The sequence below is a fragment of the Mirounga leonina genome, unplaced genomic scaffold (assembly GCF_011800145.1).
Source record: "Mirounga leonina isolate KUSES-001 unplaced genomic scaffold, KU_Mleo_1.0 Mir_128, whole genome shotgun sequence".
Taxonomy (NCBI): Eukaryota; Metazoa; Chordata; class Mammalia; order Carnivora; family Phocidae; genus Mirounga; species Mirounga leonina.
The window spans coordinates 19,297,089-19,363,644 of NW_023270320.1; the positions used below are offsets into that span (position 1 = coordinate 19,297,089).

The 66,556-nt window shown below is 36.5% G+C and overlaps 1 pseudogene; it reads right to left on the reverse strand.

The window, feature by feature from the left end:
• Positions 1-7,707: 7,707 nt before the first annotated feature.
• On the reverse strand, positions 7,708-38,376 carry LOC118009799 (annotated as a pseudogene).
• Positions 38,377-66,556: the final 28,180 nt, after the last annotated feature.

Consider the following 66,556-nt stretch of genomic DNA (forward strand, 5'->3'; position numbering starts at 1 on the left):
TCTAAAGAAGAGAATATTCTCACTATTTTAAACGTCTATTAAACAGGAACTAGCACATTTTAATATTGATAAAGATAGTAAGTAAATATTTCTGAAAACTTTTATGCATTTGAATGTAAACTGAATCAAACCATATCAAATTTTATGTCATGTCATAGGCCATGTGGAGCTTCAAAATATGAGAATGTATTCTGATTTCTTGTTGTATTTTAAAATACAGAAATAAAATCTGGTTAAGAAAAAAAAATATTTTAACAGATAATCCAATCTTCTCTTTTGTATAATTTCATTTTTTCTGCAACCATTAATAAACAATACTGATTCCTTTTATGTTATTGCCCGAATATAGTAATTCCAAATCTTACTAGGATAGACTGTAAATCTAAATGAAAACTTAAAAACAAACTGAAAAATTGCTGACTTTCAACTTGGAGGCAATAAAGTTAATAGCTGTTTATTCTACAGTTGACATAATGATGTGTATCAGTATCAGAAATAAATACAAAGTTTCGTAAGTCAGAAAGTGAATAGTAACTAGATTTGGGATGCATACCAGTCTAAGACTGAAAGGTGAGGAACACAATTAAGTCATCCATAAGGGAAATAGCCATATAACACTGATATTATCATATACTTTTTTTTTTTCTTTCCAGGTGGGATAAAGAACTGTTTTACAATAATTCTGAATTAAATCGCTTAACTATCAGTATTGTTTAAGATTTGGAAACTTCAAATGTAGAATACAGAGAACAATGAATACTTTTTCATAATTCAACATAAAGAAATGGGCCTTCTTGTAGTTTGTCACTTGTGCCTTCAACTACTCTTAAACATAAACAATTTAGCTGTCCCCTAATTGAAGTATCATGTTTTAAGTTCTCATCCAAGTCAAGTCGTCGAGGGTGGAAAACTTACAAATTTCTTTTATAAGTCACCAATGCCTTTTAAAGCTTTGAGACACCTGTGTGTCACTTAACTGTATTTGCATGTGAGTTACTCTCACTGGGGCACTACTGATTAATAATTGTAGAGCTGTGATTAAAAAAAAAATTCTCATAATTTGGGGCACCTGGGTGGCTCAGTCGGTTAAGTGCCTGACTCGGTTTTGGCTCAGGGCTCAGGTCATGATCTCAGGTTTGTGAGATCAAGGCCCTCATGGAGCTCCGTGCTCACTGGGGAGTCTGCTTCTCTCCTGCCCCTCCCCCGTTCGCATGCGTGCACTCTCTCAAATAAAAATAATCTTTTTGTAAAAAAATCTCATAATTCAAGTGTAAATATTCTAGATATGATAATAAAAATTTTAAAATAGAATTCTATAATATTTTAGAGGACAGATCTTCATTTAAAAATGTTTAACAGACATCATCGGGCATCCCTTAAAATTGGGTAGTTGGAATTGAGAATGAGAGAATCTGTCAAGTTAACCCAAGACCAACCATGACTTATGTCACTTTTGCAGGCACTGTGGTCTTTGGTCTTTTAGCTTTTTCCATTTTACTACTCTGCATTGCCTTTATCATTTCTGACCATAAGGAGAAAAAATTTAACTATTAGAACTACTTGATCACTAACACTTTCAACGAAGTTTCCTTTATTTTTTGGGTGGCTGCCCCTCAAATCTCCTACTTTAATTAAACCTATGATTTAACTCCTCAGCTCCTTTTCCTGGGTGGCAGGGGCTGGTGAGGGATCGATAAGATGCTGCAGAGTGCTGTATTACACATTCTCATCTCCAATTTGATTGAGCCCTCATAACCTGTCAATCTGTTTACTTGTCCTTATTTTTCTCCTCTCAGCATCTAATGAAGCTTCTATCAAACACTAGCAAATTATCTAAACTCATGCAACCTTGATAAAAATGTGAAAAAAAAGCTTGAACTTCCTCCAGTTACTGACCCAGTGTTCACACTTCCCTATAGACGCCTTCATCAACCCTGCCCCTAGTATCAGAGGGTGATTCTGTCCCTCCAATCCCTGCTTTTCAGAAATTATATCTTCATCTCTGTCCTGAATTCTGTCCCTTCCTGTAGCTTGAGTTCCACCCAATCAATTGTGCTCTCTCTTGTCTGTTTTTTTCAACCTTCCCAGTTTTCCTAGCGCCTGCTCCTTGACCTAGAAAAATATTTTAATAAAAACAAATATTAAAATGCTATTATGAAAGAGCTTTATTAAACCTGTTAATATTTCATAAAATCTACTTTTCTTTTGTTAGTAGAACCAGTGTGCATGTGCATGCACTCATGTGTGTGTATTGACATGGAATATTGTGTTCCAACCTTTAACTTTTAACTTGTTCATGTCCTTTTAAAGACCATGTCCACTTTGAATAATCTGATGAGTCATTTTCAGTTACCACTGTTAAAGTAACCAGGTTGGGACATGATGGAGTCACTCATGCTAAGTCCCACATCAGCAAACTAAAACTTCACCCCATTTCTATGCTCAGATCTCCCAGAACAGGAGGGCCCTACGCCCGCTTGGCACAAGTTACTGATCTGGCTCCAAGACTTCCCTTTGCCTTCTATGAGGAAAGTAACTCTGCTTTAACAAACTGGCAAATGCCCAGTATTGTTCTTGCTCACTTTGGTCCATAAAAAGCTCTTGCCTTGCAAGATCTTGGGAGCTCCTGTCTATCCTTTGGATGCTGCCCAATTTATGACTCACTGAATAAAACTGCTAAGATCTTTGACATTTACCCAGTTGAATTTCGTTCTTTGTCACCACAGTTTAGTTAAATAAACTTGTTGTTACTTCCTCAGCCACACGGGTCAGTTTTCAGTTACCATGGTGTATTCCCTATGAGTGTATTCACTTCCATGCTAGCTCTTTAATCCATATACATTAACCAACATGTGCATTTCCTGCAATGACTTTGTTGATTGCTGCACATCCGGTGTTAGGTTTATGCACAGACAGAGCATGTGGTTGTGGTGACTTTTGTTTCCTAGTGATAAACCCACATGACATTTTACAAAAATGGGTGTCAAAAGAGGAAACTGGCTAAGAAAGACAAAAGAAGAAACAAGAAAATGTTAAGTGTTCATGCTAGAAGTCAAATTCAAATCAGGTGTAAATGGAGTTTAAGAGAGACAGCTGACTAGGGAACATGGAACCAGCTACTATTCAAGAGACTCTAGCTATGCAGCTAAAGGCACATGGTGAAGGCCAACGTAAAAATTTTGCCAGTGGTTGTGACAAAAATAATTAAGATGTTCTGGACAAACTGACACTGGCTAAAACTTCACATTAAAGGAACTGTCAGAGATATTTCATGACTTGAAAGCAAAAGATAAAATGCTGAAGGTATTCCACCTTAGAAAAGAGTATAAAAAATTGCCAACGTAAAAAAAAAAAAAAGATGCTTCCTCTGTATAATGTTATGTAATCAGCAGAAGGCAAGTGTTATTAATCCTACTCCTGATATATTTTCTTTTTACAAAGGAGTAAAAGACTTAAATCCTCAATGTTTCTATTTTAATTACAGTGTATTAAGGAAATAACAGTTTTACTCTTCTTTGTTTTTAAATATTCCTATACATTTATAGCATATGGTAAGAGAGTTCTTAATATTTGGACAAAAATTAATGTTAAAGTTAATGGAGCTATTATAATTTTTTTCAGTGACTAAACTTGCTTATCACATTTTCAACTCTCATGGTCATTTTCACTGTCCCACACTATACCATTCAAAGTGACAACTGCTTATATTTAAAGTGGATGTTTTCATGACAGTGAAATGATGTTTTATCCAACTGCCAGTATGTTCATATTGTGTAAACATAACACATAATATCAATTAAGACATAATGACAATCTACATGAACAAAAATGTGATTTGTAGACAATTTCCTTCTAAAATATCAGGCAGAATGGCAGAAAGAAAACTCTAATTATGAGTTTTGATAACTGTTCTGTTTGATAGAACTCTGCCAGCAAGATGGTATCATTTTATAAGTTGTGATCTGAAATGGCATGCTCAAGAAACTAAGTACAAGTATGTCATTTTAAAAATCAAACAATTTATAATGAAAATAAAATGACGCAGATGTAATGATACACTTAAGGAAAAGCATGATGAATAGATATTTGCATGGGGTAGTTCTCAAAGATGTTCGTAATCCGAATTCTTTGACACAGTGAAGTTGGTTTGCTTCGTCTGTTTTTACTTTGTGATTTCCCTTTATCTATAAGCAATATCAATATTGACAGTCCCCATGGCACCACTGTAGCATTTGCTCAACATTTTGCAGATGTGTGCACATAGATTAAAAGACAAAAGTCAGGTTTTAATTCCCTAGTTTCTAAGATTGCTTTGCCCCTAGACTCCTTTTATGTCATAGAATTGCCAAGCTCTGATTTTTGCTCAGGTATCATGCTTGTCCAGGCTTCTCCTTCCTTCTGAGGATTTCTTACATATTGTGCCCGCTCCTTTATAAAATTAATTTCCTTTTCATGTAAACATTCAAAGTAGACCCTGGAAGTTCATGCACATCAACTACATAAAATTTATTTATTTTTTTATGGCAGGTTTTAAAAACTCAAATATTATTTAAAAATGCAGTTAGAAGAACGCATACTGCTCTCTACCCTGCCCTAAATCTGGGGCTTTTAAAGTGACAGAAAGAAAGGAGTTTGGCTTCATTGCCATGATGGTATGAGTGCCCTTGAAAGAGGAAGAGACAGTACACTCTGTGTCATGTGATGATAGAGCAACAAGGGAGCCATCTGCAAGCCAGAAATAGGTTTGTCCCAAGAACCCGCTATGCTGATGCCTGATCTCAGACTTCCAGCCTCTGGAACTGTGAGGATAAATGCTTGCTGTTTAAGTCATCCAGTCTTTTGTTATTATATCTTTCTTTCTGTCAAGATTTTATTTATTTATTTGAGAGAGACAGAGAGCACGAGCGGGGGGGAGGGGGCTGGGCGTGGAGGGGCAGAGGGAGAGAAGCAGGCTCCCCACTGAGCTGGGAGCCCCATGAGGGGCTCAGTCCCAGGACCCCGAGATCGTGACCTGAGCCGAAGGCAGATGCCTAACTGACTGAGCCACCCAGGTGCCCTGTAGTTGTGTCTCTTTCAAGAAACATAGACAATAACTCCAATTCAAGACAGCGGACTGATCATACATTGAAGTCTCCTCCTCCTGCACCAAATCTATACAAATAACCCAAAACAGACAAATATAAATACAGGCCCACTCTTAAAAAGCAATTAAGAACTTGAAAGAGGTCAAAATCTGAGAGAACCCCTTGAACAAGAGAAAACAGAATTCAGAGCCCAAAAGACATTCAACAGACTATTCCTACAAACAGTCGATGCAGCATAAATGATGCTCATCATCAATAATGCAGGAAACAGGAAGATACTTGGGGCAAGTTACAAGATGACTAGATAAAGCAGCGGCAATTGGTGTCTAAGCAGTGAACAACCAATTTGGGACCTTGGATCAGAGGCAAGTAACTCCCCCTTGTGGCTGCCATAAAGATAGGAGAACTGGGTTGTTACATAGCAAGAAATGATGCGAGAAGAAGCAATTTAAAAGGCCATAATAGAGGGCCATTTTCTTTCTTCCTCAGTTTGTGAAGCTTTCTCATACCTATTCAAAACTAAAAAGTTAATTTTAAGAGTGTCATATTGTAGTTATTCTATATAAAGATTTTCTGTCATGTACAATTTATCAAAAGCAATTTCAGGTTTTTTTGAGATTATTATGTGGTTTTAATTTTTATTTTTTAAAGATTTACTTATCTATTTGCAAGAGAGTGAGAGTATGAGTGGGGGGAGGGGCAGAGGGAGAGGGAGAGAGAATCTCAAGCAAATTCCCTGCTGAGCACAAAGCCTGACGCAGGACTCGATCTCACGACTCTGAGATCATGACCCAAACCGAAACCAAGAGTCAGACCTTAACTGACTGAGCCACCCAGGTGCCCCGTCATTCAATAATTATTTATTGAATATCAACTCCAGTACATACCGAGCATAATGTTAAACCCCAGTTAAATAGCAAATGAGTAAGGCAGACATAGTCCCTGACTTGCTGGGTCTTATCTTTATAATGCAATAGATTTCTAATTGTAAAATAATGAATGTCTCTCCTTTTATTTATATGCTATTTTATAACTTGGTAAAGTTTGTATTTCTATTTAAAGAGATTCTATGCATTCTTCTTATTATTATTTTGGCTTTATCTAACATATTATTTTAAAATTTGAATGTAGGATTTTGTTTTGCTTTGATATAGTATCTTCTGTTTTCTGCTGCATTATAGGAAAGATATTGAGTAAAACACAGGCATTCACACATAGGTGTGTTTGTGGTGTGTATTGTGTGTTTGTGGATATCTTCTATTTAAATTCTTTAGGCTTTAATATTCTCTTGGGATTTTTAGATAATTATACAATAAGTTAAACATTTTTTCTCCCATTTTCCAATTGTTATAACTTATTAAGTACTTCACAGTTTATGGAATCGGCCGGAATTTTTAGAAAAATATTAAACTTAAAATAACTTAGCAATAAAATTGTCTGACCTTACAGGCCAGTTATTGGTCCATTTAGGTGTTTAATTCTTTCTGAACCCTTTTGATTGATATATTTGTTCCAGATATTCATCCATTCAATTTACCTAAATATTTGATCACGAGCTTTATATTTACTTATAGTTTATAAAATTTCTTTTTATTATTATAAATTCTTTCTCATTTCTGATATTACTTGATTTCTCTCTTTTGCTTAGAAAAATTGTTAATCTATTTTAAAGTTCTCAGCAACATTTGGTAGTTCCGGATATTGTTCTGAATATGCCAGAAATATGTTCTGGATAACATGAAGTGCAAAGGAATTCCTTGGAAAAATACAGAGTAGCTCAAATGAAAAGTTAGACAAGACTTCCAGGAGGACATGCATCAGGGCTGTAGTGTGGATAACAGAAATCGAAGGGCATTTCGAATTTCAGGTTCCTTCCCTTACCAGGGATGAGCTCCAACTTTTTTTCATCCTGTGTTACTCAATATTCAAATTATTGAAAAAGAGAGTCTTATCAATATAGTTTTATATTAATTATTATTGCTCTATAACAAATTACCTCCAAACTTAGTGGCTTAAAACCAATGTTTAGGGGTGGCTGGTGGCTCAGTAGGTTAAGCGTCTGCCTTTTTTTTTTTTTTAAAGATTTATTTACTTATTTGACAGAGAGAGACACAGCGAGAGAGGGAACACAAACAGCGGGGGTGGGAGAGGGAGAAGCAGGCTTCCCGCCAAGCAGGGAGCCTGATGCGGGTTTCGATCCCAGGACCCCGGGATCATGACCTGAGCCGAAGGCAGATGCTTAACCAACTGAGTCACCCAGGCACCCCAAGTGTCTGCCTTTGGCTCAGGTCATGATTCTAGGGCCCTGGGATTGAGCCTCACATCTGGCTCCCTGCTGGGTGAAGAGCCTGCTTCTCTGCCACCTCCCCCACTTGTGCTCTCTCTCACTATTTCTCTTTCTCAAACAAATAAAATCTTAAAAACAAAACAAAACCAATGTTTATTATCTCACAGTTTCTATGGGTCAGAAAACTGGGTTGCAGTCAAGATGTTGCCTGTGTCTACAGTCTCCTGCAGGCCAAGCTGGGCTGGAGGATCTGCCTCCAAGCTCGCCCACATGGCTCGGTGTTTGTTTGGTTTTGCCAATTTTAAACACAGTTTTATTCAAGACATTGCATTTTCCACTTATGATACAGTACTTGTAAGTTGCAATATTTCCTTTCCTTGTGTACATATTCCATATTCAAGTATCAAGAATGCCCAATTATTTACTACAGCACCTCGACTTTAAAATTACCATGGCATTTGCTACACATTTGGGCCCTTCAATATTTTGTGTGGAACAATGGTAAACCTATGCTTAGGTTGGCTGAATCAATCTCTCCCATGAAAGGCCCAAGGGAGACACCATCATTTGGAGGAGCTCCACCACCAGGGAAGCCCCAGACCTTCCTCCTGATATGCCTCCTGCACTCTGGGGTAGGTTGGTTGTGATGGGGCTGCAGTCTTTCTGCTGATGTTCATATTCTTTCTTCTCTGTAGTCTGATTCTTATCAAGCCATTTGATGATTTCATTACTCTTGTCAAGAATTTTTGGTTTGTCCTCAAAGTAGATCTTGCCTTGAAGTTTTTCATCTTTAATAGTTGCTTGCACGTTGAATGCACAGGATGCAAGCCAGTTCTTGGAAGGCAGAGACATTGGGAATGTCGCTGTCATCAATATCAAAAGTGACTTCCATTTGAGGAACCCTGTAGGGTGCAGGAGGTATGTCTGCATGTTCAAACTCGCCAAACAGGTTATTGTCCTTGGTCCTGGCACACTCACTTCCATAAACCTGAGTGAGCACACCAGGCTGGTTGTCAGCACAGATAGTGAAGGTCTGGATCCGCTTGGCCAGAAAGATGGTATTGAGTTTGATGAGGACAGCCATGACTGCCAGTGGTTATAATGCCAAGGGGAAGAGTGACATCCATGCGCAGCAAATGTTGAATATTTTTAGATTTGTCTCCATGGAGGATGGTTGCCTGGACCTCCCAGTTCCACAGATGGGTGTCTTCATGATATGACCACTGACTTCCCCTAGATCTAGTGTTGCAAGAAGAGCAAGCATAAAGTCACAGCACATTTTATGACCTGGTACCCCAATCTACACTATCACCTTTGCTCTATTCTAGAAACTGAAAATGAGTCTCTAGGTGCAATCCACACTCAAAGAGAGAAGATTTAGGCTTGACTTCTTGAAAGGAAAATCAGTAGAGAACTTATTTTAAGCCATCAGAAACGGATCAGAAGTACTGGGTAGCTGGTTAGAAAATGATATGGCGGGCGCCTGGGTGGCTCAGTTGGTTAAGCAACTGCCTTCGGCTCAGGTCATGATCCTGGAGTCCTGGGATCGAGTCCCGCATCGGGCTCCCTGCTCAGCGGGGAGTCTGCTTCTCCCTCTGACCCTCCTCCCTCTCATGTACTCTCTCTCATTCTCGCTCTCTCAAATAAATAAATAAATCTTTAAAAAAAAAAAAAGAAAATGATATGGCAATTTGGTAAATAAGTGGCACCAACATTTTGTGGAATGAGAGAAAACACAAACTAAAATGTTGTCACCAAGAAAGGGAAGAAAAGCTTTTGGATGGCAAAATGCACCATGCCCACTTTTCAAAGACAAAACCCTGCCTTATTTTGATATCTTGAGACGTGCTTTTAACTTTATTATTTTCTCTCACCTTTGTGGTTTGCTTTTATATTCTCTTTTCTAAACTGTTAAATTTAATAAATATTTCACTTAATTTGTATGATAAACATGGTTAGATTGTAACATTGCCTGCAAGAATAGCACGGGTCTTACCTCAGTTATTATTATCCTTTAAGCATAATATACTTAAAATGCAGTAATCTTAAGCACACAACTCAATGAATTGTTGCGTATGTACACTTCCTAACATATCACTTAGATTGGGATAAGGAAGATTTTTGGCTGCCTCTTCCCTATTTCCAGTCTGTATACCCCTCCCCCACTGAAGTTTCTGACATCGGCAAGCATAGATTAATTTTACAATATCTTGAACTTCACATAAATGAAGCATCTTTTACATTGTTTATTTCTAGCATTTGCATTCTTACAATTTTCTAGAAAGAAATAATAGATTGCTTCTTTCAGTTTTCAAGGTTTTGGGGCAGGATGCTCAAGCCTGTTTTTAATATTTTTTTTATTACCTTTTTAGTTGAAGAATGTGATTTTTAAATATAATGATACAGGGGCATCTGGGTGGCTCAGTCATCTAAGAATCTGCCTTTGACTCAGGTCATGATCTCAGAGTCCTGGGATGGAGCCCCACGTGGGGCTCCCTGCTTAGCATGGAGTCTATTCTTCCTGTCCCTCTCTTTCTGCCCCTCCCCTCTGCTCGTGCTCTCTCTTTCAAAAAAATAAATAAAATCTTTTAAAAAAATAAATATAATGACTCTTGAAATATATTGTACATCTTCAGAGAAAGGAAATTCTAACCTTCCTTTTATCCTCAAAGTCGTATCTTTATTAGCTTTGCTGAATTAAAGGTAGTGCATCACATTTCTTATAATGAGCTAATATCTCTAGCACGTGTCCCTTTACAAATAAGTGTATACCATTCAGCATCATTGATCCATCAGAAAGCAAACAATCATTTCCTAGGATAACATTCAATTTAAGTAAGAATGTGATTTCACTTTTAGCTTTATATAGTTCTAATGAACTTTTACTTCTTAGCCATATTAATTTTCAATGAATTTTTGTTACAATCCTAACAGATTTGCTGTATGGTAGCTATTCTTTCCATACTTTACTCAATCATAGACATTGCCCTAAAACTTTTTATCATTCCTTCAATCTAATTCTCTGGTTCACTGCACATTCCTTATATCTCTATTAAAATTTGAAAATGCAATTTGATAGACTAAGTCTTAGGCTTTTAAAATTACATCTGGCTTAATTTCTGTTTTGAAATTTATTATAATTTCTAAACATTTGTATGGGCATTATGTTGTCTAAACTTAAAGGAAAACTGAGATGCATGTCACCATCTGATTTATTCAGGATTTATTCTCATTCTAATTCCCAGCTGGGACACTCTAACTGGTCTAGAAAATTATTCTCAAAAATAGCAAGACGTAATTTTGGGAAACGATGAGGGGGAAATAGAGGTCATTTCTCTTCCATGGTTTCCTCCACCCTAATGAGCACACTGACAAAATAATATTAAGTTCAGACAATATTCTATTAGGCTTTTCTGAACCAGAGATGTGTACTATTGAAAGTAATACTTCCTTGTACAATAATTGAAACTTCCACTAGATACGTCTTGTGCACCATGGCAGTCTGGGCCCTGACTTTGGCTCTGGCTGCTACTGGAGCATTTAGCTCATGGCAGGCTTCACCCAGAATCTGGGCAACACCCACATTTGTCCAAAGCCCTCCTGTATCTCTTGCTTCCTCCTCTAGGGTTTTGTTGATGGTGTCACTTTTATTTTTTTAAGATTTATTTACTTATTTGAGAGAGAGACGGCAGGGGGAGGGGCAGAAGGAGAGGGACAGAGAGTCTTCAGCAGATTCTGTGCTCAGCGCAGAGCCCAAAGCAGGGCTTCAATGCACAACCCAGAGATCACAACCCCAGCCCAAACCAGAGTCTGATACTTAACCGACTGCACCACCCTGGTGCTCCTGACGGTGTCACTCTTAAAAGGGTGACCTGGAACTTTGGAGGGTCACTATTTAAAAAAGTAGAGTTATCCCTGACCAATGGCGGACAGAAACGGTGGATGAATGCTTTTATTCCTTTCTCCAAAGAGACCATTCTGAGACACATTTAATTAAGTTTCTTTACATCTGGCCTTGAGCACAAGTCACCTATAACATTGGCCAACTTAATAAAATTTCCTTGTACTTTTTTTTTTTTCCTCTTTCCTTTTTCCCTTTTCTGGGTCTTAACCTTGGATTAGTTAAAAAACAAAAACAATAATAAAAACCAAATGACTGACACGAGCGTTTGTATGAGGTTTTTTCTTGGAGGCAGGAAGGGAAGACAACTAAAATCGAGTAAATGTGCACATTTCAGTCCTCTCCTCTTCCACTGTTTCCAACCCTCCATGCACTTTTATCTGGCCTGGGTCAACTGGTTCTTCACTTGCTGAGCTAGGGAGGCATTTTTTCTGAGACATGACAGACTGTCAGCTATACTTCCCAGATCTTTGATCCTTCCCCTTTGCTCATGCACAATCCAGAGTAAACGGTAATGACAGGCTGTGCTATGTTCTGTGTCTCAAAACAGAACTAGCAGCAGGCGATTTCCTCAAGAAATCAGAGTGCTCGGAGTACCCAGCTTGTCATTTGCATCTAGATCTTCTCCAGAAACGTGGGGATATCAGTGGTGTCTGGTCCCTTTCTTGTTCACTCCGTGTTTGCATATGATCTGACTGAGTGTAGGCTATAATCCGTATTCCATGCCAGAAAATCCACAACCACTTTTGCCTTTTTGCTTTCTCATCCCTTCTTTGCAAACCACTAAATATTTCATTTGGGGGAAACCTAGAATATAAGTTTAAACAGATTTGTTTCCTTTGCATTTCTATTCTAATGAATGCATCTGTGATATTTTAAAAAATATTATATATTTCTCTTAAAACATTTTGTTTCAAGCTCACAATGTAATAGAACTCATTTTTCGACTTCAGCTCAGATGCCTCTGCTTGATGGTGACCTTTTCTTGACTGTATCCGTGAAGGACCTCGAACTTTTCACCTATGGAAAGATTCCCTTTGTTATTTTATTTTTTACTATTTTTTAAGATTTTATTTACTTATTTGTCAGAGAGAGAGAGCACAAGCAGGGAGAGAGGGAGGCAGAGGGAAAAGCAGGCTCCTGCTGAGCAAGAAGCCCGATGCGTGACTCGATCCCAGAGCCCTGGGATCATGACCTCGCCAAAGGCAGACATTTAACTGACTGAGCCACCCAGGCATCCCCCCTTTGTTTTGTTTTTTTTTTTTAAAGACTTTATTTATTTATTTAATTGACAGAGAGAGAGACAGCGAGAGAGAGAACACAAGCAGGAGGAGTGGGAGAGGGAGAAGCAGGCTTCCCGCTGAGCCGGGAGCCCGATGCGGGGCTCCATCCCAGGACCCCGGGATCATGACCCGAGCCGAAGGCAGACACCCAACGACTGAGCCACCCAGGCGCCCCCCGCTTTGTTATTTTAAACACCAGTTCAATAACATCAATAGCCTTCAATTTCCAGTCTATGCTTTCCTTCCTAAGAACACAGGCGTGCCCATTATACAGACTGCCATAATTGAATACTCTAAAAAAAATGGAGCCTCAGTAAGTGCTTGAAATGCTATCTTTATGCATATTATTTCCCTAACTTCGTAGAAAATAGAACAGAGGTCCATATGTACTTGGAGCCTCTAAATAGCTGATGTAAATATGCACTCTATGTATATTCTATGTGTGCATAGGTTCATCCTGAGGCCTTTAGAATTTACATTGACTTTGATTTGGGTTTTTCACTGTCTTATCTAGAAAGATCCAATAAGTTGGATAAGAGACAAGTCTCTATGTACTTTTTTAAAAATATATATTTTATTTGGGGCACCTGGGTGGCTCAGTCATTAAGCGTCTGCCTTCGGCTCAGGTCATGATCCCAGGGTCCTGCTCGGCGGGAGGCCGGCTTCTCCCTCTCCCACTCCCCCTGCTTGTGTTCCCTCTTTCGCTGTGTCTCTCTCTCTGTCAAATAAATAAATAAAAATTAAAAAAAATATATATATATTTTATTTATTTGAAAGAGAGAGAGCATGAGCAAGGGGGGAAAGGCAGAGGGAGAAACAGATTCCCCGCTGAAGAGGGAGTCCCACACTGGGCTCCATGCCAGGACCCTGAGATCATGGCCTGAGCTGAAGGCAGATGTTTAACCAACTGAGCCACCCAGAGACTCCTCTACTTTATGTACTTTTGAAAGCTAAGTTGTCTACAGTTCCTGTTTTGTTTATCATTAGAGGTGTTTTAAAGAGTTCTCAAATCTTGGCTTGAAGAGGACAAGGAAATATAAAATGGATCAAATGCTTTCAAAACAATGAATAGAATCCAAAGTTAAGAATTAGATTTTATGTATTTTTACTGTAGATGTATTTATTGGCCCTCTTACTGAGGCTTACAGATTATATATTCATGACATAATTAAAATTATCCTTAAATTTCTGTCAAATAAGGTCTTTATGAATAATTTGAATCTTTAATTAAAAACTAGCTGCAGCATTTAGTGATAAGATCATTTGGATCTGTTTATAAATTGTGTATCAAAGGTACATGTATTTTTTTGTATAATGAATTTAGCAAATATTGGGGGAAAGTAAATTTCCATAATCCTGACTTCTTTTTTTTTTTAAGGTTTTATTTACTTATTCATAAGAGACAGACAGAGAGAGGCAGGCTACCTGCTGAGCGGGGAGCCCGATGCGGGATTCCATCCCAGGACCCTGGGATCATGACCTGAGCCGAAGGCAGACCGCTTAACCATCTGAGCCACCCAGGCACCCCATAATCCTGACTTCTAACACCATATATTAGTTTTGCTTGGTTTTGAATATTTTATAAATGTAATCATGCATTTTTCTTTATGCTTAGGTTTTTTCATACATTATTATGTTTGTGAATTATTGAGGCATAATACTGTGGCTCATTTGTTCTAATTGATATATAGCATAGTATTCTATTGTATGAGTAAAAATTTATTTGTCCATTTTTCTATAAATTGACTTTTAGGTTGTTTTTCATACTGAGTTAATATAAATAATGTTGCTATGAACATTATTGTATATGTGTTTTGGTTTGTTCCCACTAAATAAAAGTATATATCAATGTTAATATTTTTAGGTGAATATGAAAGAATGGAATTTATAGATAATAGAGAATGCAAATATTCAGGACTAGTAAATAATGATAAGCAATCTTTCAAAGTATTTTTACCGATATATACTATCAGGAAATTAGTTTTCAGGTGCTCCTCGTTCTTATTAATTTGGTATTTTCTGCCTTTACCATTTTAGCCATTCTGTTATATGTGTGACTTTAATTTGCCTTTCTCTGATGATTAATGAATTTGAGTGACATTTTATATGTGTATTGGCTTTTGGGTATCCTCATCTGTAAAATGCCATTTGAGTTTTTTTGTCTATTTTTTTATGGGTTGAAATTTTGTCTTTGTGATTTACAGGAGATTTTTCTATAATTTTATGAGTCCTTTGCCAAATATATATAGCAAATATCTTCCTTAAGGATAGCAGTTGACTTTTCTTTTTCTCAGCTCTCTTTAGCATTATCCCTTTTGAAGAAATCTTTGCCTACGAGGTCTTGAGGGTATTATGTTTTCCTCTAAAGCTTTATTATTTCACTTAAACATTAGATCTACAAGACAGCTTGAACTGATTTTTATGTTTTGTGTAATAGAGATTTGGTTTGGTCTTTTCTATGTAGATATTTAATTAACCTAACACCACTTATTAAAAAGACATTCCCTTCCCAATAGCACTTCAATGTAACCTAGGTCACAAATCAAATGACCTTTTATGTATGAGTTTGCTTCTGCACTTTTGTTCTATTTTATTAGTCTTCTTCTTGTATTCTAATTGTCTTGCTAACCATACAACTTTCACTGTATTATTAGCTAATATCTCAAATATACAATCCATTCACAATGCAATTTATTTATTTTTCACAATAATAAATAGAATTTTCTATTTCAGAATGCTCAATAATTTAAATTTTTTATAACTTCTCATATTCAATTAGGTTTTCAAAGTTTTTGCCTCATAATGTAGCTGATGAAGACTCTATTCTTAGAGAAGACATGACAACTAAACAATTTTCTTATGAGTCTCTGGTTTTTAATTATCTTCAAAATATGTTTGCCTTGGTGAATTTTTTAGAACACTTGATTTTTCACTTAGTTAAAATTACATAATAGAACTCCAGGTATGCTTAATTAGAAATGTTATGTTAATTTCAATACTCCAAAAAGGAAATGATTCCACTACCAACCTCCCTGCATTAAGAAACTTAAACTTTTATCTCAAGATAACTCCTGATACAGCATTTAACACAAGAACCAAGTGAAACTGCTGGCTTCAATATGACCATAAAATACAAATGTAAATTTTAATTTTCTCTTGTTTTGGTTTCTTTTTTTCAAGTTGTTTTTTCTTTTTATTTTTTTTTTAAAGATGTTATTTATTTGTTTGAGAGAGAGACAGAGAGCACGAGTGGGGGTGGGGGTGGGTGGGGAAGGGCAGAGGGAGAGGGAGAAGCAGGCTCCCCGCTGAGCAGGGAGCCCAAGGTGGGACTCGATCCTAGGCCCCTGGGATCACAACCCGAGCTAAAGGCAGACGCCTAACCAACTGAGCCACCCAGGTGCCCCCTGGTTTCTTTTTTTAAGATGAAAAATAAATAGAACTTCTACTTCCAGTCATGATGAAGTAACAGGGACTAGATTTTTCTTTTTGCCCCAAAAAACCATAAAACTAGATAAAATATATGAAAACAATTTTCAGGAATGCCTGGGTGGCTCAGTCAGTTAAGCATCAAGCATTTGATTTCAGCTCAGGTCACGATCTCCAGGTCATGGGATCAAGTCTGGTGTCAGGATCCACACTGGGTTTAGGGCCTGCTTAAGATTCTCTCTTTTCCTTTCTTTCTTCCCCTCCTTATCCCTACCTGTGCACGTTCTTTCTCTTTAAAAAATAAATAAGAGAAAAAAAGAAGAAAGAAAATAATTTTCAGACATTAGACACAAAGAAGCACAAGACAATGATTCCTGAGAGAAGGGAATCTATAAGATAAACCCCACAACTGCTTCTGGCTGAAGTTCTGGGGGAAGCATGGACGGTTTAACCCAAAGCAGAGCCTATTGTGGAAACTGTAAATAATTCAGCAGACAATGAAGGAAACTGAGGTTGGGGAAGGAAGATAGGCAGTTGTTAATATTTTTTATTCTTTTCTTTGTATTTAAATATAGTTGAAACCTGCTCTTTAGTGCCAAGTCCTTGACCCATTAATAATTCCCTGTTGAAAATTTCCTTATTGCACAATCCTGCCTTCACTTTTGTTGAATGGCTCCCTTCCCACTTTGTTGTCTGCTTTTAACATTTTTGTGAAAGTTTCTGTAAAGAAAAATATAGAAAAATCTTTCAAAACTTTCATAAAATCTGTTATTTAGACCAAAGTCTGTCTTCACATAGTTATTAGAGTGCCTATTTGCTGTTTGATTGATTCTGCATGCAAATTGTTAATGTGATGATCTAAGTATAAAGAATCAAAAGTGAATCATAATTTTATTTCATGTTCATAGGAAATGACAATCTTGTATAGGATTGTATACTTTATACATTCCCTTTCCATTATCATCAAGAATGAGCAATTAGTAATTGAGAGAAATTGATTTGAAAAATGAATTGATCCAAGACAGTAGAAGAATCTGGATTTCCTCCTTCATAGTTTTATTAAGATGGAAATTTGCAGCATAATTCTACTTTCTGTTATTTCATCAATTGATTCAAAATTTAATATTCATTTATGTTTTTAGCTTTAATAAAATATAGATTATGTTAAGAATAAATTAGTAGAAGTGTCATAGGAATGAAGTTCAAGATGGTGGCATTGGAAGATCCTAAATTCACCTCTTCCAATGAACACAACAAATTTACAACTACATATAGAATAATTTTCTCTGTTAAAAAACCTGAAAACCAGATAAACAGAGCCTCCACAACAAAGGATAAAAGAGCAGTATTCAAAATGGGTAGGAAAGGCAGAGACATAATCTTGCAAAATAAAACAAATACCACCCCAGGCATAGCAATTCACAATCAGGAGGGATCTCAAAAATACAGAACTTTTCCTTGAGACACAGGAGTCTTTGCTCTACATCAGGCACCCCAACCCCTAGATCTTACATAGGAGAGATGAGCCTCCAAAATGCATGGCTTTGAAAACCAATGGAGGTTATGTCCAGTAAAACCATGGAACTGTAAGGACTGGAGAACTGCTCTTTTTAAAATTTTATTTTATTTTTAATTTTTTAGTTGGGGAGTGGAGAGAGAGAAAGAGGGGGGGCAGAGGAAGAGAGAGAGAATCTTAAGGAGGCTCCATGCCCAGCACAGAGCCCAACATGGGGCTCTGTCTCATAACCTTGAGATGATGAACTGAGCCAAAATCAAGAGTCAGATGCTTAACCGACTGAACCACACAGGCACCTCAGAGAACCTGTTCTTAAAGGGCTTGCACAAAGATTCACTTGCCCTAGCACCTAGTGCCAAAACACCATTTTGAAAAGTGCCTAGACCATATGTGAAAGAGATCCACTTACTAGTTTGTTTGTTTTTTTTTTTAAAGATTTTATTTATTTATTTGAGACAAAGAGAATGAGAGAGACGGAGAGCACATGAGAGGGGGGAGGGTCAGAGGGAGAAGCAGGCTCCCCGCTGAGCAGGGAGCCCGATGCGGGACTCAATCCAGGGACTCCAGGACCATGACCTGAGCCGAAGGCAGTCGCTTAACCAACTGAGCCACCCAGGCGCCCTCCACTTACTAGTTTTAAAGGACCTTCTAGAGAGGCAGAAATTTGTTGTGATGTTCTCCAGGGACAGAGACAGTGGTAGGAGCCATTTTTGCAATTTCATTCTAATGTGCTCATGTTGGTGCTGGCAGGTGCCATTTTGGAACTCTAACTTGTTAGTGCCAGAAGGCATACCCCACTGAAGGCTCTTCCCACCTCTGAGCCACAGCCATGCATCAGCCAGGCTAGGCAAGAGCCCTGCCCTCCTGTGTGCTACCGTCATCACCACAGCAGACCCAGGTGAGAGCCTATCCTGAACCCACACTGCAGCTACAGTCTCATCAAAGAAGACAGGCATGCACAGATTACAAAGGGAGCACTGTTGAGTGTCTAAGACATAGCACTTAGAGCCCCATGAGACATCTCCTACACAGGGTACTCATTCAAGAATGGTAGAGGTAGCTGATTTGCCTAATACATAGAAATCAACACAGAGAGACAGACAAAATGAGGAGACAGAGCAATATATTCCAAATGAAAGAATAAAACAAAACCTCAGAAAAAGACCTTAATAAAACAGAGATGAGCAATCTACCTGATAAGGAGTTCAAAGTAATTGTTATCAAGATGCTCACTGAAGTTTGGAGAACTGCGAACTTCAATAAAGAGATAGAAAATATAAGAAAGTACCAAACAGAAGTTACAGACTTCAAGAATACAATAACCTGAACTAGAAGGTACATTAATGGGCCTCAACAGCAAACTGGATGAAGCAGAAGAAAGGATCAGTGAGTTGGAAAACAAAACAATGGAACTCACCCAGACAAAACAGCAAAAAGAAAAAAATAATTTTAAAAAGTGAAGATATCTTAAGGGACCTTTGGAACAACATCAACAGAGAACATTCACATTATAGGGATCCAGAAGATAAAGGGCCAGAAAACATAGTTGAAAAAACAATGGCAGAAAATTTTTCTGATCTGGGGAGGAAATGGATCCAGGAAGCCCATAGAGTTCCAAGTAAGATGAACTACAGAGATCCATACCAAGATACATTATAATTAAAATGGTAAAAGTCAAAGATAAAGGGAGAATCTTAAAAGCAGTAAGAGAAAAAAATAATTTGTTACATATAAGGGAAACCTCATGAGGCTATCAGCGGATTTTTCACAGAAACTTTGCAGGCCAGAAGAGAGTGGCCCTGAAAACTATGACACTGATGAAAGAAATTTAAGAATACACAAACAAATGGAAAGATATTCCATGCTTATGGATTGGAAAATTTAATATTGTTAAAGTATCCATACTACCCATCTACAGACTTGATGCAATACCTACACAAATCCCAATGGCATTTTCCACAGAACTAGAACAAAGAATCCTAAAGTTTGCATGGAATCAGATAAGATCCCAAATAGCCAAAGCAATCCTGAGGCAGAACAAAGGGGGAGATCTCACAATCCTTGATTTCAAACTATACTACACAGCTATTGTAATAATACCAGTATGGCATTGGCATAAAAACACACACAAAGATCAAATGAATGGAACTGAGAGCCCAATAATAAATCCACACATATGTGGACAATTAATTTATAACAAAGGAACCAAGAACATATAATGGAGAAAGGACAGGCTCTTCAATAAATGGTGCTGGGAAAACTGGACAGCCACACGCAAAAGAATAAAGCTAGACTACTATCTTACACCATACATAAAAATTAACTCAAAATGGATTAAAGACTTGTATGTAAGACCTGAAACCATGATATTCCTAAAAGAAAAGAAGGGGATAAGCAATCTGACTTCAGTTTTAGTGTTGTGTTTGTGAATCTGGTTCTAAAGTCAAGGAAAACAAAATTAAAAAATAAATAAATGTGACTATATCAAACTTACACTAAAAAGCTTCTGCACAGTGAAGGAAACCATTGACAAAATGAAAAAGCAACCTACTGAATGGGAGAAGATATTTGCAAATCATATATTGGGTAAGGGGTTAATATCCAAAATATATAAAGAACTCAAGCAATTCAACAATAAAGAAAGCAAAAAACCAGTTTAGAAAATGGGCAGCGAATTTCAAAATACATTTTTCCAAAGAAGACATACTGATAGCAACAGACAAATGAAAATATGTTTAACAGCACCATTATGGAAATGCAAACCAAAAGCACAATGAAATACCACATTACACCTGTTAGAATGGCTACTATGAAAGGGCAAGTAATAACACATGTTGGAAAGGATGAAGAGAAAAAAGAACATTCATGCACTGTCGGTGGAAAGGTGAATTTGTGTAACCACTATGGAAAACTGTATTAAAAAATTAAAAATAGATCTACCATATGATCTAGCGATTCTACTTGTGGGTGTTTATTCAAAGAATACAAGAACACAAACCTGAAAATATATATGCACCCCTATGTTCATTGCAGCATTATTTACAACAGCTAAGAAATTGAAACAACCTTAGTGTCCAAGTGTCCATCAATGGATGAATGAAGACAAGGTATACACAATGGCATACTACTCAGCCATAAAGAAGAATAAAATCTTACCACTTGTGACAACATGGATGGATCTTGAGGGTATTATGTTAAGTGAAATAAGTCAGATGAAGAAGACAAATACCATATGATTTCACTCGTATATGGAATCTAAAGAACAAACAAACAAAGCAATATAAAAGCAAACTCATAGATACATAAAATGAATTTATATTTACAACAAGGAAGGGAGTTTAGGGGTGGGCATAATGGTCAAGAGGGTTAACTGTATGCTGTTGAATGGTAACTAGACTTCTTTGGTACCACTTTGTAGCATATACAGATGTTGATTTATAATGTACACCTGAAACTTACATAATGTCATATACTAATTTTACTTTAATAATAATAATAATAAAACAATGAATGAATCTAAGCAAATGGATATATTTTTTCACATTAAATGATGCCAGTTAATTGGTCCATGTTTCCTGTCTGCAGAATGCTGAACTCCAACTGGCATTACATCAAAATGAAGAAATATTTTATTTCTTATGAAGAAGAAAATGAAAAATAAGTGTTATTGAATTCAACAGGAGATATGGCAGCAATTGAAATAAATGAATAAATAACAACAACTAATTATCTTAGTAATTCTGAATGAAAACATTGGCCTCAGTGGCCCTTCAAGGTAGGAAGAAAGCCCAGGTCTCTCCCAGTATATGGTAGTCCATGTTATGGTACATGCCAGCCTATGAAATGCGCATATAGACTTGAACAAAGGAGCAAGTCTGAGTTTCCCAATCATTAGATTTGTCATTATGGTACACTTCAGTAAGTAGAGTAGAATCATAATCTTTTCACCTCACTAAAAGGCATTTTCTGCTGAGCACAATGCAACTATATTTAAAAGAGATGATGATACTTATGGGCTCAATCTCCCTAAGTTTTGGCAAATGGTTCTCCTAATGGATGGGCATGGACTGGGAGCAGGAAATAAGATCATTTTAAGAATTAATACTGATTAAATTTCAGAGTCATGAGTAGGCAACAAATCTGGACCTCTTACCTCCTTCCTGCTTAAATTTTTATCATTATTAAAGCAAAAAATTGCTCTCATCTCTTCTCTGGGAGGTTTACTGATGAAGCAAATTTTATAAATTTGTCGTCCAAAATGTTCATTGGATATATTTGCTAGGACAAGAGTTAAGAAAAGGAAAACACAAAGTGAAATTTTTCTCATTATCCTGAATCCTTTTATAATAACAATGATATATGTATATTTAAAACTGTTCACATCCAATGTAGTATTTTGAAGTGACCTAATGGGAAAAAAATTCTATTGTACAGTCTACTTCTAAACTCTTGATGATGATAATTTTAAACTTTAAATAAGGATATGGGGCGCCTGGGTGGCTCAGTCGGTTGAGTGATTGCCTTCGGCTCAGGTCATGATCTCAGGGTCCTGGGATCGGGTCCTGCATCGGGCTCCCTGCTCAGTGAAGAGCCTGCTTCTTCCCCCCCTTCTCCCATCCCCCACTCGTGTGCTCACTTTCTCTCTTTCTCTATCTCAAATAAATAAATAAAATCTTTTTTTTTTTAAAGATTTTATTTATTTGAGACAGAGAGAATGAGAGACAGAGAGCATGAGAGGGAGGAGGGTCAGAGGGAGAAGCAGACCCCCCGCCGAGCAGGGAGCCTGATGCGGGACTCGATCCCGGGACTCCAGGATCATGACCCCAGCCGAAGGCAGTCGCTCAACCAACTGAGCCACCCAGGCGCCCTAAATAAATAAAATCTTAAATAAATAAATAAGAATATGAAAAAACAGAGACACTATCTCTATAGGCATCAGTTTCCTCATCTTTAAAACAGAGGTGTTAACAATATCATCACAGAGTTTTAGGAGGAGTTCTTTAGGACCTTGCCTTTAGAGAGCTTATAGCATGTAGTTCCTGGATTTGGTAAGTCTTTTCAAATGTCTGCTGTTCGGGAAAAGAAAAAGAAAAAGATCAGAAGACAAAGCAAGAATTAATAAACTCATATACATTCTTATCATATGGAAAAGTCTCTAGACTGGGGAGCAAGTTTTCTAGAACTCTCTCCTTGGAAGTGTGACAAGGACTTTGGGAAACAAGATTTCATCAGAGCGAATCTTCCTTGATCCTACAGTCACCCCCTGAGGTTCTAGATTTACTTCACAAAGAACCCCATAGATAAAAGCATGGTTTGGGGAACAGGACACTGGTGACTCCAGAACCTACTTCCAAATCATTAACTTCCAAATTGCTGTGAGGATTTTAGTGAAGCTTCCTTCCTATCACATCCTTCATCAGAAATGCAATGAAAGATTAAAGCTCTCTTCCTGTATGTTAGGCCAGAGGCTGGCAAAGTCACAGAGAAATGCATTTGAGCAATTAAATTCAAGTCTCAGATGGCCTGAAACTCTACCCTTTCCTAGGTCACGGCGGTTGTCCTAGACCCCCATTTGTAGATATCCTTTGAGGGGCATTTAAAAATGATGGCCAGACCAGAGAACAAGGCTTCTTGCCCTGGTGTATGTAGAAGTAAATAAGTCTAAGGAGTATCCCAAATTGCCCCAGAAAAAATGTATTACTACTCTGTGAGGTCAGAGGAGCACAGAAGGAGGAGGAATAATGGGAACCAGCTTACGAGAAGAATTTTGTTACACTGCCCCTGAGGACCCAGATATGTGACCACACTGTTTTGGTAAGCTGGCAGGGAACAGAACAACTTGAGCAGATGAGTTGCAGAGGGAGACTGAGTCCAAGACCTGGGCCTCTGGCAAGGAGAGAAAGTGCTCTCAAAGAGATGCACAGTGTAGACAGAGGGGTCGAAGTGAGCTTAGAGGTGAAGCCAGTGGAGTCTCAAACTTTAGAAATGTTTCAGAAGAAGGGATTAAAAAAGCACTTGGGATCATAGCAGACAAGAAGCCCAGCTCTAAAACAGAATTTCTACAAGTGAAAGTTAAGCTGGGTCATGGAATCCTCTATTTACTGAGGATAGCAGCTTCAGTGTTGCTTGATCTCCTGAGCAGGGATATTTACTGGTGTGACTATCAGCATCTCATGAGAGGGCAGGCATCCTGACACAGCTTAGAAAAATCCAGATGCATATGTTCAGAGAAACCTCACCGCTTTAGGAATCAACACTGAGTCTTAGGAAAAGAGAGTATGAAGGATTTTTAAAAAAGCAAGAAATACTAAAAATGGTATAAAAAAAATAAAGTTACAAAATTGCTAAGGATGGCCCCTATAATAGTTATACTTAATAGCGAACAATCAAGATTAAAACATAAAGAAAGAAAAGAGAAAAAGGGTCTATCGACCATAAGCACAAAGAAGAAGAGGTGGCACTATTCTCCCATCTGGAATAGGGCAGGAAACTCTTATCGTCTAAGTATTTTTTTTTTTCCTGTTAGCCCAAATGAGAAAGATGGTAAGTGCAATGCTAATGGTTCATCTTGGACATGAATTGGCTGTGCTCTCAGCTAGTTTGTGGCTTCCATTAGAGTCAAAGTCAGCAGAGTAGGATTGAGTTCTACCCAAAGAGAATGCATGCAGTAAGCTAAGAACTGCATCCTACCCCAAACTGGGACCACTCCATGTTAAATGGCCCATCTACCACAAGGATGTTACATAAGATTGCAAGGCCTAAAATCTCACTGGTTTACCGACCCTTAAACCAGATCAGAATTGCTTTAGCTTCCTGACTGATTAAACCTAGTCCAAAGTTATCTTTATAACTTATTCATCTAAGACCTAGCATTCTAAATCAAACATACTTAATAAATGAGTCTAATCATATTCACTAAGATTCTCATTTTACCTTTCCTAAAGAATAGGGAATTGATAATATTCTTCAAGAAATTCAAAGTGCCTATTCTGGGAATGAGCTAAAAGAAATGTATCTGAGAGTTCACAACAGAACATAAAACAGCATTCCCTCCAAAGCAGGACCTGTGGAATCCCACTCTTAAAAAAAATTCAAATTTTAACATATACTAATCAATTTATGTCCTGCTATATTTTGCTTAAAATGTTAAAAAAATTATTTTTTCTAACGTGCATACCACGTTTGTTACAATAAAAAAAAGTAAAGTGAATGTCGATGGTTCAGTGGTTGGCATCTTCCTAAAGAAAAACCGAAGTAAACCAGTGGTTTTATTTGGTTGAGTAGAAGCTGGAGAAAGTAAATGACCACATAATAAAGGTAAACAGCAAAAACTTATAAAAAAGACAGAATGTTGTAACAAAAACAGAAACCTTGGCATACGTATTTAGTTAACATATACTTATTGTACGACTAATATATCTCAAATTTTGTTGGGCCCTGCCCAAAAAGTAACATTTTGGGGTTAAAATGCACATTAGGGAAAATATATGAACATTAGCAAAAAAAGAAAATTAAAATATAGCAGTAAGAGTCCTGTAGCACAGGGATACGGAGTTTGTCACTAGAACATTTAATAGGGACACTGCGCTCAGACTGCTTTGTGGAGAAAAGAGTACTAATTAATAAGCAGAATTAAATAAAAAGACATTACAGAATAAAAAACTTATTTCTGTGTGGAGGGAAAGACAAAAACAAAATAAGGTGGCAATAGAAAATTTAAAAAAAGTTTAAGAAAAGGCAAATAATTGAATATGAGATGAGAACAGGAGAAAAATATACACAAATATTTTTTTAATGATTTTGCATCGAGGAAAAAAACCTAATTCTGATACCATGACACTGTATTAGACATCAAAGAATGGGGAGGAAGCACATAGACCTTAGGGCCCAATGGCTTTGGTTCATGTCTTAATAAGAGGGACGGGAGAACTAGCATCCCAGGACTTTAGCACTTCAGTTTCCTTATGTGAAAATGAAGAATAATAGTACCAGAATTCTGGGCATCTCCAAGGATGAGCATAGAGCTGTCCAAGTCCACTTCCGACTCATGTTCAAACTTTTTAAATTTTAACTGTTCGTTACCATATTTCTGTACCTTTTGTACCATTTATAAAACAGAAAAATCCAAGAATAACCACCAAAATACTATTTGCATCATTCCATGAAATGAATATTGCTTCAAAGAAACACTTCCATTTTCAAATATTCCAACCCAACCCAAACTTTTATGTAATCCTGTAAAACTTGACAACTTTTTAACCTGATTTCATCACCAAAATTTGATCTTTGGAAATGATACCAATAGATTAACTAACAATTATTTAATTATTAACTATATATAGTTGTTACTCTATCCAACCAGCTTCCAACAGAAGAACATTTTGTGGAGGTTTTAATTCAATCTTTCATTATATTTGATCATTAATATCATTATTATCAATTCAATTTAGTAGTACCAATTACACCAATATTATGATAAAAGACAGTTGCATTATGAGTTAGAAGATAATTAGAAAATTAGTTTTAAATATAATAGCCTTTGCTCAGCCTTTCCAACAAAAGCAGCCCTTGCCCTCATGCGAAATGTCACGGCTTAGGGTATAAATCAAAAGCGAAATTTCAGCTAATTTTGGATTCTAAATCTCTGATGGGAATATTATCTCATGCAATCAGGTTGTACTGATAAGGGTTCTCAATGGGCCTTATCTTTAAGTAATGCCCATTTCTCCTCACTGGTAAAATTCTTATCAATTTCCAATTCCAAATAACTGCAGAATTGAGTACATATGAATTTTGTTTATGAGTGGAACTTGGTAGTTTGAGAGCACCCATGCAAATTACACTGTCCAATTATGAATTTTCATAGGCTAGAGGGACCATAAGTCTCTCATAAAATCAGTCCTTGTGCTTCTGCTGCCATGATCCCAGGCCATTACCCTTAGGCAGATGAAGCAACATTAGAATTATTCCAAGTGTTTATATACAAGGTGTTGTCAGGGTCATTGACACGAAACATACAGATGACTCCAGATTAAATGCTTCTTAAATCAGCTGAGGCCCATGCTAGATCTTTAGCTCAAAACAAATGAAGTGATTGTAAGCAGTTAGCTAGACCCTTAAGGGCATCAGTAAATAAAGCTAAGAGATAACATCATTCTATTTTTTTTAATACAACTTTGGCTTTTATTCTCATTGTTTAATCACAAAAATAATATTAATATATTGGTTTCTAATGTCTTATTATATATGTTTCATGACTGATTCTATCAACTGTTTACAAGACTAATAAGAGATAACATAATTTTCTTGTTCTCAGCCTCTCACAAGACACTAAGTTAACATAGGCTTCTCTTTTTTGTTTTGTTTTGTTTTAAGAAAGAGAGGGAGAGAGTGTGGGGAAGATGGAGAAGGAGAGAGAGAATCTTAAGCAGGCTCCCCCTCAAGCGTGGAACCCCAATGTGGGGCTCAATCTCACAATCCTGAGATCATGACCTGAGTCGAAATCAAGAGACAGACGTTTAATGGACTGAGCCACCCAGGCACCCCTAGGCTTTTCCTTTTTTGAATGATCATTTACTGGTTTCCTTTCCAACATCAGTCATTTCCCCTTCTTTCCATTTATCATAATTTTCACCCGGAGCCTCTGGGGAATGCCATCAGCTTCCATCAAAGGATGACCCACAGAGCTGGTGGCAATGTGAGTCTGGCTAATCCGGCTCAAGTACAAATTTATCAGACTACTTCATCTCTTGACTAGAAGAGGGGCAGAAACCATTGATCCTAGCTTAACCAGGTGAGGGAAACACACAACCTATCCCATCACCCCCTTAAGAATTGGGATAGTAAAATTTTGAGGAAGTGCCAAGAGTAATATTTAGCAACCAATCCTTCATCTGGAACCCATAAACACAATCCAGATCTTAGTACTCTAGGATCAGGGAGATAGAAAAATAAAGTAGGAAAGAAGCTTATGTAAGTTCCTGTGCCATCTGCTATCCCTTCTACCTTATCCTCCCCACAATATTTCAACAATCCAATATTCTAACAATCCAATTCAATATTTCAACAATCCAATAATGATCCCTCTTTATTTCCATGCATATGAAGTTTTAACACACATTCATCCAATTGTGCAAGCCATTTCTTCAGTCTTTCCTTGTTAGGGTTACTGTGGAGCATGAAATCATCCACAATACCTGACTTGCTAAAATGTAATATGGAGGCCGCTGAGGGCAGGGAAGGTTTGGAGAAGGGCATGGGCTTTGGAATTTCGAGGCCTGCGTGACAACTCTGTCCTAGGAATGCCATGGGAAGTTGCTTTCCTGAAGCTTTCTTAGCCCAAACAGCCGCCCTGTGATCTAAGAGGTGTCTGCATTGTCCCCTAGGCTATGTTTAGCCGAACTCGTACAACATGCAGATTGGCATGTCATATCTTTCCTGTAAATTGATCCTCCCAGGTCCAGTAAGACCCCTTGTCACACATCACGTGCTTAAGAAACAGGCGAAAAACGTTCATGATTGGTGATTATCCTGAAGGACCAATAAAAGTGGGAGCAAAGAAGAGCAAATGATCTGTGTCTCTGAGTGCTGATTCCCTTGCCTTCTCCTCTCTTTCACAGCAAAGTCTGGAGTCATCTTTCATCCATTGGTACAGGGATTGCTGGCCACTACCGGCATTTCCTTACCCTGATGTTTTTGCAAGTAGGTGTTTTAACTACTTCTTTATGGATGGAGAGATATATGATAAGCCCATTGTATATGATGCTCCTTGGGCCATTGTAATATTGCACCTATGGTAAAATTGTTTCTACCATCAAATAATATATAAGCAGAGGATCCAAACTGAACAATATTTTCTGTGATAATTCTTTTCCTTTAAGATTTTATTTATTTATTTTAGAGAGCAAGCAAGCAGAGGGAGGAGCAGAGGGAGAGGGAAAAGCAGACTCCATGCAGAGCCTGATTCAGGGCTTGATCCCATGACCCTGAGATCATGACCTGAGCTGAAATCAAGAGTCAGATGCTTAACCCACAGAGCCATCCAGGCACCCCTCTGTGATAATTCTTTTAGAAAGTTAAAACTTAATTACTAGGCATGCAAACCCAAAATAAGAATGAGAATTGGTTCCAGTCAAGACCCACTGATACAGACACCGAGCTAGAGGCAACAGTCAGTGCATTCCACCTACTAGCTGTGGTCCACTTCCACTTAGGCCCCACTAAGCAGATAGATCTCTTTAGTTGCTTTTAGTTTCTGATGGTCTTGTTGACAAGCAGAAATGCTATTAGTCACTTTTCAAGTTTCTGAGGATGACAGTAGGCTGCATCTTTATTGTGCCTTTTTAAAATTTTGCATTACTTGCATCCTTCCACAACCACTCATCTTGTGCAGCAAATGATCAAAGACAACACAGGAAAAAATTATAAAAAATTATGATTAGTTATTCTAACAACGTTAATGAGACATCACTGACATATAATGAATTAGAAATATATAAACTGTAAAATGTGATGTTTGACCTGTCCAGAGCCATGAAACAATCATCACAATGAGGATAAAGAACATATCCATCATCTTTCAGAATGTCCACATGCCCCTTGGCAATCCCTCCTTTCTGCCCTTTTCCATACTCCCTCTGTGGTTACCAGGCAACAGTGATCTGCTTTGTGTCACTAAGTTTGACTAACATTTTCTCAAATTTTATATAAATGGAATTATATACTATATGCTCTTTTTTTAAAGGCTTCTTTTACTCAGCATAATTATTTTGAGTTTCATTCATGTTTAAGAATATTGTAGCTTTTCTTGGCTCTTGACTCACTGATATATTTTAGAAATACATGCTACCAAAAATGTCTATTAGTACTTTAATTAGAATCTCATTAAATCTATGGATCTACTTGTGAGTTGAAGATACTATGCCTTTCTACCCATAAGTATTGTATGTTTCTCCATTCATTTATTTAGAACTTATTTAGTGCCTTTAACTCAAGGTTTCATTTTCTCCATAGCTGATTATATACATCTCATTAGATTCATTCCTAAGTAGCATGTCAGAGTTTTTGCAACCATAAATAAAATCTTTAGTACAGCATTTATCATTATGTTCTCTGTGTATAAAAATGAAATTAATTTTTGTATACTGAATTTATATTCAACAATTTACTAAATTTTCTTGTTGATTCTATCTCTTTGGGCTTTCTTTTTTTTTTTTTTTAAGATTTATTTATTTATTTTAGAGAGAGAGAGAGCACAAACAGGAGGGGCAGAGGGGGAGAATCCTAAGCAGACTCTGCACTGAGAGCAAAGCCCATCGGCGGACTTGATCTCACAACCCCGAGACCAGGACTTGAGCCGACCGACACCAAGAGTCGGATGCTCAACCGACTGTGCCACCCAGGTGCTCCTCTCTTTGGATTTTCTATGCAAAAAAAACTTACTATTTGTGGACAATGATAATTTTGTTACCTTTAAAATAATTTAGAATATATACATTTATCCTGTTTTGGGGGCCATCAATGTCTACAAGTACAATAATGAATATAAGTGTTTGTAGGGGGCATCCTTATTTGTTCTTGATATCAAGGAGAATGCTTTTAACATTTCACAATTATATTTTCTCTAAGTCTTTGGTAGATATTTTTGATAAAATGAAGGAGATTCAACTCTGCATCTAGTTTGCCAACAGTCTTTATCATAAATGCTTTGAATGGTATCAGATGCTCTTATTCTGGGTCTACCGAGAAAATAATATGATTTATCAGTTTAATTTTTAATTTGATTAACTAGTTTAATAAATTTTTTCTTCATATATGACCTTGCAATCTTAGAGTAAGCCAAACTTTTTTCCCTAATAATTTATTTTATTTGTCATTAGGTTGCTGAATTAGTTTGCTAATATTTTGGGAGTGGTAAAGTTTTGTTAGATGTGACAACAAAAGTATGATTCATAAAGTAACAAATTGTTAAAGTGGACTTCATCAAAATTAGACATGTTTGCTCTTCGAAAGACACTGTTAGGAAAATATAAAGACAACTTACTGACTAAGAAAAGCACTCAAAAGATGACTAATAGTAGCATTGTTCATTACGGTAAAAACAACAATAACAAAAATCCAAATATCTAGCTACAGTAGAATGAATAACTAAATTGGATCTATTGATTTAATGGCTTACTATAGGAAGAGAAGATGAATACACAAGAGCTTATCAGCATAAATGAATTTCAGGAATATGTTGAATAATAAAATGCTAATTCTAGATGAATACAATTAGATGGATTTGATTAGATTCCATTTATGAAAATTTCAAGAACTGGAAAAACTATTAATTTTATTTTGGAGGATACTAGGAAAAGCTTGAAGTAAAACAGGTAAATTAAAAACTCAAAATTTGGGCGCCTGGGTGGCTCAGATGGTTGAGCGTCTGCCTTTGGCTCAGGTCATGATCCCAGGGTCCTGGGATCGAGTCCCGCATCGGGCTCTCTGCTCCTTGGGGGCCTGCTTCTCCCTCTGCCTCTCTCTCTCTCTGTCTCTCATGAATAAATAAATAAAATCTTAAAAAAAAAAAAAAACCTCAAAATTTAGGATCATGAATAGGTAAATTTCAGCCTGTGATCTGGGGTAATACAAAAGAACTCATTTTTTTAATTGAAGTATAATTGATATGCAATATTCTATTAGTTTCAGGTGTACATTATAGTGATTCAGTATTTTTACACATTATGAAATGATCTCCATGATAATGGTAGTTACCATCTGTCACCATACAAAGTTATTACAGTAGTATTGACTATATTCCCTATGCTGTACATTACGTTCTCATGACTTCCTATTTTATAACTGGAAGTTTGTACCTCTTCATCCCTTCACCTAGTTCACCTGCTCCCTATATCTCCCTATATCATCCCTTCACCTTTTCCTATATCTCTGATTCTGTTTTAGTTTTATTTCGTTTGTTCTTGTTTTGTTTCAGATTCTACATATAAGATTCTACATATTTGTTTTTCTCTGTTTGGCCTATGTTGCTTAGCATAATACCCTCTAGGTCCATCCATGTTGTCGCAAATGGCAAAATCTCATTCTTATTTATGACTGAATAACAGTCCATTCCACACATCCACACGTGCAAAATATATAATCACATCTTTACCCACTCATCTATTGATGGGCACTTAGGTGCTTCCATATAAATAATGCTGCAATAAATATAGGGACACATATATTTCTTCAAATTGGTGTTTTGTTTTCTTCAGATAAGTATCCAGAATTACTAGATCATATGGTATTACTATTTTTAATTTTTTGGAGAAACTTCATATTGTTTTCCACAGTGGCTGCACCAATTTACATTCCCACCAACAGTGCACGAGGGTTCTCTCTGCTCCATATTTCCACCAGCACTTGCTATTTTTCATCTTCTTGAGACTAGCCATTCTGACAGGTGTGAGGAGGTATCTCATTGTAGTTTTGATTTGCATTTCCCTGATGATGAGTGATGTTGAGCATCTTTTTGTGTGACTGTTGGCCATCTGTGTGTCTTCTTTGGAAAAATGTTTATTCATAAAGTCCTCTTCTCATTTTTTAATCAGGTTGTTCTTTGTGGCTTTTTTTTTTTAAGGTTTTATTTATTTTTTAGAGAGAGAGAGAGAGAATGAGCAGGGAGGAGGTGCAGAGGGAGAGGGAGAGAAAAGCAAACTCCCCACTGAGCAGGGAGCTCAACACAGGCCTCAATCCCAGGACCCTAAGATCATGACCTGAGCTGAAGGCAGACACTTAACTGACTGAGCCACCTTGGTGCTCCAATCTATTTTTTTAAGTGTGAGTAGGACATATAAATAATTTATTATTATAAACCTCTATTCATTATACAAATTACTATATGTTTATTAATAATTTCATAGTTAACATAACAAAAATAAGTATTCAGTTACTAACATTACAATATATGCCTCTATGTGTATACATGCCTATATATGTGTGTGCATATATATTAGGCAATTGTTAAAACAAAATATATATCTATATGTATCCCTATATATGTATGTATCTATATGTCTGTATGTATGTGTACCCTTATTGACATATAACCTTTTTCATGGCATACTGTTATTGGAAAAAATGTTCTTCAACAAATATTCTTGCCATATAGGACCATTTAGAAAGTCAGTGTGTTAGCAGGAATTTTGTTTCTATTTTCATATTGAAGCTATGGAGGGAATAAAATATCAATTAATTTGAAATATATTTAAAATAGCATAATCCTATTAATCATCTAAGAAAACTCAGTTGATGTTAAAAACAAGGACTTTGCAATAGGCTACTGTTATGGCTTAACTTGTGTATGCTCAAAGTTCACATATTAAATCCCAACCCCCAGTAACTAAAAATGTGACCTCATTTGAAGACAAGGTCTTCACAGAAGTAATCAAGTTACAGTGTCATTAGAGTGGGCTGGTGTCCTTAGTAAAAGGGAAATTTGGACACAGAAATGCAGAGCCAATACAGAAATTTACCTGGAGGTTTTAAACGATACATTGTTTTTTTTTTTTTTTTTTAAAACTTCCATCAGCTCTCATACATAAATGGTTTCCAAAATGAAGCTGCTAACTATTTTGGTAGTTTTGAGATACGTTATTTTACTTTTTTATGTATTTTTCTAAGATGTGTAGGCCAGTATACTCTTCAAAAGAAACCAGAAACATGATTAGATAGGAAGATATGGATCATCCATGACTAATTACTACAAGTACTTATGGAAAGTATTTTGAGAAAAAGCAACATAACATTCCATAAGTTAAAGATTACAAACATAAAGAAAAAAAGCATATAACCAAGGGAAACTAAATTCAAAACGTAACATCCTCCTGAGAAAACCAGGTAAAACTATTTTCACTTTTACAATCTTAGCACATTGTATGCCTTTGAGTATTTCTGCCACCTTCCCTCAGGATATGTCTTCTTAATAAACCATAACAGATAACATTAAATGTATACTAGAGATCTTCAGCAGCCTGCTTTACATTTGAAAGTTAGGTAATGATATTTCAAATGTACATTCAGTTACATCCTATATAATTAAAAATATATATATATAGATATTCTCAAGTAATAACTGAACAAGCATTTAATACCTCAAGATGAAGACATCAAAACAAAGAAACTACAAGAAAAAAAAAAGAACCCCATATTCAAGGTAACTTAAATTAGAAAAGTGGATCTGAAATCAATTAACTATATAACATACCAGTTTCCGAAGTTTTGGTGGTAGAATCATAGCCTATTTTTGTAAAATGCTTCCTTAATCTCATCTCAATGTGAAGATTTCAACTCAGCTTTTATTTATTAAGCAAGTGCAATGGCAGATTTCATTGCCTCCATGGCCACACATTCCCTTGTCTGGAATTAGAAATAAGGCAGGTGTAGAAGAAACTACAAGGCATTCACATGAAATTATTTGTAAATAAGTGAGATACTGTCGTATATGCGTGATTGCTATGCAGAATGCAGGATTTGTTACCGAGTGACCGAGATGCCATGGAGAGCGACTTTCAATGTGTGGATGGAGTAAGTCTCTGAGGAGGTGATGTCATGGTGAGGACCTGGGGTTTTGTAACAGTTTGGGAGAAGAGCCTGCAGGCTGAGGAGCCTCACATACAAAGGCCCTGAGGTAGAAACAGGGTGAAAAAGGTGAAAAGACTACAGTGTCCTGGAGAGTGGTGAATAAACAGTAACAAACCAAGGACTGACCAAAAATGACCAGAGATCGGAAGGATCTAGTAAGTGCTAGCCAAGAGCCTGGGTTAGCATATTAGGAAGCCAGTAGAGGGCTTAAATACGGTAATGGCATTTTCTGATTTATGTTTTTAAAATCCCATATTGGCTGCTCTGAGAAGAATGGACTGTAAGGGGGGAATGTCATGATAGAAATCAGTTGGAAAGTTGAATATTCACTGCTGAACTCTCAGTGGCTAACACGTAATAGGTGCTCAGCATTTGTTAAATGAAGAAAGGAATGAATTTCTGGGTTGCAATGGATAAGTGTAAGAAGTTCGTGACACAGTATGTTTAAAAATGGACAGTTTTTGGGCGCCTGGGTGGCTCAGTCGTTAAGCGTCTGCCTTCGGCTCAGGTCATGATCCCGGGGTCCTGGGATCGAGCCCCGCATCGGGCTCCCTGCTCTGCGGGAAGCCTGCTTCTCCCTCTCCCACTCCCCCTGCTTGTGTTCCTTCTCTCACTGTGTCTCTCTCTGTCAAATAAATAAATAAATAAAATATTAAAAAATAAAATAAAATAAAAAATAAAAATGGACAGTTTTTCAAGGTACATCAGTCTCCTGTATCTCTGTGTTGCCTGAGTAACAAGCCTATCTGGAGATGTGGAATTGTGATTTGAGCACTGTCAGTTAACACTCATACTGGTAAAATTTACAGAAGAAAATAGAAAAAAGAGGAAGAAAATGACCCAAACACACCATTAATTTACAAGGCCTATGAGTCAGAGACAGCAGCATGTGAATTTTTAATTGACTGTGACACTTATCCGAAATTATACATCGGCTATGTATGTGTCCCTGAGGATAATACAACTTTTCTGTTAATGATGATTAAAATAGAAAACATATTTTACCTCATTAAAATTCATTTAACAAATAATCACTTAGTCCCTAATTTTTCCAGGGACTGTAAAAAGATGAATAAAGCCCAGTCTTTGCAATCAGGGTCTAGCTGAGGGCAGTGCCACCGTTAGGCCCAGGCACGAGGGGCTCCCACCTTAGGTTTGTAGGGCCACGTCTTTCTTTTATTTTTATTTTTTTAAAGATTTTATGCATTTATTTGTCAGAGAGGGAGAGGGGGAGTGGCAGGCAGAGGGAGAAGCAGACTCCCCAAAATGAGCAAGGAGACCAATGCGGGACTCGATCCCAAGACCCTGGGATCATGACCTGAGCAGAAGGCAGCCGCTTAATTGACTGAGCCACCCAGGTGTCCCTAGAGGGCCACATTTTTCAGAAACATTGAAACACAAAGACTTTTTTTTTATTTCTTCCCCTCACCCGTATGGTCTTATGTGAAAGCTCAGCAACTTAGTGAGCCAAGAGAAAACAAGAGAGCAGACGTGCGCCCCCAAGGCAAGAGGATGGGGCACAGAGTGCAGGCCAATGAGGATGCCCCTGGGTGGGTGTGGGCCTTGGCCTCGAGAAAGAGCGACTGCTATTTTTACAGTGGGCCACCCCCAATCACCCAACACCAGTTGGGTTCCACAAATTATCATGCTCCTCCCCTCCTCTCTGCCCAGGTGGAGGGTGTAGAATTGCCTGGAAAACTTTCTTAAAAGGGGAGGTTTGGGGAAGGATAACTAGCCAACAGGAAGGTTCCTGTTCCGGTCCAGGCAGATCCAGTGCAGACCCGCCTCTGGCCAGCTCTGCCCCAGCAGATCCTGGGGAATCCTGAGGCTCACAGGCTGCCGGGCTGGAGGGAGTCAAGGGACTGGTGGAACTCGGCCCTTTTAGCTTTAGCCTGGGAGTGCCAAGACTGATGCTTGCTGAGCTGGCTGCAGGGTCCTGGGCTAAAACCTACGCTGGACTTTGGAGATTAATGTAGAACTTTGCATATTTCACATGTAGCTACGTGGGCCTTTCTTTGCAGCTACAAATTTTAAGTGAGCCTACTGAGGTGATGATAAAAAGAACTGTACTAAAGTATGATAGGTAGGACCGCACAATGGAAACAGCGCAGGACGTGGAGTTAGTGGGAACTGATAAGGGTGAATCGCAGCGCCCTCTCCTGATAGTCCTGTTTAACTTTTGGAACGCTCATTGTCTGAGTCTCAAGGGCTCTACCAGTAGGGAGGCAGAAACAGTGTCTCCTCCACACAGCGTGGTCCTGGGGATTCATGCTGTCACAAAGCTGAGGCCACTAATGCAGGAAGAGTGCTCAAGGAAGGCTAGTGCCACCTCCCTGAATTTTGGTGCTATGGCAGGGAGAGACAGTCATTCTTCCCTGGGGTTCACAGTCATACAGGGCTTCAAAGGAAGAAGGGCATTTACTCTGGTCTTAAAATTAAAGCTTCGGAAAAGAAATAAAAGAGCAAAAGTATGGTTGGTGTATGCAAGGTATATGTGACTGAACTTGGCATTGACTGGGGGGTAGTAGTAGGAGTTAAAGGTAGAATGACTGGTCTGTGAATTACCTGTGGGTAATTATTGATGTTTAATTTTCTTTTAGATGAGAGCAATGACCTGATCAGAAAAAATGTTTTAGAAAGATAATGCCCACTGTAGATTGACAGTCAGTTGATTTCCAAATGGCAAAGCCATCCCAGAACCTAAATGAGAGTTCTGAGGAGGTGCCTTCTCAGGTGGTGCCAATGGATTGAAATGGGAATAGAACGATTATTTCCATGCAAAATCCAAGGGTTATTTGTAGGATGTGCAAGCTAAGTGTGATATTTATAATATCCTCTTGTGCTTACAACTCTGTTCACAGTTTATTTCCACATAACTTGTGTTTTAGATCCTACATCTATTAAGTTTTATATTTTAGACTATAACGATAAAAACACAATATTAAAAACTCAGAAGAAAAGTTATGTAACTCTGACTGCAGTGGATGTGTAAATAGCAAAACATCTAAAATTGCCAAGAGCAAGTGTGTGGCTTGGTTCCTAGAAAATTTCAGCTGGATTGGATTTCTGAGATTTTTAAATACTCTAGATTTTAATGCCTACAGTTTTGTTGCCTTTCATTGCTGTGGTGGAAGTAGGCTACTTCATGCTGTATTTGCTTTTCCTTTTCAGATTCCATTTTAAATAGTTAAAGCCCTAGCTCCACAATAGTGAAGGAAAGTAAGGAAGAGAAGAAACAGAAAAGAAAAAATCCCTAGTACTTCAAGGTTTAATCTTTACAACCCAATGGTTTTGAATAATTTATCGTCTGTAAAATAAGGCCCCCTTGTCTGTTTCTAAGCACTGGATGCCAAACAGCAAATATGAATAACAAAATCCTAGTCATTTTATCACAACTTTATTGCTCCTCCGTGGTCCTTTTCTGGGCATTTTATTGCTTTTCCACTTTTGTCCAAGCTAATAAAAGAATCTGATACTTCTTTCCTATCCAAACAATTCAGCAGCAACTGTGAGGATAATAAAGATGATATATAGCCCATTTGGATAATTTCTTGAAGCAGGTTATGAACTGTCTCATAAGTCTGAACCTAATGTGAAATAATATAATCAGAAAATCCTAACACTGCAGAAGCATTGAGAAAGAGGTCAAGTACAAAGTATCATTTTTATATCCAGGTGGAGTGATGCCTAAGTCATTCTAATCAAAATTATTCTCCAGATTCTGTAAAAAAAAAAAAAAAAGAGAGAGAGAGAGAGAGAGAATGAAAGGAAAATGCTTTGTGCTTTGTGTTAAAATTTTAGAGTTTTAACAAGTATTTTAGAAAGCTTAGCAAATATGTGAATTGATTAACAGAAAAAAAAAGTGGAAAATGTATGGGAAATATCAATAATTTTTCTGGGAAAACATGGATAAACCAGGACAATCTCCAGCAAACCAAGATTTATTGTCACTCTGATACTCTTTTCCCAAAAATGTGACTCTAGTACTTTTTCTCTCTTGTGCCCTTGGAGTCCCTTCTGTACATGTCATTTTCCTACTTAACTGCTTCAGTGGCATCTCACTGCAATTGGGACATCTTCCTAATTTTGAATCAGGTCTGTAAGACCTACACAGTCCATTCTGTTCGTACCACCCTTGCCTTGACTGTTGTCACTAAGACTGCTCTAGCCATATGGCCTTTTGCCGTTCCTTGAATCCACCACGCTATTCTTGCCACATTTTTCGTAGGTCTTCTGTCTGAGCTGTATTTCTCCATGTTTGCATGGCTGCTTCCTTTTCCTCACTCAGGTCTGACCTCAAATGTAGGCATTTCCAAAAACCCAGCTGGAAGAGGCCCTCCCACGCTGGACTTCTCAGGCTCTTTTTGTCTCATTGCCTTGTTGACTTTTTTCTACCACATTGGACACTTACTGAACTTTCCCCATCAATTTACTTGTTTATGTTTTATCTCTTCTCCTTCAAAACGAGCTTCACGAAGGCAGGACCATTGTCTGCATGGTGCACTGCTGTGTCACAGGCGAGCCCAACCTGGACCTCCACGACATGGTAACTTGGCAAAGAATTGCTGAATAAATGAGTAGGTGGATGGATAGTGCATTGCTTCGCTCGGCAGGATCTATAAAAACTTCTACATGTACTTGAACTACATTGTGTTATGGAGAGATGAAGGTCATATTGATCAAAGCAAACAATTTAATTTTTAAGCCTTAAAATACTGCATAGAGTCATCAATCAGGAGGAATTTTAAGATGAGTGTGTTGCACAAGTTAGTATTTTCATTCATCCCTTCATTAACATCTAATCTATATAAAGTAAAATATATATGCAAAATATATGTGCAGCAATATTTATTTAAAGTCTACTAAATGCTATACAGATGATAAAAAGAGGGTTAAAAAGCACAGCTTTGGATTTTGTGGACTTTATTAGCTAATGGGGGGATAGTAACAAACGATTTATGTAGATTAAGGTAAAATTATAACTATTATAATGTAACAAAGAAGAACTACCTGAAACTATGAGATTATATAAGATAGGGAATTGTATATGTAAATTATATCTATTTTATGAATAATGGCAATTAATACATTATTACTTATTCTTATTTAAACAATATTGAGTAGGGGCACCTGGGTGGCTCAGTCAGTTAAGCGTCTGCCTTCGGCTCAGGTCATGATCCCAGGGTCCTGGGATCGAGCCCCGCATCAGGCTCCCGGCTCAGTGGGAAGCCTGCTTCTCCCTCTCCCACTCCCCCTGCTTGTGTTCCCTCTCTCGCTGTGTCTCTCTCTGTCAAATAAATAAATAAAATCTTTTAAAAAAATAAGAAAAATAAAAAATATTGAGTAGATACAAATTTATGTTTGTAACATGTGTGGAGGTTGTGAGGTATAATCGTCTTAAGTCTATGTACTCATTATGCAGGTTCAGAAATAGAACATTACCATTATCTTTCAAATTTTCTCTGTGTGCTTTTCCAGTTCCAATAACTTCTCTTTTACCTTGGTGAAAACCCTATCATGAATTTTGTGTTTATAATTTCATTGCTTTATTTGTAATTTTACAACCTTAAAGTTTATACTTTTTACCTTACTAAATTTGTTAAATATATCTCGATATGAACTATTCTATGAGACTGGCCTTTTTTCCTTAATATTATCATTCTGAGGATCATCTATGTTGTTTCTTATAAATAATCAATTCATTCTCTGATGATCGTTGTTTCTTTGTGTAAATTTACCCTCAATTTATTTAACCATTCTCCTTTCAGTGAACATTTGCATTGTTTCCGGTTTGGGACTATTAAGAAGAGGCAGTTACAAAGGCTCTTGTATTTGTCTCCTGGGAATGTTTGCAAGCATTTCCCTGGAGTATATAATGAGAGGGGGAGTGCAGGGGGCTCATGTATGCTCGTCTCCACATTTACAAAATAATGAGAAATTGTCTTCCTGAAAGTTTATCATGGTTTATTCTTATTAGCAATGTTCAATTTTATCCACTGTTTCAAGAGTTTGTGAATGATGATGACAGATTTTTTTTAAAGCCCATCTCTTCTGTTTACAACATTATAGGGTTTTAATTTGCATTTTTCTGACCTCTGCCCTTCTCAAGGATGAAGGTAACATCTGAGTCACTAAAGCCACTGTCATTTTTTAGTCTCTATCTGATTCATTGCAGCAGCAATTGATATAATTAATCCTTTCTACCCTTTAAAAATTGTCTTTAATTTTTTTTTTTAAGTAATCCTATACCCAGTGTGGGGCTCGAACTCACAACCCTGAGATCCAGAGTTGCATGCTCCACTGACTGAGCCAGCCAGGTGCCCCCTTTCTGCCCTTTTTGACACACTTCTTCATCTGACTCCCCTCCTGCCTTTTTGGTTATTCCTATTCACGTTCATTTGCTGCTTCCTTCTCATGTGTTAACCCCTCAGTTCTGTACAATCTTGGTCAGTTACTGACCTTTTCTATCTGTGCTTACTCCCTAGGTGATTCCATCTAATTTCATTGCTTCCAATGCAATACACAACCTGAGAACTCTTACACTTATACCCCAGCCCTCAACCCTCTTAACCTCCTATCCAAGAATGGTCAAACTGATGTCTTCCAATGGATGTCTAATAGTCATCTTTGACTGAACAAACCTTGAGCTCCAGATATTGCCTATTCTCTTCCCAAACCTGCTTCCCCCTCACCCATCCACATCTTATTTAATGATGACTCAATTCTTTCCACTTCTGATGCTAAACACCTCATGTCCACCTTTGACTCCTTTTCCCTCAAAAGCCTCATCCATTCTATCAGCAAATCCTGTTAGCACCATCTTAAAAATAGATCCAGAATTCTATCACTCCTCACCAACCCAGCAAGCATTGTTTGGTCTCAGCACCATGCTCTCTCCCTTCAGTTGCTGAGACAGGTTCCTACCTGATCTTCTGACTTCTGTCCCTGCCTCAGGAGAGCATTCATGACACCACAGTCCCAGGGATTCTGTTTAAATATATGTCTTGACGTGTCACTTCTCCAGCGTCTCCCTGTCTCAGAGTAAAAGATAAATCCTCCACGGTGACTCAGGGGTCTGCTGGCATTGTGCCTCATTATCTGTCTGATTACACTTTTTACTCTCCCCTCCACTCAGGCACATTAGCTGCTTTTCTGTTGGTGGAACATGGCAGATACACTGGCTCTTCAGGGACTGTGCACGTGAACTTCCTTCTCACTGCGATGCTCTTCTCCAACATCTGCAAGGTGGCTCTCTCATTTCCTTCAGGTCTTTATTCAAAAGCCTCTTTCTCAGTGAGACATTTCCCCAGTCTCAACTGTCATTTCCTATCACTCTTCTCTGATTCTCTGCTTTGTTTTCCTCATTAACACTTATCACCAGATAAAATATTATGTGTTTTATTCACTCACCTAGTCACTGTCTGTCTCCAGTCACTAGAATGCAAACTTCATGTGAAGACAGGCTTTCTGCATTTTGTTCAGTAGTGTATTCCCATTACCTGCACAACAGCCTGGAACACAAGACACCTAACTGATATTTGTTGACTGTATCAATGAAATTAGCTCTTATTAACTTTGCATTCTTATTGTCATGCTGTTTCTCTGCTTTAAATGAGACTCAAATTTCTCAAGAGTTGCATACACGGGCACACATTCTACCTTCCCACCTCCCTTTTCCTCTGTAGCTCGCTCCTACCTGGGTTCCACCCTCACCATTTACCCACACGCCTCTTATCAATGTCTCCTATGGCCTACAAACAGCCAATCCCTCGTCAAACATTACAGTCATCATTATTTGTAACTTTACAATATTTCACACAGATTAACCCTTCTGCCACTTTCATGGACTTCTGTGAAACTACATTCTTCAGGGTTTCATCAACAATTCTTGTCTCCGTTGAAAGTTCAACCTTTATCTGATGTCTCAATTTCAAGTTTCTCAAGCCCCTGTCTTTCACGATTTTGTATTCCCCCTGCATGTGATTTACCATCCATTTCAATAGCACTAAAGTCCATTCATATGATTAAATACACTTACCTCTGCAGGTCATAAACTCTTTGGAAATGAAAGAATGAAATGTATTTTGGCTTCTCTGGCTTTAACAGCACCATACTAGTTTCTGTATCCCCATGGTAGTTACCATTATTCTGTAAGGTCACCAGTCATGGGAGGAAACGCGACCTCGGTAGAAGGTACCAGACATTCTAGGGAAAGAAATGAAGCTGCATTATTTCCTCAGTTGTACCTTTTGGTCCTATAGAGAGTAATATAAAATGCTGTATATTGACTTACACTGTGAAAAATGTCCAATGGAAATATGAATATGTCTGAAAAGATGTCTCTGTACAGTTTAGGTCCTGGAATGCTATTTGAGACAAGAAGTTAGATGTACTCTCTCTGTATCATGGATGTTGTTTTAAAAGAGCACGCATTGGGGTACCTGGGTGGCTCAGCTGGTTAAGCGACTGCCTTCGGCTCAGGTCATGATCCTGGAGTCCCTGGATTGAGTCCCGCATCGGGCTCCCTGCTTGGCAGGGAGCCTGCTTCTCCCTCTGACCCTCCCCCCTCTCATGAGCTCTCTCTCTCTCTCATTCTGTCTCAAATAAATAAATAAAATCTTAAAAAAATAATAAATAAAAGAGCATGCATTTATTTAAAGATGGTTCTCTACTTTCTTACTTATTCAATGTTATAAATTGCTACAAAAATACTTATTTTTCGTTTCCTTTGTATTCTGAGAGGCATTTCATTATTTATTTTATTCTCAGATAGATTTAACTTATATCTCATTTGTTACCATTCCTTAGAGAAATGTATCATGTCTTTTTTTTTTTTTTTTTGGTATCATGTCTTTTTATTAAACTCTATTTTATCAAGATGTGATGTGGTTTACAAAACTAATGTCTTTAGAATTTTAGAAAATTAAGAAGAGGAAGGAGGATTCTGAAAATCTCTACAGAGACTCATAAATAATTGCTTTCCTCTTAGGTAATTTCAATAGGGCTGTCTTTACATTTTACTGGTTGCTTTTTTTTTTTTTTTTCCTGTCAGGAGGCCACAAAAAAAGAAAAAAAAAAGAAAAAACTCTGTAGGTATATGATTAAACATGAAATCAATATGACATCCTTATTAAGTTTAAATTCAATTTTCCTAAATAGAATTCTAGAAATTTCCCTTCATCCTTGCTGTATATGTGCTGTTCTTTCTATCCTGATGGAAACAGAACATAATCTAAGCAAAAGTTCAAGCACTTCTCTATTCCAAAAATAAATACATGGCTTGTACTTTTTGGTACGTAATGTGTTTTGTGTGAAGTACAAAGTGATATTGTGATATGCTAATGTCAGCACATCTAGCTTAGACCACAACACCAACGGAAACTTAATTCCAAGGAAAGGTGGGCCAGTGGAATGTGTTGAAACAGAAATATCGCTTTATGATGATTATTGAAGAACTAGTCTCCACTAGTCCATAGTGTGTTGCCATGACTCACACAGTCTCAACCACAAGGGACATGGGTGAATGGGGCAAAGAGAAAGAGAGATCCAGGCAAGAAAAGGCATGAAAAAATTGGTCCTGCAGAAGGACTGGCCTTTTTGGCACAGTCATTCAGTAGGGTATAGTGTCCAATGGCTCACAGGGGATTAATGGATCTAAACCAATAGATGTGATTTTATGGAAGGATTCTCTAACAAATGGAGGCCAGGAAATCCTTCATTTGCCCTCATTCTTAGAGACATAGAACTAGTAGGAAAATCTCCAGGGACCTCCCCCAAAGACAAATAAAATAAGAAACCAACTGTGAGCCCAAACTGGATTTGGTAGTGGTCAGCAATAAGGAAGCTAGGGAGCCAAGCCTGACTGATCACAAATGCTGCTGATGGTGCTCCAACCCGAACACTGAGCCTTGGCCAAGAGCCATGTGAGAACTAGCCTGAGAGTCCACATTATGGGAAGGCACTTGAAGAAGAATAAAGTGCCGCCATTATCCTCCTTCAAATAATTTGACTTGAAGTACTCTGACTTCTAGCACAAGTGGACATAAAACTTTTCTTGAAGAGGACATTTCCAGTATAGCTATTCACTACTCACACAGATTGAGAATAAGAAACATGAGTTCACAAGTATTGCCAAGAATACAGGGAGTCAAGCCACCAAGAGTGTCCGCACAGACTTTAGCAACAGACCAGGCCCACAAAGGAATTTCAAGGATGAAAGTGTCAGAGAATAAACAGTATAGAATAGTTATGTATAACAATGTGAGGTGGCATATGAGGTGACAGATTATTAAGAAAGAAGAGACGTATATAAAGAGAATAAAAAATTCCAGAAATGAAAACTGCAATTGTCGAAATTAAAAGAGAAGCCTCTGCAGATAGATTAAACAGAAGATGAGACACAGCTGAACAGAGAATTATTAAACAGAAAGATTTATCGGAAGAAATTAAGCAAAATTCAGTAGGAGTGGGAGTGGAAAGGAAGTGGAAATTGCCAGTAGACATTGGAAATAAAATGTTTAAAATCCATCTTATCAGAGTTTCAAAAGAAAGAGGCAATACTGAAGGGAAAATGGTTGAGAATTTTCCAAAACCACTCAAATTTCTATTAATCATATTATTTGAGCTAATTTTATTTCAAGTCCGAAACATAAATATATTGGGTGAAACACACAAAAAAGGAAATTTAAAGGATTATTCATCAATCTAAGCATGGCAATATTCTTTTTATCTCAAATAATTACTTATTCAAAGTATGAAGATTAATACATAAGTAGTTTAATAAAAAATAAGTGATGGTAAGGAAGATTAGGGTAAATATTTTATCTTTATTTTTTATTTCTTATTTATTTGAGAGAGAGAGTGCACGTGAGCGGAGGGAAGGGCAGTGGGAGAGGGAGAGGCAGAGGATCTCAAGCAGAGGGCTTGACCCCATGACCCAGAGACCATGACTGGCGCCGAAACCAAGAGTTGGGTGCTGAGCCACCCAGGCGCCCCTATGGTGAATGTTTTAAGTAACATTTTCATATTAATCTTAATAGAAATGGTTCTGTATAAATTAGTATTTAACACTCCACTTTTATTACTATAAAGAAAAGGTATATGTCAGAGTAAAATTGTTGGAATGGATTGTTTTGTCCACAAGAGAGCAGTCATCTTACTCATTAAAAATGCTCCCTATATTTTATAATCTCTCTGTGTTATTGTACCTTTTTCTTCCACATAAATATCCACATTAGATTCAACGTGAGTTGCCAGAATGTTTGATGTTGTCAGCAACACTGGGATTTGTAAGCAAAATTGGAAGCTCTGCTACATTCTGATATATCTTAAAGATACTCTCCATTCAAAGTCATTCACATCTGGTTCATTCTTTGTCTCCAACAAGATAAATCAGAATAATGTAAGCTCAGAATATTTTAGCCATGTGCTTTCTCAAAGCAAAGATACTTCATATGCTAAGTAATTTGATTTAAATCCTGCTGAAGACTTTGATGATCACACAAAGTTTTTAGTAATACTTTAACCTCTATAAGATGATAATTATTGCTGATGTGGCCAGTGTAACATTCATTTAAGGAGGCGTTATCAAAATTATGCACCATTCTGTAGGTATAGTTGAGCTAACGATGGCGAAAATAAGTCTGACCATAAAGATATGTAGAGAGCAAATGCACTCATAAGAAAAATCTGTGCCCGGGGCACCTGGGTGGCTCAGCCATTAAGCGGCTGCCCTCAGCTCAGGTCATGATCCCAGGACCCTGGGATCGAGCCCCCCATCGGGCTCCCTGCTCATTGGGAAGCCTGCTTCTTCCTCTCACAGTGCCCTTGTCTGTGTTCCCTCTCTCATTGTCTCTCTCTCTCTGTCAAATAAATAAATAAAATCTTAAAAAAAAAAAGAAAAAAGAAAAATCTGTGCCCAAACTGAATTAATCAAAGCCACTCAAAAATGTGTAGTAAATGAATAAAAGAATGAAAAGTAATTAATAACACTTAAAATATGTTACTTAGAGAAGATTCTGGTGACTAGTGTTCTATTTTGGATATCTAAGAGATAAGTACCTCATTATAGCTATACGTTCCAAACTAAACCAGCAAAACAGCTAAGTTTACTATGGGCCAGGAAATATTGTAAGCATATTAAATGTATTAACTCATTTGAATATTAAACAAGGTTATGGATAAAGTATTACTATTATATGCATTTTCAAGAGGAGAAAACCTAGGTACATAAAAAAAGAGAACAGTTGCTTCCATTAGTAATTTCATTTTTATTTCTAACAACTCAAAAGATGACTTAGTGCTCAGCACATAGCTTTGTCTTCCACACTTACCAATTTTTTTTATGACTCCAGGAAAGATACTTATGTGCACTAATTACAAGTTTTCTCATCACTCCTCCTCTCACCTGTTATGTTTTTTTTATGAGGGAGAAAACTGCATGAGATAATTCTGGTAATGTCCTTAGCTCAGTGTCTTCAAAAAAAAAAAAAAAGTCAATGCTCCATTACATGTCTGTGATGATGATGATGATGGTGAGGATGAAGATTTTCACAAAAATAAGGCTAACATAGAAGTGTCTTGTAAGCTCTGAGCCATGTTCTAAAAATGTCTAAGTTCCAGGTAGATTCTCTACAAATGAATTCCTGGAATACAGCCTTTCTATTAGCAGTAAAGTCACTTTTTTATTCCTTTGAAATACGGAACTTGTGCTAATGTGTGGCAGATAGGTGACAAAAGGATGCATAACCAGCTGCTGTACTGCAGGAAAAATGAAATTACTTTAGACAAGGTGGGCAAAAGGAGCCCCAGAAGGCTCTAAGGCAAGACACAATGTCAGCTTCCATAAGAGCCCATGTTTAATGGATGCAGAGAAGCTGGGGCAGAGGGGTAGCAGACAGAACAACAGCCCATAGTCATCAGAAAGCTTAGTGGTTCACTGTGGGTAAATCTGGGAAGGGAAGAAAAAGAAAGGAGACTCTAAGTGTTAGCTTGATAAGACAGCAACATCAGTCTTCATTTGTATGCAACTGGAAGCAACTGCCTGTCATCCTTTGCTGGCCTTTTCAGCAGACCTGCACGGACTGATAGCCATATTATCTCCAGTATGCTATCTGAAAACAAAGGACATCGGTACATATATTAAACCTTCTACCTTTATCCCATCGCTTTGGACTTTTTCCAAAAAATTCTTAAGTTCGACAATATACTTCAAGTGCCCAAGAGACAAGTGAAACCCCTACAGCTGGTATGACACTGGAAAGATACGCTTCTTTGATTCTATGAGAACAGAGTTTAATGGCAGACAAGACACGAGCTGCTTTAGGCAGAATATGAATCATATCTGGAATTATAATAAGACTGTGGCCACCTTCATCCCCTAGTGGAAGATGACATCTCACTTTACCCAAAGTTTTTGTTGTGCTTGTGAACTATTGTTAAAATCAACTTATTTCTATGCAAATGAAAAATCACATTCTGACAGAGACTTGTTTCTCCTTGAACTCGGAAATAACATCTCTGCTAAATTTAAGCCCATTAAGTAAGGAGACTAAAATGCAATGACTATGACTGAGGAGAGGTAATAGAATCTGCTTGAATTTTCAAAGCATTGGAGGAAAAGACACGCCCTGCTATAGAAGAATCCCTAAATCATGGTGATAGTTAAGTTCCCAGCAGCACACACACACACATCCAATGTCATCTACTTGTTCTTTGACAAGTTTTGTAAGACAGGAGAAAAAAAAATTAAATGATCTGGGTAATGTGAAAATAATGCCTATTCATTTTCTGACTTCTTTTCTTCAATGGGAAAGGTCTTCATTTATATGATAAAGAAGGGTGCCCCCTTTTCTCTGACTGGAAGGTTTGGCCAGTTCTCCACTCAAGTGCTTTTAACTCCTGGTTAATTGGCAATTGGACAAAATTATATCTTCAGTTGCACTCTGGGCTCTCTATATTCAATTTAGGATGAAGTGCCTTTAAAACAAATAAAACATTAGTTGAAAGTAACAAAAAAGTGCTTTATGTTACATAAAAGGTCTTTCTTTGTTAATGTAACAACTGCATTAACAATCAAAAGGAAACACAAAGGCTCGAACAATTTGTCTTGCCCTGGTCTATTCAAAATTCCATGGGAAGCCAGATGAAAAAGATGTCTGCAGCTTAAGGCTCTGGGAAGCATTGGCATGTTTCATTATGACACTTGCTGGCAGCTCATGGGCTATGCTGAGCAACTGATGGCCTCCCAGCAAGCCAAATGAATTTCTTGCCTTTTTGGGCCTTTTGGTTCTCCACCCTCTGGCCACACATATCTCTTTTCCTAAAATTGATATAGTAATAATTCTCTACATTTTTATAACAGCTTCAGACTAACAAAACTGAAAATAAGTCACCTTAAGATGTTCTTGATTACCAAAGATGGCTTAAAAAATTATTGAATACGCTTGATTGCAAATATATATAATTACAGCATGGTTTGTTTTATCTTTTTCAATTAGGAATTAGTTATATATTAATGATTATATTTATTTTATGAAAAGTTGTGAGGGCAGATGTTGGTGATCTACTATCATTAGGCAGTAAGCCGTACATAATTGTGGGCAAATAACTTTCTCAGATTTAATTCTTCATTTTTAAATGAGTATATTTACTTAAATTATCACAACATCTCCCTCCTTTTCAAGATAAAAGCAAATGTATCACCCATTAGGATGAGTTAGGAAAGTTAAAGTAAATGATTGCATTCACAATAGCAGTATGAATTAAACATTTTTTTAAATGGATGACAAGATTATAAGAAATATTCTAGAAAAAATATGAAAGTCACAAACTTATTCAAAGAGGAACTGAATTATTAGAGGGGCAGTCCATGTACTTAGATGAAGAGAGGAAATATTGCAAAGATACCAGTATTTATAATGCTTTTCTAATGAGATTAGAAATGAAATGCTTTGTTCGTATATTTTGTACTCCTTAAAATTTTATGAAGAAACCATAAAGTTATCTGGAAGAGTCAGAACCAGAAAGCGAACAGAAATATTCTAAAAATAAAAAATAATGAAAGAAGACTTTCTTTACCTGATATTATTTGCTCAGAAATAGACAAGAAATATGAGGAATTAGAATAGAAACTCTAAAAACTACCTATGGATAAGAATTTGGTATATGTTAGAACATGTAAAATCAATGAGAAAAAGAGTGAATGATTTATATTTTAGAAAAACCCAAATCAAATACAGCTACATAAAAAGAAGAAAACAATAATTATGATACTGGCACCAAGAAATAATCACTCTACCATGTAGAGAATACTATGCAGATTAGCATAAAATAAAATCATAATCTATTTATTCTTTTTAAAACTACATTGTAATCAAGCAAAATAAATTTCTACAATATCATTTATAATACCTGCATAGTATTTCATGGCAAGGAAATAGCTTATTTAACTGATCAATATTTTGTACTTTCAAGTAATTGAAAATTGTATAATTAAAAAAACACCTTTGGGGAGTACTTTTTTAAAAAGATTTTATTTATTTATTTGAGAAAGAGAGAGAGAACTAGGAAGAGAGAGCACAAGTAGGGGGGGTAGGGGTGGAAGAAGCAGACTCCCCACTGAGCTGGGAGACTGATGCGGGGCTCGATCCCAGGACCCTGGGATCATGACCTGAGCCCAAGGCAGACACTTAACCGACTGAGCCACTTTTATATTTAAATATTTTAATAATACTTTAACCATTTCCTTAGTATACATTTCTAGATATACAATTGCTTCATAAAATATTATTAAGACTTTTGATATTCATTTCCAAATTGCCAAATGGAAAGGTTGTGCTAAGAATTTTCCAGAAGCCTAAATCCTTAAAATGGGTATTGCCATTATTCCTTGCATTTGCCAATTTGATACTCGTAATGGTACTTTACTTCTATTCTATCTTACAACAAATTCAGTTGAAAATTTTTAAGATATTCTTTGTCATGGTATGAAATAGACCTTCGAAGACTTTTGTTTATTTTTAGATTGGTATTTTCTTTCTCATTATGGACATGAAAATATTTGATAAGTAGTAAATCTCTATTGTGAATGTTACAAAAATTTCCCCAAATTGTTTTTTGTGTTTAGGACTAATACATCTGATCATGAAGAGTATTTTCTCTTCAAAATATACTAGCCACATAGAGGCCCCATATATGTGTTTATTTAATGCTATGTTTTGCTTTCTTACATAAGATTTTAACATTCTATAGGTCTCATTTAGAATATGTTTTAAAAAATATCATGGAATTAATTCTTCAATATTTTAATGTTTTCAGAGAAGAGCTGATAGGGGACCTTCGGAATTGAGTAAGAGGGCCCAACAGAAGGAACATGTACGTCCATGGCCAACACACACTTGCTCACAGAGAGCTAGAGGGGCAATTACACTTGCTTTCAGTTGGAGCTGCTAGTTGACCTATAAAACAGGCATGAGATTTATCTCCACTTTTTGGGCAGGGCACATATGGAACCACATTCATTGTAATCAACATGTGGCTGATTGAGACCCAGAGGTCACATATTTGTAACTTGGTCTTTTTACCTAGAATAAAAAGTCAAGTTTGTTCTATTATATACTGTATTTACTCTACCTTCAGCATATCTGACTAGTTACGAAGTTACTCCCTATACATAGTATCTGTCATAAATCTTGTGGATGTTCACATGCTAGTTACTTCCTTACCTACTTAGTATCTATTTACTATATTAATAGCATTTTGTATCAATCCTGGTTTGTTTTCACATTTTCTCTAATTAAATTGCATTTTCTCGACTAGTGTAAAAAACTCACGTTAGTCACATGAGGCAAAAAGGCAGAGGGCTGACACTAATTACAATTCAATATCTATCATGTCCAAAGTACTGCATTAGGCATATTGCATCTGCTAGCTCAGTTCTTTCCTACACACATGGGAGGAAGATAGGATATTCCCAATGTATAGAAGACGCATAATGCTCAGAGAATGTAGGTAATTTGTTCATTGTCATGTAGCTGTCATAGTCTGGAGCCTGGATATGATCCAAATCTCTCTGGCATCAAAGTATATACAAGCCGCTGCCTGAAACAGTCATTGGATAGGAAATTGTTCTCTTATTCGCCTAGACCACCTAGAACAAAACACAATGTTGCTCCAGGTCCTGCTGGATGGGTAAAAAACTCTCTTTTTCTCTCCCTCTCTCTCTCTTTCTTAATAAAGATGTTACTTAACTGCATATATCTGGTTAAATCTTTTCCTAGGTATTTAGGTTTTTTTGTGATTACACTTACAAGTGATACTCTTTTAAAAATGTATTTATATTTTCAGTTCTTGGTTTCTGGTCAATCCATAAGAATGATTAATCAGAAATTAGAAATATAGGTCTGTAACACTCTTTGCCAAAATCTGAGAAGTCCTCATGTGAAATATATTTTGAATTTAAACTCTTTAATTAATTTCAAACTGTGTTCATTCAAGACATAAAGACTATTTACTCCTAAGTATTATATTCCATTAAATATTATAAGCTAATTACATTTAAATTAGGGGAGACTTTAATTTAAATCTTTAAAGTTAAAGCAATATTTGGTGAAATGTTTCTATCATCATTATAACTGCCACCATCAAAATGTGATGGAAATTGACAGCAGTATCTTTACAACTCTAGTCGTAATTTACACTGGCGCTCCTTTACAATGAAATATACAACCAGTATGGAAACCTTTTACACACTTTTTGCTATGGTATCAGGCATCATATAAATTTTCAGCAAAATAGGTATTCATATACACTTCACTTACAAAGATAAGTAAAATATAAGAATAATAAAATTTGATTTTATTACATTGGAAATGGGAAATGGGTCAATAAACACTTTTATTTCTTTATAAAAAAGCAATTTCTGATTTATTGGTGGTTTTTCTCATAGTTTCCTTTCAAGATAGCCTAGCTGGGAAAAGACAGGGAACTTAACTATCCATCATTGGCTCTGGCAGTACATAACTTAGTCATTGGGATACATGATAATCCAGATTTCTCCCAAGGCATAAGCTATAATGTGGTAGTAATTTAGTTAGTTTTGGAAGCTGTTTTAACTCTTCCAAAAGGCCAGAGCACCAAGAGCGTGCTGCTGCAGTTATTAAGTGACAATTACATGCTTGAAAAAACTCAATTATTAATTTGGAAAAACATTTTGAAGCAAGTCGAGCCTAATTTTCTAAGCAAGTACCTATCACTTAGCAAAAAGTATTTTGACATTGTTCAAATATTTCATATATTTTCTATAAGGTAGGTGCTAACCTATTTATAGCTAAACCCTATTATGAAATCCTGTATTGCATAAAAATGGATTCTAACACTTCATTTTCATGTAGCTATTTCTGAGATAGTACAGATTAGAACATCCTAACTGTACTTTATAAGTGTGATTTTTCCTACATGTTCAGAAAAATGTTGGTAAAGTTAAATGTATTTTCTAGCATAATGGTTCTAAGGAAAATGAGAACACTTGATTAATTGAATGTTCAACCTAATGGTGAAGGGCATTTATAATTGCATAACATTGAGAACACTTAAAATAGCTCACAGAGACAAGAGATCTTGTCATGTGAACAAATTTAAGTGTCTTGTCAACAGTAGGTTGCCTCCTCTTTATAATTGTTCAGAAAGAAAGAAGGAATCTAATGGGATATGTGACCTCTAATATTTGGGGTCCTAATTTCACCCAAAATTCCCAGCTCCTTGGGAATCACAAAGCAGAAATGACTGAAAAGTATTTTGTACAATTTCATATATTCAGTTGTTCTAATTCTTATTTGTAATACATTTAAATAATTTTATAGTTAAATCATTTTCAAATAGTTCCCATGAAAATAATAATAGAGAAGTAGATTCCACCACACAAAATTAAAAATACCCTTCTGTTTAAAATTTTTAAGCACTATAAAAATACTTAATATATTATACACAGAATTCTAGCAGAAAAGTATCCAGAAATGTATGAACCAAAATATTAAAATTGATTATTCAGGGTGAGGGCATTATAAATGAGTTTTCTCTAGTAATTCTGCAACAAAAATAAGTTGGTACAAATCTATCATATTTTTTAATATGTATTTAATTAAACACATACTAGTATCCATAAGCCTGGATACAAAAATGAACACAAAAGCAATTTGTCACAAAGTCTTTGCCTTTAAGAATTTGATGGACAGAGGAACAAACAGAGTTGATCTCTGGGCATTTCCCTAAGTGGGTAGGTCTAGAAAACAATCTGAAAATCCTTTTGGATAAGGTTTTATTCATAATGATGAAACATGACTAAAATAAAAATTAAGAAGATTGTAGTTTCTCTTTCTCAGGTTGTAAGCCCAAATGTAGACTTGAGATTATTAATATGCACAGAAATATTCATCCATGACATTGCTTATGTCCTTTGCAAGAAAAGAGATGAAAATCATCAAGAGTTCTTTATGTAGTAGTAAGGCTTAGTTAAAAATAAAAGCTCTTGTCATAAAGAGAAAAAATGAACCAGGTGAGAATACATGTATTTTTAAATAACTTTTTCTTTTCATACAAATATATTTATTGTTAATAATTTAGGAAATTTAGAAAACAAAAAAAATATCATTTTATCCCATTAAGCAAAAATGATACAGTATGATAAAATATTTTGTAGTTTTCTCTGTGAACACATATGTTTTTTAAAACTTAAAATTTTTAAAAAGTAAAATAATGCTGAACAGATTTTCATTGAGTTTGATTCATTTAATACACATTTTCAACTCGGATATTTTAAAATTATTTTCATAACTTCATTTTATAAATTAATGAATCAGCCCATCATAATTTATTTAGCTCATTCCTATTTGTTGAACATTTGGTTTCTGATGATTCCTATTTAATAACGCCATGTTATAGACCTCATTTTGACAAAATCTTTGCACACATTTTCATAGAGGAAAGTCCAAAAAGTGGAATTACTGGCTCAAGGAGAACATGAATATTGAGGCTTTTCATATTAGCATTTTTTCAAGCCAAAGTGAGAGACTGTGGATTGAAATAGACTACTTAAATTTAGATCAGAAACAAGATCATGTTACCTTGTCTCTACTCAGAAAATTACAAGATTGAGAGCCTGAATAATGCCCTGTGTTTTAAAGGACAGGAAGGTTGTCATTTGATGAATGCAGACAAAGAAGCAATTCTGATCATGGAAATAAATAACAGAGCTAGATAAAAAAGAAAAAAATTAATAGAAAAACACAGAAAAGTCTCTAATACATGATGAAAAAGGAATAGTCGTGGTCAGATATTTGTACCTGACGTGAATGGTAGAAAATGTCCAGAGGGATTAAAAATGATCAAGGTGGGGCGCCTGGGTGGCTCAGTTGGTTGAGTGACTGCCTTCAGCTCAGGTCATGATCCCAGGGTTCTGGGATCGAGTCCCGCATCAGGCTCCCGGCTCAGCAGGAAGCCTGCTTCTCCCTCTCCCACTCCCCCTGCTGTGTTCCTGCTCTCGCTGTCTCTGTCTCTGTCAAATAAATAAATAAAATCTTTAAAAAAAAAAATGGTCAAGGTGGATGGAGTTCAACTGAAAGGAAAATAATCTGAATGTAAAAATATAATTTTTAAAATTCTAGATCTATAATTACTGTTATTATATCAAATCTTTAATTTTTATTATTATTATTTTTTGCCTTGCAGAGCTGTTTTAGAAATGGGTCACATATCCACAATTATACTCCATTCATGAGAATATGAGTAGGACAAAAAAAAGAGATCTTTGATAATCACAAAATTTTTCATTTATAAAATATCATACTTTTCTTGAAAACTATGAAGCCATTGTAAGCCTTGACTATTAAAGAAAACTTTTTCCTTGAGAACTTTTAATTAGTTTTGAGAGCAAAATGTTTGCTCCTTGGTTAAGAAAAAAAAAAGGCTTGCATTATCTTTTTTTTTTAGTCACAAATCCTTTTATGTAATATGTTGCTGTTGTCCAGGACTCATTAATTCTATTGTTCTCCTTGTCGTTAGTACTCATTACTTTGCTCATTTGAAATCAGAACAGGTTAGAAAGGTTGGAAACTTTTTTTTTTTTTTAATGTGTGTCCTGAAAATAAACAGCCTATGAGATAAAGCTGAACACCTGAGCATTTGATGTATTACATCTCAGTAGTATCTGACAACCCTCACTCCCTGGCGATGCAATTTTTTTCTAATAATTTAGTCTCAGTCTATTAAAAGACAATTACAGATAATGCACACAGGCAAGTGGTGAAGGATGCCCACAGCAGTTTTTGCAGAGAGGTTACCAAAACACAACATGCCAAAAAGATTGTTGCATTGATTTTCTAGAAATTATTTCAAAAACAGTTACATAGATTTTTTTAAAGGACTAAATAAAACAAAGATAGGAAGGATTTCCTCTTTGCCACTTACTACAACACATTTTTAAAACTGTAAGGTAAATAGCCATTTGTTGCTTTATTATAATTACCTGCTTGCTTTTTATTGCGGTGGGTGTGCAGTTTTGAAAAATTAACATGTTTGGGGACACTGATGTGATTTTATAGCTTCTTGACTGACTGCTGTAGTGAGGGGCAGGGTCACAGTAGCAGCCACTGCCGAATGTTGAGATCCTCGTGACACCGTCTACAGCAAAGCAAAGAAGTCTCTTGGGACATTCTGAGTATATTCAGTTGAAACCATCACCGTGTTTACTCAGTAACCTCAACTTAGCTCTCTAGAGGTTTCAAACACACTAACAATCACCCCGAATGGCAGTGATTCTTGATTGTGTGTAGCAAATGAGAAATGCACTCACTCAAGAAGTTCCTTTTTTGTTTTGTTTTGTTTTTAAAGTTTTATTTATTTATTTATTTATTTATTTATTTATTTATTTATTTGAGAGAGAGAGAGAGAGGCACCCATGTGTGCAAGTCAGGGGAGGGGCAGAGAGAGGGGGAGAGAAGCAGACTCCCCACTGAGCAAGGAGCCCAACACGGGGGCTGATCCCAAGACCCTGAGATCACAACCTGAGCCGAAATCAAGAGCCGGCTGCTTAACTGACTGAGCCACAAAGGTTCCCCTGAGAAGTCCTTTTTGATATCTTATTTCATATATGAGTTATAGGTGCTCTGCTTGCTATGTTGATAAGAAAGCTACAGTGTGGAATCACCACATGTAACATGCCCTGATTTATGTGAAAATAAAATATACCCCTTGTTACCTCATTCCCTGCACCCCCAGAAAGGGGCTGCCTGGGTTGGTATGTTTTTCTGAGTTTAATGGTTTCTGGAATGAGTTCAGAAAAATAACACACCTCTCTTCTGGACTTACTGTAGATTGGATTTGGAAGCAGATTAGAAGGAAACTTCTTGGAATAGTTGGTGTACATGATTTTTTAAGAACATTCTCTATGTGATAAATAGAGCATGTGATACCAATGCAGGTGAACTGGATGGGCATCAGATGACCTGGCCTCCTGCTCCCTCTGCCAGTCACACAATCTCTCTAAACACCCATTTGTTGTTCTCTTAAAATGAAGAGGGTGGAGAGAGGGTCTCTAAGGAATGCCTTCCGCACTTGTAACCAGAGAGACCTCAAACAACCCTTTTGCTTGTAAGGGCAGCAACAGGAAGAATACAAGCAGAAAGGCAATGGTGTAGTGGAAATACATTTGACTATAACATCAACTAGCTCTGTGGCCCATGGTTGGTTGCATAAGTTTTCTGCATCTCAGTCTGCTTCTCTGTGAAATAAAGGGATGGAAGTAGAACAGTGATTTTCAAGCATTTTTCAGCATAACCTGTTTTTGCCCACAGGAAAATTACATGTAGAAAGCTGATATATAAAAAAGGGAAACTGTTTCGGAGGAAGATGGATTGGGATTGACAGGGTTGGAGCTGTGTCCACATAGCTTCCATTTTGCTCCCTACTCAAATCCATGAATGGATGTAGAACAGCATTAGATTAGATGCTCTTCATAAGAATGATGTTGAGGTAGATCTGCTACTCCATGGTTCTCTCCTCTTCTCTGCCCCCCTTTCCCCAACAAAAGTAATTTTCCACCAAGATCTTTGAAATCAGATTGTTCCCAGGGTTTTGACTAGTAATGTCCACACATAGGGATGGAACTATCCAACTGGAGCAGCAAGCACCAAGACTATCTTATGGCAAGAACTAAAGAGATTTGAAAATATCCAAACTTCATGTAACCTCAAGGAGAGAGAGTTAAATACTGGAGATGTGCAATGGTTTGTCTGAAAGGAGACTATTATGAGGAGAGGATGGGACAAAGCCAGTATGGTATCTCCCAGAGAACACATTTCGGGGAGCTATTAGTAGCTGCATTTTAGGAAAGAATATATGCCTCCTCTATTAGTGTCAGAAATGTAGGATTAGGTAAAATTGTTTACTTACTCTTTTTACATATTTTTTTAAGATTTTATTTATTTATTTGACAGAGAGAGACACAGTGAGAGAGGGAACATAAGCAGGGGGAGTGGGAGAGGGAGAAGCAGGCTTTCTGCTGAGCAGAGAGCCCGATACGGGGCTTGATCCCAGGACCCTAGGGATCATGACCTGAGTCGAAGGGAGATGCCCAATGACTGAACCACTGAGGTGCCCCTACATATGTTTTAATACACTAAAATTCCAAATAAAATTTCAAGAGAGGTCATATAGTTTGCAGGATTTTCAAACATACGTTGGGAAATGCAAAGATTTAAAGGAGACCTTACTTTGCATTAGATGAAGACAGTGTTGGAATCATAGATCAGAGGTTGACGATTCTGGAAGAACTCTCTTAGGCTTCTGTAAGTGACACATAAATATGTAAACCTAGAATAACATAAAAATGCCCTCCACTCCCCTTTCCATGCTTCTATGGCAATCTGGCCTGGTCCTGTCTTGCAAAATCCTTTCCTGGTATCACAGATAACAAGAGTTCACAAACTAACAGTGTGGTCATCCTTCCAAATGAAAGAAAACTGCACTGGGGACTGTGTAATAAAAAAGGGATTTGTAGTTTCGCCAAAAAAAAAAAAAATTGCCCATAACACAGATTATAATTACATGGCCACTTGAATATAGCAGTGTCGACAATAATTTTAAAATGGTATTACAGAAATTCAGAGTAATGTGGCTAGGGGTATGAGAAGGTTTTTGAAGAACTCACCTGGATGTTTGTTTATTCTAGCATTACCTTAAATAAGATGGCCATAATATAACATTGCCACCAAGCTAAGGGTAGCTCTGTTGAGCAATTTAAGAGAATTAAGAAATTATTCTTTTAACTCCCTTTAGACTGAAGTGTCCCAAAATGTTCCTTTATCTTTTATTCCAATAAAATGTTATTTGTATTGGATTTATGTGTCATAGTGCTTATGTTGACAAGCCTCAAATTCAATAATCTAGGGATATACTTTAGCAACCCATTCCATCTGGAAAGGGAACTCAGCTATCATTAGTAATCAGAGGGCATGTGTCACGTTTTTCTTTTTACATTTACATACATATTTGTATTTTATATACACAGTTCACTTCCTTTGTCTTTTTCCTTTGCAGAAATGACAGCATACCATGAATACTCTTAAATAACCTTAAAAAGCCTTAAGTTTGATAGATCTTCCCACATCTGAACTTATATATCTACAAAATGGTTTTTATGGCTGTGTTGTATGAGAGTGATTCTTCTATATAGAATGCTAACATGAGCTCAGTGGCTTCTATCATCGGTTTGTGGGTCAGCTGTAACTTGGCACAGCTCAGATTTGGGCCCCAGAATGCTGCCCATCAGGTTCAGATCTACTTCAAGTATCTCATGTCCCAGGATCCAGGCTAAAAGAGCAAGAGGTGCCTGGGGTATGTTCTTTGCAAGGTAGAGGGTGAAAGTCTCAAGAAGGGTGATCAGTCCTAAAACTTTGTCTCAGCCCAGACAATGCTGCTTCCACTAGCATTCCTCTGGATAAAGCAATTCACATGGTCAAACCCAGAGTCAATAAGATTGGAGATACAATCTCCACAAGGATATGCCGGAGGCAAAAAGAGGGGTAGAATAGTGGACAAACAATAATCTATCACCATAGATGGGGGTCAGTGCTGTGATAACTTTGTGGTTCCTACTGATATCTTTCAAATCTTTAAAAGATAAGGAAACTAGAAACTTAACATTGAACTAATCAACTTTTGCATCCACTCTATTGAGTGACAGTCCAACTAAGCTATGGCAACAACACAACACATAAATACAACTCAAAACCTGAACTAAATCTATCCAGGAATTAGGAATACCTCTACCTTAGAATAAGCCAAATCACAAATTGGGGAGATTAAAATTTTAAACATTAGTGTCTTGGAAGTTTAACTCAAAAGGGCTAATATTAGAATCAAATTTGAGGGTATTTTATTTGAACTTTGATTCCTTTGGATTTTAAGTTGTGGAAGAGCACAAATCTTTGTAATTATTTTGCTAGAAATTACTGATGCATAGGTTGTTTTTATCTCATGTGGTTTCTATCAAATATATCATAAACCTCGATGTTTTAAACCAAATCTGAGAGTTTATAATGAAATAATTTTATTTTAGAATATGATTTTGGGTTATTATATGAGATTTGATATAATGGTAAATTAGACTGCAGATATGATTGCAGTTCACTTTCCAACCTTTAAGACCTTGAATTTTTGAACACTTTCCATTGCTTGCTTTTAAAGCATCCAGTTTTCATCCAAGCTCATCTCTATTTTTATAGTACCTTGCTATAATCGTCAAGGAACCGCTATTACATATTGACATCTGGCTCTTTACAAATGCTTCCTGCAGAACAGCAAAGTTAGTGGGCATATAGTCTGCTTTCCAGGTTGTCCAAGGTGACAATTTCAGAAAATGTTTTCTCTGACACAAAAGAGGAATACAGCTATCTAACCTGCAATATTTGTATCTTTGGTACAACCTGCCCGTCTGCTAAGACATTGCAACATATTTTGAGTTATATAGTACCTTGTTTTCTATAACAACTTTATGTCAGTTAGAATAGAGTAAACATCTATAATACGTAACCTTCACATTGACTTAAGTTGGAATAACAGAAGCTGGATTTACACTCTCATGTGAAACAAGAAATTAAAGAAGAAAACATACATGTAACATTGGCATTGGGAACATTGGTCATTGCACAAGAAAAAAATAAGGATTCATGAGGAATAGAAATTAAATGAGGTGACACACGAATGTGACTTATGAATGCCCATCTTATTTGCTGGAGAGAGTATCTAGATCAAAGCACCGGAGGGAGTAGAGCCAGAAATCTGAAGAAGCCAAGCCACTGTTGTTCACAGGCTAGAATACTGGAGATGAGGGAGCTACAGAGCAGGAGGACTCCTAAGATGTGCAGAGTCTCTTCCAAGTATTCAGTTGAGTACTGATAGATCAACATGTATGTGAGCGGGCTATTTGAGGCTGAGGGGTAAACTATGCAAAAGATTATTGGAAATAGTACTCATGGATCACACAAGGTCGGGGATCACGCCCATTCCCAAGGCAGAGTGGAAAACTTTATAATTCAGTATTTACTCATTTGTTTTTTAAAGATTTTATTTATTTATTGGAGAGCGAGCGAGAGAGAAACAGCATGAGAGAGGAGAGGGTCAGAGCGAGAAGCAGGCTCCCCGCTGAGCCGGGAGCCCAATGTGGGACTCGATCCCAGGACCCTGGGATCATAACCTGAGCTGAAGGCAGTCGCTTAACCAACTGAGCCACCCAGGCACCCTATAATTCAGTATTTAATATTAATATTAGAGTATTAAGAAGGATCTCGCCTAGGGGTGCCTGGGTGGCTCAGTTGGTCAAGCATCTACCTTCGGCTCGGGTCATGATCCCAGGGTCCTTGGATCGAGCCTGCCATCAGGATCCTTGCTCAGCGGAGAGCCTGCTTCTCCCTCTCTCCACCCCCTGCTCATGCTCTGTCTCTCACTATCTCTCTCTCTCAAATAAATGAATAAAATCTTAAAAAAAAAAAAAAAAGAAGGGTCTTGCCTTAACAGGAAGTAAAATTTAGTCCTAGAGTAAGTACTCTTCTGATATGACCTAACAAAGCTTAAAAGTAGGACTTGAAAGAATCAAACTGAATTTAAGTAACTTAATTGCATCCCATAGCAAAGCTGCAAAATATATTTAAGAAAACAAAACTATCCAGCACCTGGATATCTGGCATCTAATAAAAATTATCAGGTAAAAAAGCAGAAAATACAATCCATAATGAAGAGAAAAATAAATCATTAGAAGTTGACTCAGAAATGATGGATGTGATAGAACTAATAGTTAATAGCCTTAAAACAGTTATTAGTACAACCTGTGATCAGATCAAGAAGCTAGAGGAATATTATATGCAGATATGGAAAATATAAAAAATATCCTAACTTTTAGAGATGAAAACTACAATGTCTGAGATTTTTTAAAAGACACTGAATGTGTTTAATAGCAGATTGGACAATGTAGAAGAAACAGTTAATGGACTTGAACACATAAGAATAGAAACTATCCAAAAGAAAAGATAGTGGAGAAAGTGTATCAAAACACAAATAAACAAACAACAACAAAAACACATTATCAGTGGGCTGTGAGACAATATAAGGTGGTTAATTATATGTGTAATTTGAATTCCCAAAGAGACAAGGGGGATATTTGAAGATTGGTGGCTAAAAATTTCCAATTTGATAAAAAGTATAAATCCTCTCTTCTAAGAGGCTCAATGAACCCCAAATAAAAGAAATATGGAGAAAAATACACTAAAGCACAGCATAATCAAAGCTTAAAGCCAATGGTAAAGAGAAAATCTTAGAAGCAATGAAAGAAAGTCAATTTTTGTACAGAGGAAAATGTATAAGGATGTTTGAAGTTTTTTCACTAGAAATGATGAATGCTAGGAGACAATGGAACAACATCGTTAGAGTACTGAAAAGGGAAAAAAAAACCCTGTCAATTTACAATTTTTTATCCTGCAAAAATATCTTTCAAAATGACAATAAAATACTTTCCCAGACACACAAAAATGGGTATGCAAAAATTCAACTGTTATGAGATAATGCTCAATAGTTTAACAGAATTATTCTTCCAAAACCTTGCTACTATTAGGTTTTTAAATTTCTACTGATTTAGTGGGTTGAATTATGATCCTAATATACATTTAAGACTGTACAAACATCTTTTTACTGATTTATTTATCTATTGCCCACTCATATTATTTGCACATTTTTATTGGTTTGACTTTTGCTTAATGATTTATATTGTATAAAAATAGCTTTTTGTCCTGTAATACATATGGCTATTGTTATCTATGTATAATGATGTCTATTGAGTAATAATATTTTTAATTTTAATGTAGACATATTTGCTGATATTTTATTTTATGGTATGTTGGAGTCTTGATAAAATAATTTTCTATCACAACAGCATAAAAATAGCCTTTATAATTTCTTCCTAAACATTTTAAAATATAAACATCCCTTGCCTTGCACAGTTCTGATATGCACAAATTTCAGTTATCAGAGTTCAACTAAATAACACTCATTCCACAATATGGTTTAAATTTTAGTTACCAGGATATATTAACTGTGAATAATTGTACAAATTTCACCGTAGCTCTCCAAGCCACAAATTGCTACATAAATAAAAGATGCATACCATGATCCGTGACAACTCATGTCTTCTTTTTCAAAGTCTTTTGATGATTGGTCACTGCACATTTCTTATTCAGTTCAGGTGTAGACAGCAAAGCATGCAGGTGTGTTGAGTTGTCTCCCGGTGATAAACCCAATGAATTTTAAAAGAATGAATAATCAAAAGAGGGAATTGACCAAAAATGATACAAATGCAATAAAGGAAACAAAGGTGATGACACTGAAAGTGAAATTCAAATTGAACAAAAATGGAGTATAACATGGGAACATTGACATGCTGCCATTTGAGAGACTCTAGATAGGCAGCCAGAGGAAGTTAGGGACAACGAACTTATCAACATAAATGGGGAAAGTGGTGGAGGAGGACAAAGCTGATGCTCCAGAGGAAATGACACTAGTAAAAAAAATCATATTAAAGGAGCCCCTTGGAGATATTTCATAACCTTCAAAGCTCAAAGGATAAAATGTTGGAAGCTATTCCAAATTTTTAGCAATTTACCAAGGCACAGGAAAGATGCATGCTCCACATCACTGGATATGTGCAATGCAAAGAAAGGAAAGCTTTTCAAGCTGTTCTTGGTGTTTCTTCTACAAAGAAATGAAACACTGTAATCCTCAACACTCCTAATGTGTAAAACATCATATTAAGTAAATTTTAGTCTTATCGTCTTTTTTTCTACATATACATTTATAAGCAATAGTAAGAGTTTTAATGTTTTGTAAGGACGAAAAAACTTAAAGGTCATGGAACAATCATAATGTTTCCCACTGATTAAGAAGATCATTTTTCAGTTTTAGCTTGCTCAGTCCTCTTTATGGTCCTGCACTGCCATGCAAGCAAGACCTGCTTGTATAGTTTTTTATCTTTAATTCCTTATTCATCTAGCATTATTTTTTAGAATTGTATGAGGTAGGAAATTATTACATAAGGTGATTTATTTTCTTTTTCTAAAAATATAGATATCCTAATGTCTTAGCTGACCATATATTGTTAGTCCCTCTCTTTCATTACTAATTGATTAGCAATATCATTGGTTTTGTTTATCTCTTTTGCATATATAAGCGAGCCCTCTGATACACTTTAATGGTCATTATCTATCCCTGCCCACTACATATTTTGATTAAAATATTGTATACTACATATTGATAATGCAAAGCAAAAGTACCTCTTTTTTATTATGCTTTAGGAGCATCTTAGCTTTTATTGGTTCTTTGATCTGCCTTAAAAATTTAATAATAGGCTAATAAATTCTTTCAGATATGTACTCTATAGAATGAGACTATTTTCTAACATCTACACACATTTAGATCTTATCTTCCAGGTGAATTGAAACTTTTATCATAATATGGTAACTAATCCACGACAATGATTTTTTTCCTAAAGTCTATTTTGTCTGATATTAATTTATCCTTCCCAGGTTTCCTTGGGTTGGTATTTTCCTAGTACGTCTTTTTCTCTTTCAAAGTTTTCATATATTTATTCTTTAAGCATGTTTTTAAAACACCATGTAACGATTTTATCTTACTCTTTTACTGCAATGTGATAATCTCTATTCTTTTAACTACCAAGCTTAAGTACCTACTGACATATTTGGACTTGCTTTGTTATCTTACTTTTTGTATTTTCTTTGTCTTGCATGTTCTATACTTGTTTTTCTTCCTGTGTTCCTTTTCTGGGATTGATTTAAGCTTTTGTTTTCCCTATTTCATTTTTTTTTTTTTTTACTGGTTTAGAAGTTAAAGCCTTTATATCTCTCCTTTAATCACTTCCCTTGAAATATTATCATGCATATTTCATCAACTTTACCATGCATATCTTACCTCATCTTACTTCAAATCTAATTATACCCTCCTGATAATCAGGTAAATGTTCCCCATCATATTTTATTTCATGTATATATGTGTGTGTATGTATATATATATACACACACACTTTTCATATATATATGAAACATAAAATTTACCATTTTAACCATTTTTAACCATTTGTACATTTACACTGTTGTGCAACCATTACTACCACCCACCTACAGAACTTTTTTTTCTCTTGCCAAACAGAAACTAGTCATTAAAGAGTAACTCCCCATTCCTCTCTCTTGCCGGCATCAGGAAACTGCTATTCTACTTTTTGTCTCTGTAATTTGATACTCTAGACTTCTTCTTAGTGGAATTATACAGTATTTGTCCTTTAATGAATGACTTATATTAATTATTATAATATCTACAAGGTTTATCCTTATTTTAAAATGTGTCAGAGTTTCCATTCTTTTAATGTTGACTAATATTTCATTATATGTGTATACTACATTTTATTTATCTATTCACCTGTTGGATACTTGGGTTGTTTCTATCCTTTGGCTATTGTGAGTAAATTAAAAAAAAAATAATGCTACTATGAACATGGTTATGCAACTACCTGTTTGAGTCTCAGCATTCAAAACTTTTGGACATACACCAAGAATTGGAATTTCTGGATCATATGGTGCTTCTATTTTTAATTTTATGAGGAACAATCATGCTGTTTTCCATATTGGCTGCACAATTTTACATTCCCACCAGCAATTTCCTAGAAAAAATTATGAGTATGGATGAACAGCAGAGTAGAATATGATAGATATGTCAAAAGAAGTACAAATAAAATATAGAGAATATAACACAATGTTTTCCAAGTGTGGAAAATGTGTCATCTGGAATTACTTGTTTAAATGCATTTTTCTTCCATACCACAGACAGGAAAGGAATTTCTGAGACACAGTCTGGTAATGTTCATTTTATGTATGCCTACATTCTGAGAATCACTTGTCAAAGGGAGAAGATGTTGTGTCAAAGGGAGAAGAGTTATTCTTGAAGGGCAAGATGCCTACTTAACCTATCTTTCCTTTAATTTACTATAACAAACTTCTTAGAAAAAGACATGAATGAGATGAGTTATTAAAAGAAGTAAAAGTAACTCGTTGAATGATGAGCTACTTAAAGTATATCTGGAATAATGGTGGGAAGAATTCTGCACATACTGGTTATTAACAAAAAGAAAGTTTTCTTGACTGTAACAAAGAAAACAGGTTTGAAAGAAATGGCATAGTGGTTAATAATTGGAGTTAATAAATTAATAAGAGTGCTTTAAGAAAAGGGGAATTGTAATAAACATAGTGACCAAATTCTGAATTTGTCACCATTATTTAATGCCATTTCCAAATACAGTTGGCACTTGAACAAAATGGGTTTGAACTACCTGGGTCCACTTACATGCAGATTTTTCTTGATAAATACAGTACAGCATTGTAAATGTATCTTAACTTCTTTATTATTTTAATAACATTTTCTTTTCTCTAGCTTACTTTACTATAAGAATAATGTATATAATACAAATCACATACAAAATACGTGTTAATCAACCATTTATGTTACAGTAAGGCTTCTGTCAAAAGTAGCATATTAGTAATTCAGTTTTGGGCTGGAGTCAAAAATTATACACAGATTTTTTACTGCATGTGTGGGAGGATGTGTACCCCAAACCCATGTTGTTCAAGGGTCAACTGTAAAAGGAATATGAACACTACTGTTGTGTTTTTATTATATTTATTTTCTCCGTATATCCAGTGCATGACTGGTCTTACACTCATATTTTATATTTTCTAAGTGCCACGTACTTTAGAAGGTGTTCTACAGTATTTCACAAAGCTCTAAAGAATGAACCTAAGGGGCGCCTGGGTGACTCAGATGGTTAAGTGT